This window comes from Ranitomeya imitator, chromosome 4 (assembly GCF_032444005.1).
Source record: "Ranitomeya imitator isolate aRanImi1 chromosome 4, aRanImi1.pri, whole genome shotgun sequence".
Classification (NCBI taxonomy): Eukaryota; Metazoa; Chordata; class Amphibia; order Anura; family Dendrobatidae; genus Ranitomeya; species Ranitomeya imitator.
Genome location: NC_091285.1, coordinates 20,194,636 through 20,266,427, shown reverse-complemented (window position 1 = coordinate 20,266,427; position 71,792 = coordinate 20,194,636). Strand labels below are relative to the sequence as shown.

The following is a 71,792-nucleotide window of genomic DNA, read 5'->3' as shown; positions in this document are numbered from 1 at the left end:
CGGCACCTGCCCCGTGTGGAGTCTGATTACATAGCCGGCACCTGCCCCGTGTGGAGTCCGATTACACAGCCGGCACCTGCCCCGTGTGGAGTTTAATTTCTGCTCTTACACATCATGAGTCTGGTAGGTTGACACTCATTCCAAGAACCTACTGGAGATTTCCCAAAGGAGTTGCCAGATATCCATGAGGAATATCACTATTCCTAGTCTGTATTCTGCATTTTTCACCAATTTTCTCCTCTGAAGGCTCCAGCTCTAATTTTCAGTTGTCTCTGAGCTGGTGGGTGAAAACTAATTAGTGTCATGTCTCCCATACACAGCACAAACACATGAGGGATTTCTGCCCTCCTGTCTCGATGTAACACATGTTCAGAGGCAACATTAAGGATATCTGTACTGAGCAGTGTAGCTATGAATCCAGCTATGGGCGTGAGATAAAACACTTGCTAGAAAATAGTAGCACCATGGGAGGAAGTGGAGAATGGTGGATATTTTTCTTCTAATGAGCAGTGTAGCTGTGAATCCAGCTGTTTAGTGAGATAAAGCACTTACTAGAAAGCAGCTGCTCTTTCACTCTGCTCCTCCCTCCTGCTCTTTCCCTAGAGACTTCAGTAGGCATCTGCTATCTGATTTTGTTGGATTTTAAACCAGTTTTCAGTGTGAGTGGTGAGTTATGAGCCACTTCTCTTCATACTCCCTAGCTCCAGAAAGAGCAGGAGGGAAGACAGGAAGAGCAGAGTGAAAGAGATGCTGCTTTTTAGTGTTTTACCTCACTAAAGTGCTGGATTCACATCTACACCGCTCATTATAAGAAAAATATCCACCATTCCCCACTTATGTGGAGAAAGCTGCATATTTCTCTTTTAAGACATATTACAATGTTTGTAATGTTTGATTTATGGAAAAATGAACAGATAACGCCTTTAAAACTACGTTATTTGATACATTTAAATAAAATACTACTAACACTTCTATTATTACTAGTATTAGTATTGATACCATTATGCCTTTACAATATTATACGCGGTATACTATTCATTTCTTAATCCGCTGTATTTTTCTCTCTGCGTTCATGGAGAAGGACGGTCGTGTAAACTGAGATTCCTGCCCTTAGGGTATAATCACACAGTCTGCTTGTGACTGAGAGAAAGAAAACCATTGTTCCCCTAATGGGCTGAGAGGCTCCCATCGGAAACGTGCTCGCTTTGTCAGTTACAAGCATCCTGTGTGTATGTTTACTCCATATATCCCAGGGTTCACAAGACCACTATTAAAGGGGAATCTACTCTTTAATATATTAGAAAATTGCTTAAGTAGCAATTCCCTCATATACATCTATAGTTAGAATTGTCTCCTATTAATATAACAAAAATGAGGAAATTTAGATTTCCTGCCAATGACAGACTATATCCTGACCTGTCTGCACAATCATCAGAGAAAAACTCGTCTATGGTCAAGCATCTGAAATTGGGATTGACAAGTCCCCTTTAAGCATGAGTTTATGTTTTAAAGGGGACCTGTCACTCCCCATTAATATGTAATATTGTTATCTACTCTAAATGCCGCTGTTCTCCTGAATCCGGCGATGTTTTTCTTTTCTTCCTACGCCGCTCCATTCCTGAGATATGGTCCTTTCTTCCCTGTATGTAAATCTAGTCTCTTTTATTAGGCAAATGGGAGTGGGAGTCAAGAAGACGCCCACTTGGATAACAAGGCTAGATTTATATGCAGAAAAGAGAAGGCCGTATCTCAGGAACGGAGAGGCGCAAGAACACGAGAAAAACAACGCCGGATTCAGGAGAACGGCAGCATTTACGCCAGGTAAACAAATTACATATTTATCGACACGCCCATATATCGCAGCTGGGGGTGTCATCTAAATATCCAAACAATAAAAATAACTAAAAAATAAAATCTGATCCCTATACATTTACTGCGAACTCAGCGACAGACCCTTTATTGTAAACCAAGGCTAGACACAGAAAAAGGCTCAGATCCCTGGAGACTAAACATAGACGCACTGATATGTATACAAAAGATAGGCTACTTGTGGGGGTCTCCTCCTAACAGCCCCCCACCACAGACACACACACCTTTTAGAAATAATGTAGAGGACACAATGAGATGCAAAAACAAAACAACATAAAGGCTACGACAACAATAAAAATAAGTAAAAAGTTGTTAAAAATAATTTTAGGACGTTTGTAAGTCAATTTTTGATTTAGAAAAACCTACATGACGTCAGCAGGCGGCACGATGACGTCTCTACATTCACACGCTGTCTGTGTGCTGGACGTTCAGAAAAAGAGGATCCCGTCAAACAGCTCCCTATATCTCAGCCTCCTGTAGACCCTTTTAATTATGACTGACAAGGTAGAGGGTTATTGGGAGTAAGGGGGTCACACCTGAATTTAACCAATAGTTAAATCTATTTAATAAGGGACCTAGGAAAGGGGACTGGTCTCCCCATCTGAGCATTTTGTTTTAATGAAGTGTCCCTTCTGGGCAAGCCCTATGTTAACCCAATAAAGGCATATGGATGTCCAGTTGTGTAGCGTGGGTTGCAGAGGGCAAGGCATGTATTGCGCCCCCTAAACCAGTAATAATGCCCTCTGAGTGTCCCCTTACAATAATTACGCTCACTTAGGCTACGTTCAGACTAGCGTTGTGCTAGTGTGCGTCGGGCGACGCAGCGGCAACGCACGCGTCATGCGCCCCTATGTTTAACATGGGGGACGCATGCGTTTTTGTTTGTTGCGTTTTGCGACAAATGCGTCTTTTTTGCCGCAAGCGTCGGACCAAGAAAACGCAACAAGTTGCATTTTTCTTGCGTCCGATTTTCGGCAAAAAACGACGCACGCGTCGCAAAACGCAGCGTTTTGCCGCGTTTTTGCGTGCGTTGTGTCGCCGACGCAGCGGCGCACAACGCTAGTCTGAACGTAGCCTAAGTCCCTCTTAAAACAAATAATTAATCTTGAGTGCCCCATAAATCAAATAATGCCCCCCCTCAGGGCCCCTTAAATCAAATATTACCCTCTCAATGCCCCTTAAATCAAATAATGCCCCCCGTAGGGCCCCTTAAAACAAATAACTCAAAAATAAAATATTGACCTCTCAGTGCCCCTAAAATCAAATAATGCCCTCTCAGGGCCCCATAAATCAAATATTGCCCCCTCAGGGCCCCATAAATCAAATAATGCCCCCAGGGCCTTTTAAATAAAATAATGCCCCCTCAGAGACCCTTTAAATCAAATAATTCCCCCTCAGGGCCCCATAAATGAAATAATGCTCCCCTCAGAGCCCCTTCAATCAAGTAATGCCCCCCCAGGGCGTTTTAAATAAAATAATGCCCCCTCAGGGTCCTTTAAATCAAATGATGCCCCCAGGGCCTTTTAAATAAAATAATGCCCCCTCAGGGCCCCAAAAATCAAATATTGCCCCCTCAGGGCCCCATGAATCAAATAATGCTCCCCTCAGAGCCCCTTAAATAAAATAATGCCCCCTCAGAGCCCCTTAAATCAAATAATGTCCCGTCAGGGCCCCATAAATCAAATAATGCCCCCCAGGGCTTTTTAAATAAAATAATGCCCCCCTCAGAGACTCTTAAATCAAATAATGCCCCCTCAGGGTCCCTTAAAACAAATAATAACCCTAAAATCAAATTATGCCCTCTCAGTATCCCTTAAAACAGATAATGCCCCCTTCAAAAGTAATGCCATCTCCTGCGAAAAAAAAAATAAAGTGTACATCGAAGCAAACGAGTCTTCCTCGTCTTTGCACACAAAGTGGGTCGTGGCACAGTGTAGTGAAGTCCTTGCGCCGCCTGCCCCAGAAAACTGATGTCTGTTGGCTGTAGACCTATAACAAGATGGACAGTGGCGGGGTGAGGAGCCAATGGCTAACGGGTCTACCATGGGATCCAACATGTCGAAATCAATGTGACTCTCACCCATGGATCCGTGGCATCTGGCCCAACGTTCAGGGCAAGTCCATTACCCCTGATATGTGGCAGCAGCGATGCTACTAACCAAGGGTCACTGGTGGTTTCATGGAATCTGAGGCCAATGGCGGACCCAGCATAGGATTGTGAACAACGATGCAGATGTGAAGCTAGACACTAAGTCGGTAGGAGGAGTTCTCTGCTTAGAACGATCCCTACTTGTTAGAAGAATCGTGTGAAGATAAGCCTTTCAACAAACTGTACTTCTGCTGCTACTTCCATCGATCAGCGGCGATCTGTGAGGAAACCTGGCATTAAGTGTTCAGTTTTTCTGCAGCACCCCCGCAGGGGAAATTAGGTATTACACATGTCCATTAAAATCAATAGACTGTGTGTAACGCAGGTCCTCCAGAGAGGGAAACCCTCGTTGTTGAGCCGTGGAGGTGGAACAAACGCTTATCCTCCTCGCTACCTACTGAACATGAACTATTCATTCCCGTTGGGTCAGAGCCAACGAAAATTATAAATATATTATTCCTACCTGGCCGATGCCAAAAGTACCAGGAAGGGTGCGTCTCGGGTTTCAGATATGTAGAATGTGTGTCAACACGGGGTGAAGTTATATAATCTGTTTACATGTCAGGATCGGCCTCATATCTGGAGGAATCGGCGCGGCCCGATGTGACTCAAGGTAAAAGATACTGGGAAAAGTCGGCTATATAACACCGATACCCGAGAGGGGAAAAAGGCATCAAAAAAGGGAAAAATAATAATAAAAAAATAAACGGAAAATCACGATAGATCTGGGTGACTTGGCTCGATCCATGAAGTCTGAAGAGCAGTCGTTCCTTATTGTTTTCCCGGTGGAGGGATCAGCCCTACTGGGTTACTCCTGGTGATTATACCGAGCCACCATTCTAAGTTTTGTGACATTACTCTACTAATTTCAGTCAGGACTCAGGTGATATGAAAAACGCTCAAAAATCACAGATTGTGGTCGACGTTACCAGAGATCAAGTGACTGAAGATGACAGAAGGGTGTGAAGACTGGAATAATGACGCAGAAAAAAATAATAATGAAAGGATACATACTATATCATAGATAGAGATATGTAAGGATGATGTATTGGTGTTTTATAGGTTCCATTTGGCCGAGGGCGGCCATCATTAAAGAAGGGGGAATGTAAAGAGACTTGAAAAACAAGTTTTCTTGTTAAAATGTGTTATGTGATGTAATGTGAACTGTAATAGGTCATGTCAATTGTTCTATGCATTAATGTCAGTAATATGTATAGTTTGACTATAGGGAAAGTTAGAGGTGATGTTTGGGACTAGCCCAGAGTTGGAGGGGCTGAGTTACAGGGAAAGTGACAGTTTCCCATTAGGGAGTAAGATAGGGTCTAGAGGGCATAGCGAGTGGGCCAAAAGGTCCAAGGTGAGCAGTGACGCATTCTGGAGTGACTAAGTGAGAGGAGAGCAAAGAAAAGGGAAAGCAAGATCCGGATCATAAGTGTCTGAGAGACAAAGGGACCTTCGAGAAACGGGTCGTAGGAGAGGACGCCTAACCACAAGACCCCGAATATATAATGCTGGAAGGTAATGGGCCTAGAGCAGGACCGAGTATGGGACGGGGGATGAGCAGAGTGTCCCGGACAGGAGTCCCAGGAGGCCAGCATTATCCGAAAGAGGACGCGGGACCACAGAGCAAGGAAATGACTCTTGTTAATCAGGACTGTAGTGTTAAAGCTGGGTTGTGGTCAAGTAGGGCGAAACAATGGCCCTAGAGGGCATTATGACTACGGCGGGGGGGAAACGGTATGGAACATGCTTTGCGTTTTAAAGGAAAAGTTCATAAGACTGTGTACCCCTGTATCTAACCCTTACCAAGTTGCCCTGATTACAATCTGCCGCCTCGTCCCCCGCCGGCACAACATGGAGCCATCCTGCCGGCACGGGAAGGGTTAAGCTCCGGAGGCCCAGCGTTCGATAAGCCGCCATGGCCGGTGACAGGACGGATCCGGAGAATATTATTACCGCAGCTGTCTAACAAGCGTGGCGGCCACGATCACCTGCCTGCCACACAGAGCGGGGGCGATCAGTGACGAGCTCGGGCACCGCTCCAAGCCGGGGGGATTGGGCACCGACACCGGCGGATACATTACCGCTCCGCTTTATCCTGTAGATAATTATTGCTGACTGTACAGACGACGGCGTCTCGTTTAGACATGGAAGTGACAATCGGGGGCCCCCCCAAGACTCGTCTACATTAAAGATGTCATCTCACCCAGGAGACCGCGCCGCGGCATTGTCTCATTAATCATAGATCTGACGGGCGCTGGAGGAGGCCCCCGGTGACACGCCGCTCCTGCCATCCTCGGAAATAAGTCGCTCTAGTGCTAGATGCCTGCACCAAACGCCGGCGACCACCTAATCTTTCATGTTCCGGGCTAATTACTGGTGTAAACGAGACGAGGAAATTCGGCTTCGACCCTCGTTATCTCTTCCTACAGGAAAGGTTTTTTTTACTTCTTGTCAAGGAGGAGTTGGCAGAATATTGGGGATTGGGGAGGAACTAAAGTGTCATAGGGGGGCTCCAAAAATACCTCTCTGGGTCATATGAGAAAACCAATACTAAGACGTACAATACTGCGGGGCCTGTGAGGATGGATGGATGGATAGATAGATAGATAATATACAGATAATAGACAGATAGATAATAGATAGATAATAGATAATAAATAAGACAGATAATAGATAGATGATAGATAACAGATGATTGATAGATAATAGACAAATAATAGATAATAAATAATAGACAGATAATTAAATAATAGATAGATAATAGATGATATATAATAGATAGATAATAGATATAGATAATAGACAAATAATAGATAGATAGATGATAGATAGATAATATCAATCAGTGATGGTTTGGGGAGCCATGTCATCTGCTGGTGTAGATCCACTGTGTTTTATCAAGACCAAAGTCAGCGCAGCCGTCTACCAGAACATGTAGAGCACTTCATGCTTCCCTCTGCCGACAAGCTTTTTGGAGATGGAAATGTCATTATCCAGCAGGACTTGGCCCCTGTCCACACGGCCAAAAGTACCAATACCTGGTGTAAAAACAACAGTATCACTGGGCATGATTGGCCAGAAAACTCGCCTGACCTTAGACCTATATAGAATCTATGGAGGAAGATGATAGACACCAGACCCCACAATGCAGACGAGCTGAAGGCTGCTATCAAAGCAACCTAGGCTTCCATCAAAGCAACCTGGGCTTCCATAACCCCTCAGCAGCACCACAGGCTGATCGCCTCCATGCCACACCACATTGATGCAGTAATTGATGCACAAGGAGCCCGACCAAGTATTGAGTGCATTTACTGAACATACATTTCAGGAGGACGACATTTCAGATTTTACAATCATTTTTTCAAGCTGATGTTATAAAGTATTCTAATTTACCAAGATAATAACTTTTGGGTTTTCATTGGCTGTAAGCCATAATCATCAACATTAACAGAAATAAACACTTGGAATACATCACTCTATTCCGTAGTAAATTCATTTTTCACAGTTGTTTTTTTTATTCCGGGCCCCGGGTGGTGACAGGAGTCTGTTTTCCTGGGCGTTGGTGCGGGCGGCAGTCGTTTTGCAGTCTGTTATGAGCGGCGGACCCTTTCCCCTTACATCACCCCCTATCTTTTCCCCTTGGGGACCCCCTTTTGTGTGATCACTTACAGGTGTGGCCGCAGCTGTCAGGGTTTTTCACAGGCCAGACACCTGCAAGGAGGCGGACCGGGAGGGCTGGAATGTGGCCCTATGGCCCCCGTCTGGGTCACATTGGGGCACAGGTGGGGGGTGGGTTGCCCAGGTGGCCCACTGCTGCTGGGGGAGGATTTTCACAGGGTCACATTACAGAGAACACAAGATGCAGGTGTCAGACATGGGCCGACGTGACCCCCGCGACCTCGCCAACTGGATCCTTCTTCAGTTTCCCCAACCCAAGCGGGGGTCCGATGATTCATTACGGCTTGTTAAAGGGATACCAAACACCCCAAATCTATCCCCTCGCTATTAACTGGACAGGTGAATGCGATCTATTGTTCTATGTTATCAGCCAAAATCCAGTAGTAGGTCAATGTTGAAAGTTTAGAAGAAAAAAAAAATCACTGCCCCCATGATAACTCCTACTGGACAATCCATGGCAGATGAGGAAAGATCAAAGATTAAAGGATAACAACTAGTTCGGGAAAGGGAGGTCATTTTTTGCTCGGGAAAGGGAGGTCATTTTTTGTTCGGGAAAGGGAGGTCATTTTTTGCTCGGGAAAGGGAGGTCATTTTTTGCTCGGGAAAAGGGAGGTCATTTTTTTTGTGTTCAGATGAATGTATTTTAGGCTAAAAAGTATTTTTGTAATTGGTTGTTATTACAAATTTTGCACCGTTTGGCTTTTACGAGCTCTTACAGGCTGCGGAATGAGTCAACTGAGGCACCTACAGCGAGCTCCTTCAAGAAGGGAGAGTGTAAGTTTTTTTTAATCTTTTACTGAGCTCCTCTCAGAGTTCAGCACCTCTTAGATCTGGTCTGTAAAAATAAATTGGCACTAGGGAGTGAAGAAAAATAAATATGTAAGATATTAAAAATAACTCCCCATCAGATGGGAATGAGCTCACTGATAGAATCTTAGTTAACTCGTTCTGCAGCCAGCAGTGTGCAAGGAAAATGAAAGGGCCCATAAAAGCCAAACGGTACTAAATTTTTAATAAAACCCAATTGCAAAAATGATCTTTAGCCTAATATACATGCATTTAAGTAAAAAAACAAACAAACACGTATGTCACTGAAGGCACCGCTTTTGTCTATAGGCCGGGTCTGGTACTGCAGCTCAGCTTTATTATAATTAATAGGGAAATATAATATTGGGGAAAATTCTACTTGGCCAATTTTTGGATTTCATCAGTGCCAAATAGTGAGAGTCTAGCGCCCCCTCTGGCGACTCAACCTATCAGGGCATTTCCATGTTTCCTGAAGCACTTCCACCAGCCCTAAGGATACAGTGACACACAAACACAGGGGACGGAAGCCATCCATCACCGGCCTGAAAGCCTCCTTGTTACCCTGTCTGGACCCAGGGGGGTCACAGGGATTTATTTTCGGAAGCCCCCAGTGCTGGTCAGGAGGGGGGGGGGGGAATCTGTCCTCCTTACACTTAGGATCTTGTTTTCTGTGTTTGGGCTGCAGCTCCCTCCTTACAAATCAGTCTGGACTCCTAATTACTGGCAGAGAAGGAACCGGTATTACCGGCTAGGTGGCTGCCGTGACCTCCACAGGACCCTGTGGTCCCATAGAACACAGCCTGTGACGGGCCCCCTCCGCAGGACCCTGTGGTCCCATAGCACACAGCCTGTGATGGGCCCCCTCCGCAGGACCCTGTAGTCCCATAGCACACAGCCAGTGACGGGCCCCCTCCACAGGACCCTGTGGTCCTATAGAACACAGCCTATGACAGACCCCCTCCGCAGGACCATGTGGTCCCATAGGACACAGCCTGCAACAGGCCCCCTCCGCAGGACCCTGTGGTCCCATAGCACACAGCCTGCGACAGGCCCCCTCCGCAGGACCCTGTGGTCCTATAGCACACAGCCTGTGACGGGCCCCCTCCGCAGGACCCTGTAGTCCCATAGCACACAGCCAGTGACGGGCCCCCTCCACAGGACCCTGTGGTCCCATAGAACACAGCCTCTGACAGACCCCTTCCGCAGGACCCTGTGGTCCCATAGCACAGTGTTCCCATAGCACACAGCCTGTGATGGGCCCCCTCCGCAGGACCCTGTGGTCCCATAGCAGACAGCCTGTGACGGGCCCCTTCTGCAGAACCCTGTGGTCCCATAGCAGACAGCCTGTGACGGGCCCCTTCTGCAGAACCCTGGGGTCCCACAGCACACATCTCGTGACGGGCCCCCTTCGCAGGACCCTTCGGTCCCATGGCACACAGCCTGTGAAGGCCCCCTCCATTATCATGAGTGTACACCGACACCGCTATATCATACGGTGTAGGGCACACACTACAGGCAAGGGGAATGATGGGGGTCTATACGCCAATTTATCCAAACTGTTCCAGGAGGAGCAACAGAGGAATAGCATCGACAGAATTTAAGAGACAACTCAGAATTGTTGCTTTCCCCTGTAACTCCTCCTGGAAAAGTAGTTCATTCACAGCTAGGTGTTAGTATTGCTCTTTTTAGTGTTTTAGTGGGTCGTAGACACTGATAGATCGCATCATTAACACTAAGTAAACACTTTTCATTCTCATTAATTTACCCATCTTGGTACATTGTCGGGTTAGTTATTACTTTGTTTTGTGCATTTCCTCTGTAGTTCCTCCTGGAAATGAATAAATACATCGGAAACCGGCATTTGCCGTCCTACACAGTTAGACGCCAATTGAACAAAAGAAGAATGTGTTGAAAAGGAAAATGGCCGCACCCAGTTATCAATATCTTTATACATTTCCAGGAGGGATAACTGAGGAACATCACAATGCAAAATTCTAAGCAAAAGATTCTGCAGAATATTAATAGAGGTTACTCAGTAAGAGCCTTACCTTACGTGTATTTATTTGCACGTATTGCACCGAACCCCACCTCACGATTCTTTTAGGGGTTAAATTCGGCATTAGCGGTGGTGCCCCCTGGAGGCCAATTTCATTTATGGCCATATTAAAGGCTCCGTCAGCTGCAATGTAATACTCCCCCTGGTGACCACATTGGTGCACTACATGCATAGTAGCTCGACCTATTATCTCCTGTAATGTAATACTCCCCCTGGTGGCCACATTGGTGCACTACATGCATAGTAGCTCGACCTATTATCTCCTGTAATGTAATACTCCCCCTGGTGGCCACATTGGTGCACTACATACATAGTAGCTCGACCTATCTCCTGTAATGTAATACTCCCCCTGGTGGCCACATTGGTGCACTACATGCATAGTAGCTCGACCTATTATCTCCTGTAATGTAATACTCCCCCTGGTGGCCACATTGGTGCACTACATACATAGTAGCTCGACCTATCTCCTGTAATGTAATACTCCCCCTGGTGGCCACATTGGTGCACTACATGCATAGTAGCTCGACCTATTATCTCCTGTAATGTTATACTCCCCCTGGTGGCCACACTGATGAATTACATGCACATTAAAGTCAGTCCTTTGTTCTCCTATGACAATGGTTTTGGGTCCGAATACGATAAACAAGAAATACAAAACCCCAGAAATAAAAATAATACACATTTATATAATCGTCCGTCACGATAAGAAACAACCAGTAGAGAAAATATATATCTATTGAACAGACTGGGAAAATGTCATGATTTTCATTTTCTTACTGTAAGCGAAGTAGCCGGATTAAGACAATAATAAAACATGGAGGCCGAACTTAGACAATTATTGGGGTCCTTATACGGACCGAACGCAGGACTCCCAACCTGGACACATATGAGGCTGTGATTTCTGGATATGGAGGCCCAGGAAATACACCTGCCTGGACCCGGCCTAATTATTTTAATTTATCATCTGAATATTCAGAGACCGATCATTACGAGGTCACAAATCAGTCTTTTAAAGCCATTAAAAAAAAAAAAAAAAAAAACAACCTTTAAATATTTCCACAGCTCCTATACAAATCTGTCTCCATGGTAACAGACTACAAACAAAACCCTGCGCAGTCAGATCCTGTGGCACCTTGGTCTGATATGATGTGGGTGTAACGCCTCAAATCTCGAGGGTGGCGACCCCATCCTGCGCTCACTACCTGGAATGGAGAGGTGGATGCGCATGCACGACTGGCTGCGCATGCGCGACTCAAAGTTGACTCCTATGGGAGCCAGAAAAATGGAAGTGAATGGAGGACGGCTGCTTTAACAAGATCGGCGGTGCAAGGCGGAACCCTAGGTTCTTAAGATATCCTGTGAACGCGCCTTAATCGGGCGAAAAGGCAAGAAGTCCTTAAAGGGGAGGTCACTGGAAAGCTAAAAAATAACCATCAGCGCACCCGAGTTGTGAGCATGCGCAGAGACTCCTGCGCAGAGATGGAGGAGGAGCCCTCTGCTAATGGGAGGACTGGTGATCCTGAAAAATGACAGGAAGCGTTAACCCATTGTGAATATTTTACAAACAGACCAATAAAACTGATTTTTTAAATATTTATTTTAATAATAAAAAAAGGATATTTTTCTAACAGATTCCCTTTAACGACACTACGACCATTACACACATTTATATATTTTAAGCAAACGATAGGAAAAAAAAAAAGCGTAAAAAAGATTGTACAAATGTGTCCGCCCTATAAATCCGGACACGACGGCCGTCCCTTTAATGAGGTATAAAGCACGGCGGAATTATACAAATATATATATATATATATATATATATATATATATATATATATATATATATATATATATATATATATATATATATATATATATATATATATATATATATATATATATATATGGACGGCAGAAGTTGCACATTAACCCTATCTGGACTAAAGGCTTTTTTTAATCTTCCCTAAAGCATAAAAAACAAAACAAAAGACCCCCACAAAATATCATCCCTTGTATAACAGTAAACAGTGACGGCCGCCGTCCCTCCAGCTGCAAAACTACGCACTGGCGGCCATAGACGTAGGCCAGAAAATTGGCCGCCAGCTTTGCTTTTCAGGTCTGCCCGGCTCCATGGTGCCCATACAGGTGTACAATGGTTCAGCCGCCAGCTATTTCTCCCAAACATGCACGCTCGATTGGGATGAGCGTGCACGCGGAGGTGGAAACAAGCAAATACTAAGACGCCTCTCATCTCTGAGAATAAAAGGATCGGTGGCGTTAAAGTTCTTCTTTCCGAGGATTTCCCTCCCAGAAGGTCGGACAGGCTCAGGCAAGTGTATGCGCACCAAAAATCTCCGATCTACAGAGACAACAAGCGCTCGCTTTACCCTCTTCTGTATGGTCCAAAAAAAAAAAAAAAGGAAAAAATTTTACCAAAATTTGCAAATTGTAAATGCTACGATTCGGGAGGAGATAGGGGGAGGGAGGCAGGACACCAGGACACCAAGTGTTCATGGAAAACAACAGCTCTTGACATTTTTCCCCATACAGTACAAACACAAAAAAAGAAAGAGGATCGGAAAAAAGAAAAAAAAAAGGAAAAAATTTTACCAAAATTTGCAAATTGTAGATTGTGAATGCTAGGAAAAAAAAGAAACAAAACATGGGGAAAATAGATGGAAAGGTAAAACTTGGCACAACGATGGTTGTTTTCCCTCATCACATGCAGACCGAGTACCGTAAGAAGAGTCTTTAGGTCACTTATAGGAGGTCCGACGGACCAATCCAATGTCAGAGTCACCTCCTCGTGCCGGAGGCGAAACCGTTAAAGCGTCAGTGAGACTTTGATCGATTTGCACCATAAAACTGTCAGTAAAAAAAAAAGGTGAAATCGCAATTTCCAATTTTTTTTTTTAACCTTGAAAGAACAAATAATAATAATGATAAAAAAAAAAAGCCTTATTTTTTTTTTTTTCTAACTTATGTGTTCCCCAGGCACAGAATATAGGCGTCCGAGTCTCGTGAAAGCAGAAGCAGCTTGGAAATTGTAGTGTACATGGCACATGTAGTGTGTACAGCGGTCAGAAAAAAAATAAGGACCGGATAATCAAATTTTTGATAAATAAATTATAATTGAGAAAGGAAAAAAAAAATAAAAATTATATATATATATTTTTTTTTTTTTTTTTTCTTTCCGCAACTCCTATCCAAAAATTCTATTTATTTTTTATTTGTCGATTTAAGATCTGTGGAATAAAAATTGAATCAAGTCAGCAAGAAATACGCCGGATAATTCAATTTCTTCTCCAAAAGATCTTAAGACAGAAAAAAAAAAGAGAAATTTAAAAAAAAAACAAAAAAAAAAAACCACCATTGAAAGGCAAAAATCTATTCCCACAAATTGCTTTCCAGCCTGCCGAAAATAATCCACACTTCACAGCCCCTCCTGTTCCTCCTTTCTGCGCGCTGTGACGTCACCGTGTCAGCGATGCCTCCGGGCGTCTCTTACGGGTTTTGACATCGGTCATCGGTAGTAATTGTCACCCCGCCAGCCGAGCCGTCCGCCTGTTCCTCGATGCTGGTCTGATCTCCCGGACGATCAGAGGAATGATGAAGAGGATGGTCAGGAAAGTCTGCGGAGAACGGAAGCTTGGGTCAGTCACAGACCAGAACTAGGCGACCATAGAGGAGCGGACACCTGCAGCCGGTGGGTAAAAAGACCCCTATATCTGTTCTCTACCCCACTGTCTCTGTCTTTGGAGGACCCGACATGTCCGTGCCCTGTAAGGCCAGCCCATGGGAGTCACTGGGCACCATGCAGTACCACCATTTCCCCTCTGGAGGTGCTGCAAGAAAACAGAATGGCAGCCAGGATCCTCCATAGATGAAAGTCAATGGCTGGGGAGAGCAGGGGGGATTTAAAGACACACCCTTTATGTTGGGTATTTTTGGGTTCACCCCCAAAAATAGAGAAATGCTGGAATTATATTAGGTGACTGATATTTAAGCAATTCCCCAATATTTATGTAAATGTAATAGGATTTATCTACCAAGTATTGATGGGATTGTCCCATTCTGGGTCTTTTATGGCAAATCCACCACTAGGTGGCCCCGATGTATGCCCTCGGGGTGGAGAGGTGTCTGGCATGTGCAGCTCTCGACATTGATTTCTACGGGATCTCAAAAAAAAAAAAATTTGCAGAGCGCCCACTGAAATGAATAAAGAGGGCAGTGACCCATCCTCTGTTAACAAATAAGCAGAGCGCACTGTCAGTGCACATTGTAAAGTGAGTAACAGAGCGCACTGTCCGTGCACGTTGTAAAGTGAACAGAGCACTGTCAGTGCACATTGTAAAGTGAGTAACAGAGCACTGTCAGTGCACGTTGTAAAGCAAATAACAGAGCACTGTCAGTGCACATTGTAAAGCGAGTAACAGAGCAGTCAGTGCACGTTGTAAAGCAAATAACAGAGCACTGTCAGTGCATTGTAAAGCGAGTAACAGAGCGCACTGTCAGTGCACTGTAAAATGAGTAATCGAGCACTGTCAGTGCACATTGTAAAGTGAACAGAGCACTGTCAGTGCACATTGTAAAGTGAGTAACAGAGCACTGTCAGTGCACGTTGTAAAGCAAATAACAGAGCACTGTCAGTGCACATTGTAAAGCGAGTAACAGAGCAGTCAGTGCACGTTGTAAAGCAAATAACAGAGCACTGTCAGTGCATTGTAAAGAGAGTAACAGAGCGCACTGTCAGTGCACTGTAAAATGAGTAATCGAGCACTGTCAGTGCACGTTGTAAAGCAAATAACAGAGCACTGTCAGTGCATTGTAAAGAGAGTAACAGAGCGCACTGTCAGTGCACTGTAAAATGAGTAATCGAGCACTGTCAGTGCACATTGTAAAGTGAACAGAGCACTGTCAGTGCACATTGTAAAGCGAATAACAGAGCACTGTCAGTGCACATTGTAAAGTGAGTAACAGAGCGCACTGTCAGTGCACACTGTAAAGTGAATAACAGAGCACTGTCAGTGCACATTGTAAAGTGAATGACAGTGCGCTCCGTCGCAGTTTCATTAATACTGATCTGAGCCAAAATGAAACTTCACCAGGTTGACGAAAATAGTAGGCTGCAGACAAAAATATATATAACCCCCCCAAAAAATATCATAGAAAGGAAATGGGATAATAAATTCTTCTCTTACCATAAGGATGAAGAAATAGAAAACCCACATCCAGCCCAGAGCTCCCTGTATCACCGACACCAGCACCTGCGGGAGAGAGAGAGTCAGACCCGGAGTAGTCATACATGGACAATACAGATCCATCTCGTGTCTGCGATATATCCTGTCACAACTGGGCTTTCACTGCAGAGGAAACTTATAGCCACACACGTATCGGGGGCTGTGATCTGCCCACACTTGTACGGTCACAGCTGAGTGCACTGCACCCCTGCATTCACCAGATATATCCCTTTGGCATGCAACCCATGCCATACAGTTACGGGGCTGAAGGGTTCTTTCCGGCTTCATAAATTGATAGTGTGTCGGATAGAGAAGGAAAGAAAAAGCAATTTTGCAATTTACCGCTTGTTAAAATTTGCATCCGTTCTTGAAATATTAACGTTTTTCTTTTGTTTACAGCTCGTTGCCTAGGAGACCGACCACTGCTGCTTTCTAGTTTATAAGCAAAAAGTGTTAATATCTCCAGAACGGCCGCAAATTTTAACAAGCAGTAAATTGCAAAATTACTTGTTTTTACAAACACTAGCCAAATTATATATATATATTTATTTAAAAAAGTGTGAATTCTCCTTTATATAGCCGACCTTACTTCCTACACGCTCCATAGAGCTGAACTGACTGGCCTCTGTAGATTATATTCATGCACCCCAGACAGGCATTATCCACGACTCATGAACCTACCTGGCCTAACGCGGCCCCGACGCTGCCTGTACCGTCCACGATGCCGGTGACCGTGGCCAGAGCCTCGCTGCTGCCTCTGACCATCTCCTGCCGCCCGAGGTCCGCAGAGATTGCAGAACTGATCATGTTGGAGGGACCCCCGATGAAAAATCCTACGAAAAAACACATTTTCCAGTAAGGGTTAGACAATGGTTTGCCAGTATTGCTGGTCTTCTCTCGTTCCCAACCCCCAGGGGCTGACATTTGTAAACGCGTATGGGCGGTGTCACTTTTGCTCAGATCGGTATTAACTAAACGGCAACAGAGCGCACTGTCAGTGCACGTTGTAAGACAAATACCTTGCTTGCAGAAACCAGTGTCGTCCCCGCAAGTGATATCACTTGCAGGGGCTTCTCTGGTCTCTGCACACTGGATATCCGTCTTACAAAGTGCAGTGCCAGTGCGCTCGGTTGCCGCCTCATTATCCCTGATCTGAATCAGCGAAAGAGCGCACTGTCACTGTGCACATCGCAAAGTAAGCGCAGCCCCCCAAAAAGAAGGTGGTCATGGATGACACTTTATTTCAAGAAAGGGGCATAATATAAATTAGGATTTGGGATTAAATTTATTTAAAGGGGCAGTCTGAGCATTAGGGAGCCGTACCTGTGATTGCCATGAGGAGGCCGTTGATCGGCTTACTGTTCGGTGAACCTAAGAATAGGAAAATCAGCAGTTAACTCCACCCGACGACGAGACACTATACCAAACCCTCAGCTTTCTTATGGCAGCTAATGAGATAAATCACATCAATCCCTGATCTCGAGGGAAACCGCAGAGGCGGCAGCAATAGACGTTATCTACTTCCCCTTTCTCTGCGAAACACCAAGACCACCCAGTATAGTCGGCCGATACCAGCAACCTATGTACTGGTTTGTACTGGGATCACCCCGACACACCACAGCGACTCACGGCTGTATCCAAACAAGGAGCCCACGGCGAGCAGCAGACTCATGGCCAGGACCGGGGACCTCTTCTGCATCAGGTCAGAGATCCATCCCTGGATGGTGCCACCTGAAGGAGGAGGCAGAGCGAAACACTTTATGACCAAGCGATTCCTATGGGAGTCTGAGAGGAAACAAATAATCCCTCACCTATGATTCCGCCTATGTCGTACCAGATGGACAGCTGGTCGGCCTCGGCCTCCTTCCAGTGGAAGTTAATGCTCAGGTAAAAGGGCAGCCAGAAGAAGAAGGAATAGTTGACCAACTTCAGACAGGCGTAAGCCAGAGAATACTACACAAGAGAACAGAGATTACACCTACGGAATCAGAGCAGCGTCTCCACAAACAGCGCCCCCTTTACCTACAGGACATGTCTGGTATTGCAGCTCATTCTTACTATGGTAAATGGGGCTGAACAGCAATAACGACTATCAAAAGGAATCCCATAAAGGTGGTCACCCCCAAATCAGACGGGCTGCAGATTTTCAGTTCTGGATTCAGGAAAGCTGGGTGATAACAATTGTAGGGGCCATAATCATATGGCAAAGGTATTATGTATTTCTCATAGCGAGGCAACAACCTCCACTGCCATAATACATTCCTATGGAGAAGCCAGACTGGTGCCACGTACTGGTCACTGAAAGCACATGCAGAGAAAAGTAATTCAGTGCGAGTGCAGCTCTGGAGTATAATACAGGATATAACTCAGGATCAGTAATGTATGTACACAGTGACTGCACCAGCAGAATAGTGAGTGCAGCTCTGGGGTATAATACAGGATGTAACTCAGGATCAGTAATGTAATGTATGTACACAGTGACTGCACCAGCAGAATAGTGAGTGCAGCTCTGGAGTATAATACAGGATATAACTCAGGATCAGTAATGTATGTACACAGTGACTGCACCAGCAGAATAGTGAGTGCAGCTCTGGGGTATAATACAGGATGTAATGCAGGATCAGTAATGTAATGTATGTACACAGTGACTGCACCAGCAGAATAGTGAGTGCAGCTCTGGGGTATAATACAGGAGGTAACTCAGGATCAGTAATGTAATGTATGTACACAGTGACTGCACCAGCAGAATAGTGAGTGCAGCTCTGGGGTATAATACAGGATGTAACTCAGGATCAGTAATGTATGTACACAGTGACTGCACCAGCAGAATAGTGAGTGCAGCTCTGGAGTATAATACAGGATGTAAATCAGGATCAGTAATGTAATGTATGTACACAGTGACTGCACCAGCAGAATAGTGAGTGCAGCTCTGGAATATAACACAGGATGTAACTCAGGGTCAGTAATGTAATGTATGTACACAGTGACTGCACCAGCAGAATAGTGAGTGCAGCTCTGGAGTATAATACAGGATGTAACTCAGGATCAGTAATGTAATGTAATGTATGTACACAGTGACTGCACCAGCAGAATAGTGAGTGCAGCTCTGGAGTATAATACAGGCTATAACTCAGGATCAGTAATGTAATGTATGTACACAGTGACTGCACCAGCAGAATAGTGAGTGCAGCTCTGGGGTATAATACAGGATGTAACTCAGGATCAGTAATGTAATGTATGTACACAGTGACTGCACCAGCAGAATAGTGAGTGCAGCTCTGGGGTATAATACAGGATGTAACTCAGGATCAGTAATGTATGTACACAGTGACTGCACCAGCAGAATAGTGAGTGCAGCTCTGGAGTATAATACAGGATGTAACTCAGGATCAGTAATGTAATGTATGTACAAAGTGACTGCACCAGCAGAATAGGGAGTGCAGCTCTGGGGTATAATACAGGAGGTAACTCAGGATCAGTAATGTATGTACACAGTGACTGCACCATCAGAATAGTGAGTGCAGCTCTGGGGTATAATACAGGATGTAACCCAGGAGGATCAGTAATGTAATGTATGTACACAGTGACTGCACCAGCAGAATAGTGAGTGCAGCTCTGGGGTATAATACAGGATGTAACCCAGGAGGATCAGTAATGTAATGTATGTACACAGTGACTGCACCAGCAGAATAGTGAGTGCAGTTCTGGGGTAGAATACAGGATGTAACTCAGGATCAGTAATATAATGTATGTACACAGTGACTGCACCAGCAGAATAGTGAGTGCAGCTCTGGAGTATAATACAGGATGTAACTCAGGATCAGTAATGTAATGTATGTACACAGTGACTGCACCAGCAGAATAGGGAGTGCAGCTCTGGGGTATAATACAGGAGGTAACTCAGGATCAGTAATGTATGTACACAGTGACTGCACCATCAGAATAGTGAGTGCAGCTCTGGAGATTAATACAGGATGTAACTCAGGATCAGTAATGTATGTACACAGTGACTGCACCAGCAGAATAGTGAGTGCAGCTCTGGGGTATAATACAGGATGTAACTCGGGATCAGTAATGTAATGTATGTACACAGTGACTGCACCAGCAGAATAGTGAGTGCAGCTCTGGAGATTAATACAGGAGGTAACTCAGGATCAGTAATGTATGTACACAGTGACTGCACCAGCAGAATAGTGAGTGCAGCTCGAGTATAATACAGGATGTAACTCGGGATCAGTAATGTAATGTATGTACACAGTGACTGCACCAGCAGAATAGTGAGTGCAGCTCTGGAGTATAATACAGGATGTAACTCGGGATCAGTAATGTAATGTATGTACACAGTGACTGCACCAGCAGAATAGTGAGTGCAGCTCTGGAGTATAATACAGGATGTAACTCAGGATCAGTAATGTAATGTATGTACACAGTGACTGCACCAGCAGAATAGTGAGTGCAGCTCTGGAGATTAATACAGGAGGTAACTCAGGATCAGTAATGTAATGTATGTACACAGTGACTGCACCAGCAGAATAGTGAGTGCAGCTCTGGAGATTAATACAGGAGGTAACTCAGGATCAGTAATGTATGTACACAGTGACTGCACCAGCAGAATAGTGAGTGCAGCTCTGGAGTATAATACAGGATGTAACTCGGGATCAGTAATGTAATGTATGTACACAGTGACTGCACCAGCAGAATAGTGAGTGCAGCTCTGGAGTATAATACAGGATGTAACTCGGGATCAGTAATGTAATGTATGTACACAGTGACTGCACCAGCAGAATAGTGAGTGCAGCTCTGGAGTATAATACAGGATGTAACTCAGGATCAGTAATGTAATGTATGTACACAGTGACTGCACCAGCAGAATAGTGAGTGCAGCTCTGGAGATTAATACAGGAGGTAACTCAGGATCAGTAATGTAATGTATGTACACAGTGACTGCACCAGCAGAATAGTGAGTGCAGCTCTGGAGATTAATACAGGAGGTAACTCAGGATCAGTAATGTATGTACACAGTGACTGCACCAGCAGAATAGTGAGTGCAGCTCTGGAGTATAATACAGGATGTAACTCGGGATCAGTAATGTAATGTATGTACACAGTGACTGCACCAGCAGAATAGTGAGTGCAGCTCTGGAGTATAATACAGGATGTAACTCGGGATCAGTAATGTAATGTATGTACACAGTGACTGCACCAGCAGAATAGTGAGTGCAGCTCTGGAGTATAATACAGGATGTAACTCGGGATCAGTAATGTAATGTATGTACACAGTGACTGCACCAGCAGAATAGTGAGTGCAGCTCTGGAGATTAATACAGGAGGTAACTCAGGATCAGTAATATAATGTATGTACACAGTGACTGCACCAGCAGAATAGTGAGTGCAGCTCTGGGGTATAATACAGGAGGTAACTCAGGATCAGTAATGTAATGTATGTACACAGTGACTGCACCAGCAGAATAGTGAGTGCAGCTCTGGGGTATAATACAGGAGGTAACTCAGGATCAGTAATATAATGTATGTACACAGTGACTGCACCAGCAGAATAGTGAGTGCAGCTCTGGGGTATAATACAGGATGTAACTCAGGATCAGTAATGTAATGTATGTACACAGTGACTGCACCAGCAGAATAGTGAGTGCAGCTCTGGGGTATAATACAGGAGGTAACTCAGGATCAGTAATATAATGTATGTACACAGTGACTGAAAACGAAGAAATTTGAAACGCATCTGAAGAAACTGAGGAACGGAAGCATGTTACCCAGAGAAGCAGGAGGATCGGGAGGCAGTCAGCATCCAAACTGCTCAGGAATCAGTACCAGGAAAACAATTAAGAAATACATCAAGAAAAGACTTTGTCCACAAAGAAAATATGACATAGTTGTCATGGGAGATTTCAACTATTCAGACATGTGTTGGGAATCTCTCTCAGGCAAAACTAAGAGGTGGAGCAAATTCTTATCCTCTCTTACTGACAATTTTATCTTCCAAATGGTAGGGGAGAAAACAAGAGGATCTGCTACCTTGGATCCATTCCTTATAAACAGGGAGCAAATGGTTGAGAAGGTAAAAGTGGCTGGGACCCTAGGAGGTAGTGAATTTTGCATAACTAGAGGAGGAAGACCTGTGAAGACTCAGACTTCAAGGTTAGATTTCAGAAAGGCAGATTTTAAGGGACTCAAAAGAATCTGAGGGATCCAATGGCTGGATATCCTTAAGGACATTTTTGTCCAGGAAGGATGGGAAATGTTGAAAAATTAGATTATCAAAGCACAATCGTTAACAATTCGGAGAAGAGGGAAAAACAGGAAGCATTTAAGGAAACCAGGATGGATGAAAACACAACTTAAACACATGCTAAAAAGGAAGAAATAATTATCAAATGGAAAGAGGGAGGCTTATCTAAAGAAGAATATAATGCTGTCTGCAGAACCTGCAGGGCACGATTCAGATTATCTAAAGCTGACAATGAATTAAGGCTTGCAAGAGACGTCAAAAGCAATAAAACAGGATTTCGGGGATATGTCAAAAGTAAAAGAAAAGTCAAAGATGCTATAAGATTTTTCCAGGATGGAAATGATGAAATGGTAAGAAAGGATGTTGAAAAGGCCAAACTTTTAAATTCCTATTTTGAATCTGTTTTCTCTCAGATAGGAAATGTAACATCAACTGATCTTCACTGTCCTATTAAAGGAATAGAAGAATCAAGGATATCTATAAACAGAAAGATAGCGAGGAAACACTTAGCTAACATAAATGAATTCAAGTCTCCAGGTCCAGATGAATTACACCGTAGAGTACTGAAGGAGATAGCAGAAGAAATTTTTGAACCACTCTCCATAATCTTTGAAAATTCTTGGAGAACAGAAGTCCCAGAAGACTGGAGAAGAGCAAATGTTGGTCCTATGTTCAAAAAGGGGAAGAAGGTGGACCCAGGGAACTGTAGGCCGGTGAGTCTGACATCCATACCAGGAAAGATCTTTGAACAAATTATTAAACAACATGTATGCAAGTACCTGGATAAGAATGAAGTGATTAACAGCATGGGTTTGTAACTAATAAGTCATGTCAGACTAACTTAATTTTCTTCTATGACAGAAACACTGACTGGGTGGATCAGGGAAATGCTGTAGATATAGTATATCTTAACTTCAGCAAAGTATTTGACAAAGTATTTCATACTATCCTTATTGAAAAAAAAAAAGACTAAGTATGGAATGGACAAGGCAAATGTTAGATGGATTCATAACTGGCTTAGTGATCGGACCAAAAGAGTGGTCATAAAAGGCTGCACATCCAGTTGGAAGAATGTCTCAAGTTGGGTACCACGGGACTCTGTCCTAGGCCCTGTATTGTTCAACATCTTTATGAATGATTTAGATGAAGGAATTGAGGGTAAACTGATTAAATTTGCTGATGACACAAAGCTAGGAGGGATAACTAATACTAGAGAAGGGAGAGAGAGGATTCAAAAGGATATAAATAAACTGGAGCAGAGGGCAGCAACCAACAGAATGGTTTTTAACCAGGAAAAATGCAAAGTACTACATCTGGGCAATAAAAATGAAAAAAGCATATACAGAATGGGAGGAATAGGGCTAAGCAACAGCACATGTGAAAAAAACTTGGATATACTAATAGATCACAGACTGAACATGAGTCAACAGTGTGATGCAGCAGCAAAAAGGGCAAATACAATTCTGAGATGTATTAACAGAAGCATACAGTCTAGATCATGCAAAGTCATTATTGCCCTCTACTCCTCTTTGGTGAGACCTCACCTGGAATACTGTGACCAGTTTTGGGCACATTTAAAAATAAAAAAACACATCAACAATCTGGAGCAAGTTCAGAGAAGAGCGACCAGAATGAGGACATGGTTTGCAGACCAGTCACATGAGGAACGGTTACAGGATTTGGGAATGTTTAGCTTGCAAAAAAGAAGCCTGGGAGGACACTTAACAGCGGTCTACAAATATCACAAGGGCTGTCACATTGTATTAGAATCATCAATATTTTTATTTGCACAAGGAAAGACTAGAAGCAATGGGATGAAACTGAACGGGAGGAGACACATTAGATATTAGAAAAAAAATTGTTTTTGACAGTGAGGGTGATCAAAGAGTGGAACAGGCGGCCACGAGCGGTGGTGAATTCTCCTTCAATGGAGGTCTTCAAACAGAGGCTGGACAGACATCTGTGTGGGATGATTTAGTGAATCTTGCTTTAAGCAGCGGGATGGACAAGATGACCCAGGAGGTCCCTTCCAACTAACATTCTATGATTCTATGACTGCACCAGCAGAATAGTGAGTGCAGCTCTGGATTATAATACAGGAGGTAACTCAGGATCAGTAATGTAATGCATGTACACAGTGAGTGCAGCTCTGGGGTATAATACAGGATGTAACTCAGGATCAGTAATGTATGTACACAGTGACTGCACCAGCAGAATAGTGAGTGCAGCTCTGGGGTATAATACAGGATGTAACTTAGGATCAGTAATGTAATGCATGTACACAGTGAGTGCAGCTCTGGGGTATAATACAGGATGTAACTCAGGATCAGTAATGTAAAGTATGTACACAGTGACTGCACCAGCAGAACAGTGAGTGCAGCTCTGGAGGATAACAGGATGTAACTCAGGATCAGTAATGTAATGTATGTACACAGTGACTGCACCAGCAGAATAGTGAGTGCAGCTCTGGAGGATAATACAGGAGGTAACTCAGGATCAGTAATGTAATGTATGTACACAGTGACTGCACCAGCAGAATAGTGAGTGCAGCTCTGGGGGATAATACAGGATGTAACTCAGGATCAGTAATGTATGTACACAGTGACTGCACCAGCAGAATAGTGAGTGCAGCTCTGGGGTATAATACAGGATGTAACTCAGGATCAGTAATGTAAAGTATGTACACAGTGACTGCACCAGCAGAATAGTGAGTGCAGCTCTGGAGTATAATACTGGATGTAACTCAGGATCAGTAATGTAATGTATGTACACAGTGACTGCACCAGCAGAATAGTGAGTGCAGCTCTGGAGTTGACCATGCCACTATATGGAACAAGACTGGCGCTCACCAGTAATACTCCGGGTAAGCAGCAGGCCTGTACAAAGCCGATCGCTTTGGTTTGACTGACAGCAGTGTTAGGAGCCTGTATGGAGTAGTTGGCCTCGTTGTCGCCCTCGTCCTCATCCATGAGGGGTTGGGTGGCCTCCTCCTCTTGTGCTTCGCTCTCGTTCTCCTGCTCCCCAGCATCGGGCAGACCTGTGAATATAATGATGGAGACGATGGGCCTCACTGCACCATGACACGGATTCCTATGGTCGGGTTACCATCGGCGACTTACCCAGCTCTTTCGGCGAGGTCACCAGCCCGAAGAATATAACCAACCCTCCGGCAAACTGCACCGAAGCCGTCACCAGGAAGGCGTACTGCGGAGAGACACGGGAGCGGTGAGGTCTCCAGGAGAGAGGAATGGCTACCGCTCATCGTAGAGGGGGCTCGCCGGCCTCGTGGGTCTATAGCCAGCCCCCGATTACCGTCTACAGCCGCGCACCTCGTATCCATACTGGAGGACCGATGATGCAAGGAAAGCCCCCAAAATATTTCCCACAGAAGCACAGGCGCTCCACAGTCCGAACACCACTCCGCGCCTGTACGGGGCAAAAAAAAAAAAAAAGAACACAACATGTTGTCACCTCCTCACTCTGCGGACAGCCGGATGCCCCAATATAGGGGAACAATCAGCAATTAAAGGGGTGTATCAGCTGTGAATCTGACAGGATCCCCTCACTATTTGATAAAATAAAGAGACAGTGCAGCACAGCGGCTCCTCTACGTAGTTTTCCATATTTTTTTTTTTTTAAACTTTAATAGTCCCCTTAGGGGACTTGAAGCTGTGATCAGCCGATCGCCTGTGCTGTACCTATAGGGCTTCAGGGCTCCCATGTGTAACAGAAATCGCGGTTATAATGACAGGCGTGGGGATCTTGTTTAGACCCCTGTCTCTCATGACAACACATCGGCACCCCCATGATTGCGTGACAGTGGCGCCGATTGATTGGGATTTTAACTGCTTAACGGCTGCGGGTGGAGCTCCAATCCACCCGAAGCTGTTAAAGGCACATAACAGGTGCGCACCAAAATAATTGGCGGGCAGCAGTGATACTGCTACTTAAAGGGGTTGTTCAATAAACTCCGTCATAGAATTCAGATGGGGCGGGGGTCCCCCTCTGTTCAGGATCCTCATCTCTTGGCTCTTGGAGGACCCGTCCTATCCTGGGTTCATTGATCTGAATGGACCAGAGTGTAATACCTCATTTCTCCAGTGGTGTCACTGCAGGGAAACTGACCACTTGCTGCCAGCTGATCGCTCACTGATCGGCCGATTCCCTGTTTACAATGATGGAAAATACATTAAAAAAGAAAAAAAAAAAAAAAGGTCAAAAGCGTACCCCGATTTCCCGAACCAGTTCCCCATGACGGCCACCACGCAGGGCCACCCTGTCGATTGCAGAAGCCCGTTAATCACCCACGTGACGCAGTAGAAGATCTTATTGTAGAAGTGCAGCCATTCGGTGACTGTGCCGAACACGAACATCTGAAATAGACAAAGGGGAGGGGACAGGGTCACATGACAGGAAGGAGGCGGCCATCGTACCATTCCCCAATGAAGCGGTTACATCGGTCTCCACCTTAAAGAAGCAGAATTAACCTGTCGGCAGTCGAAGAGACAGAGATTTAGTAACGGGTTGTGAAACCTCGCGGCCAAGAGGAACCTTCTCTCTACAGGAAACAGCCTCCGATTCCTGAAACCCTGACATCTATGGCCGCCCCACCCCATAACCCCACAGGGGTGGAGGCTTCCGAGCGTCTCATTAGGTTCCAGGGGTTGTGTAATGTTCGGAAATGTCAACTCCCTGCCAGAAACAGCGCCACCTGTGACTGGTGGCAGTACCTGGTATTGCAGCTTAGTGCCATTAAAAAAAGGAAGGGGGGGGGGGGGGGGCCTGAGGGTGGAGTTGTCTAATTATTGACCAAATGAAAAAAACATGTACTAAATCGCTAATGTACTTACACTCTGAATACTGTTTCTTCTGGCCAAGATGAAACATCACCGCTGCAGCAAAACAGAAGTCGCTGATTGGCTGCAGCAGTCACCTGATACCCTTTCACCAATAGGGAGGAAGGTATATATGATTTTTTGTATGTATTTATTAATTTTTTTTAATGTAAACTGAAAGCTGCAGTACCGGACATGGCCACTAGACAAAAGAGGCGCTGTTTCTAGGGAAAATTATATTCTGCTGTTATGGTGCCATCTAGTGGTAAGTTCCTGGAACAGGTGCAGCCGTTACTCACCGTTACTGCGGACGAGCACATGCCAAAAGTAAGGACGTAGCGTATGTTCAACCGATCCCCGATGACCCCGCTGATAAAGAGACCCTGCGACCAGAACAAAAAAAACCACAGGACATAAGGGATCCCTCACACAGGAGGAGGGACGAGCAGCTACATAGGACACACTGCGCAATGCTTCCTATCCCCTCTGGGGGCGCTGCAGGAATACTAGAGCCCCTGAACCCTTTAAGAGGACAATCCCTTTAATAGGAAGCCCCTCTTTAGATTGGATTCACATGCAACTTTTTGCAGCATTTTTCTCAGATAAATGGTAGGGAAAAAAAATAAAAAAAATAAATAAAAACGCACGAAATTTGATTATCCACCCCACCCATAAAAAAGGAGCCCTTAAAGGGGATGTCTGGGCGCAAAAAAAAAAAAAAAAAAAAAAAAATGCATGAAATTTGATTATCCACCCCACCCAAAAAAAAAAAAAAAAAAAAAAGGAGCCCTTAAAGGGGATGTCTGGGCGCATAAAATAAATAAATAAAAAGATTTATAAAAAAAAAAGGTCAAAATTAAAAAGGTAATATGTGACGGATTCTGCATTCATGATTCCCGAGTCCCCACTGATCTCTGTACTTCCAGCCTTGTGACCGCTGCAGCCAATCACAGTGCTGGACAATACACATGCTGATTCATGTCCTAAATCCTAAAGTTCACCCTTTAAGGTGTGGAATAATAAGCAAATACTCAGGTCGTCTGATTTGCTCTTGGAATGAACTACAACTCCCAGCATGGCCCGACAGCTGCAGGTTAGAACCGGGCGCCGGCTCGGCCTCCGAACCTCAAGGACGTGATCTGACCTGTAGGACCGAGGGTCTCGTGCCCATAATCAGCGACCACCGATGATATAAGAAATCGTCCGACGCGGATTTAAAGGCACGGTACGATCAGCCTTGGGAGATCAAAAGATCCTTTAAAGGGACGGCGACTCAGACTCACCGTTGCATACGCGAAGAGGAAGATGGTGTCCAGTAGCCCCAGGAAGATGGTGGCCGGCTTGTCGTTGGGAAATAGATGATTGTCATTCCAGGTCTGAAAGAGTTAAAACAGATTTTACACCCCACCCCCATCTCACGGCACGGCGGATTATCAGCATCTGTGGATCGGGGGGGGCTCACCACGTTGGGGTCCACGTTATAGACGGAGACGTTCAGGTCGGTCGGGGTCCACTGGTTGCTGATGCTGACCTTCACGTTACTGAACGCCTTCCTGGAGGCGTGGAGCAGAGAGTAGCTGCGGAGCAAGAGAGGGGGTCAGCCGCCAAACATGCCGGATTATCGGACGGAGGAGTCCAATCACTGACAGCAAACAGTCCGACGTATCGCAGCCAATCAGCACGCCCCGACAGCTTCACCTGGAATACCGGTCAGACCGGGCGAGTCTGGGACGGCGGCCAACAGGAATCATGAGACTACAGCACAGGGGAAAGGAGCCCGCGCCCTGCGGCCGTACAGACGTGTGCAAAAGGAACGAATCATGGGGACGTCTGGTAATCCAGAAAATGGCAGAACGCAGCATCTGCTGGGAAACACCGCTGCCAGAGGAAAGGGACGGATCACATCTCATACCTGTGCAGCGCGCAGGAGCCAGGGCCCCCCTCCAGGCTGAGAAAGGCACGGGCACCCCCCAAATAGAGAATGGCGCCTCCCCCCAAATAGAGAAAGGCGCCAGAGGCTCCCCCCAAATAGAGGAAGGCGCCAGAGGCTCCCCCCAAATTGAGGAAGGCGCCAGAGGCTCCCCCCAAATAGAGGAAGGCGCCAGAGGCTCCCCCCAAATAGAGGAAGGCGCCAGAGGCTCCCCCCAAATAGAGGAAGGCGCCAGAAGGTCCCCCCCCCCCAAATAGAGGAAGGCGCCAGAGGCTCCCCCCAAATAGAGAATGGCGCCAGAGGCTCCCCCCAAATAGAGGAAGGCGCCAGAAGGTCCCCCCCCCCCCCCCAAATAGAGGAAGGCGCCAGAAGGTCCCCCCCCCCCCAAATAGAGGAAGGCGCCAGAGGCTCCCCCCAAATAGAGAATGGCGCCAGAGGCTCCCCCCAAATAGAGGAAGGCGCCAGAAGGTCCCCCCCCCCCAAATAGATGAAGGCGACAGAAGGTCCCCCCCCCCCAAATAGAGGAAGGCGCCAGAGGCTCCCCCCAAATAGAGGAAGGCGCCAGAGGCTCCCCCCAAATTGAGGAAGGCGCCAGAGGCTCCCCCCAAATAGAGAAAGGCGCCAGAGGCTCCCCCCAAATAGAGGAAGGCGCCAGAGGCTCCCCCCAAATAGAGGAAGGCGCCAGAGGCTCCCCCCAAATAGAGGAAGGCGCCAGAGGCTCCCCCCAAATAGAGGAAGGCGCCAGAGGCTCCCCCCAAATAGAGGAAGGCGCCAGAAGGTCCCCCCCCCCAAATAGAGGAAGGCGCCAGAGGCTCCCCCCAAATAGAGAATGGCGCCAGAGGCTCCCCCCCAAATAGAGGAAGGCGCCAGAAGGTCCCCCCCCCCCCCAAATAGAGGAAGGCGCCAGAGGCTCCCCCCAAATAGAGGAAGGCGCCAGAGGCTCCCCCCAAATAGAGGAAGGCGCCAGAGGCTCCCCCCAAATAGAGAATGGCGCCAGAGGCTCCCCCCAAATAGAGAATGGCGCCAGAGGCTCCCCCCAAATAGAGGAAGGCGCCAGAAGGTTCCCCCCCCCCCAAATAGAGGAAGGCGCCAGAGGCTCCCTCCAAATAGAGGAAGGCGCCAGAGGCTCCCTCCAAATAGAGGAAGGCGCCAGAGGCTCCCTCCAAATAGAGGAAGGCGCCAGAAGGTCCCCCCCCCCCCAAATAGAGGAAGGCGCCAGAGGCTCCCTCCAAATAGAGGAAGGCGCCAGAGGCTCCCACCAAATAGAGGAAGGCGCCAGAGGCTCCCTCCAAATAGAGGAAGGCGCCAGAGGCTCCCTCCAAATAGAGGAAGGCGCCAGAGGCTCCCTCCAAATAGAGGAAGGCGCCAGAGGCTCCCTCCAAATAGAGGAAGGCGCCAGAGGCTCCCTCCAAATAGAGGAAGGCGCCAGAGGCTCCCTCCAAATAGAGGAAGGCGCCAGAGGCTCCCCCCAAATAGAGGAAGGCGCCAGAAGGTCCCCCCCCCCCCAAATAGAGGAAGGCGCCAGAGGCTCCCTCCAAATAGAGGAAGGCGCCAGAGGCTCCCTCCAAATAGAGGAAGGCGCCAGAGGCTCCCTCCAAATAGAGGAAGGCGCCAGAGGCTCCCTCCAAATAGAGGAAGGCGCCAGAGGCTCCCTCCAAATAGAGGAAGGCGCCAGAAGGTCCCCCCCCCCAAATAGAGGAAGGCGCCAGAGGCTCCCTCCAAATAGAGGAAGGCGCCAGAAGGTCCCCCCCCCCCAAATAGAGGAAGGCGCCAGAGGTTCCCTCCAAATAGAGGAAGGCGCCAGAGGCTCCCTCCAAATAGAGGAAGGCGCCAGAGGCTCCCCCCAAATAGAGGAAGGCGCCAGAAGGTCCCCCCCCCCAAATAGAGGAAGGCGCCAGAAGGTCCCCCCCCCCAAATAGAGAAAGGCGCCAGAGGCTCCCCCCAAATAGAGAAAGGCGCCAGAGGCTCCCCCCAAATAGAGGAAGGCGCCAGAGGCTCCCCCCAAATAGAGGAAGGCGCCAGAGGCTCCCCCCAAATAGAGGAAGGCGCCAGAGGCTCCCCCCAACTAGAGGAAGGCACGGGCACCAGGCTCCAGGCAGGAGGACGTGCAGGTGCTGGGACTCGTTCCTCCTGGACATGCAGTAGCCCCGGGCCGGCGGTGTCGGTGCTCCTCTGGGGGGCGCTGAGTGCCACCACTGCCCCATCACAGGAGACCGCTACCGCCAGCTGTCACATGACCCACAGCCTCAATCACCCACCTGAAAAACGTGAGAAGGAAAACGGCCAGGTGGTGATGTGTGTACTGTGCGCAGAGCCCCCTGCGGGCGGCCGCTCTGCGGGGCGACACCGGGAACTCCATGGCGGCGGCTCGTCGTGGATCAGCCCTCACACCGGCGCCTCATCGGGGGCAGTCTGCCGTCACTGGTAGGAAAGGAGAAAAAACATTGGTATTAAAGGGTCCTCCGACACAAACAGAACCCTTAAAGGGATCCTCCTAGGCTCCATCCACCTCCATGCTATTCATACAGTGGGTTAGTGTGGGTGTATCGCTTTAAAAATTCCCATGAATCCCCGCTGCCCCTTATAACACTATTCACACTGGTCTCCCCTGCGTGCACGGAGGCGCCTCGCACCTGCCGCAGCGTCCCCCGCTCCGCTCCGTCCTCCTCCCGGCGTCCGCTCATCTGGCAGCTGCACACCCGGCAGAGGAGGACGTCACAACAGCGAAACCCATCACGTGATTCTCCTCCCCAGAGCGGGGCACGCCGGGAGCTGTAGTCTCCAGCTTTGCAAATGGGAGGGGTTTGAAGTCCTCACTGTATGGTGAGCGGCGGTGACCAAACTAGTAATAAACGCAAAAAAAAGTCAGAAAACAGAAGTGACTAAAATTCAGGAATTCAGGGGGATGGAAACCTTGTAAAGGGAATAATATATATAATATATAATATAATATAATATATATAAGTCTCCTGCCACCACCAGGGGGAGCTGCACTGAACACATGTCAGGGGCAGAGCAGGACCTGAGCCTGCAAGGACATGCTCACAGGCAGCACCCACCTGCGCCCCAATACTTGCCCATATGATGGGTGCTGCTCCAGACCACCAGGGACACATATTAACTCCTTAATGCCTCAGACCACCAAGGAAACTTACTGTACATTAATCCCGTAAAACCCCAGACCACCAGGGACACATATTAACTCCTTAATGCCTCAGACCACCAGAGATACTGACATTAACCCCATAAAACCCCAGACCACCAGGGATACTGACATTAACCCCGTAAAACCCCAGACCACCAGAGATACTGACATTAATCCCGTAAAACCCCAGACCACCAGAGATACTGACATTAACCCCGTAAAACCCCAGACCACCAGGGATACTGACATTAACCCCGTAAAACCCCAGACCACCAGGGATACTGACATTAATCCCATAAAACCCCAGACCACCAGGGATACTGACATTAACCCCGTAAAACCCCAGACCACCAGGGATACTGACATTAACCCCTTAAAGCCCCAGACCACCAGGGATACTGACATTAACCCCATAAAGCCCCATACCACCAGGGATACTGACATTAACCCCGTAAAACCCCAGACCACCAGGGATACTGACATTAACCCCGTAAAACCCCAGACCACCAGGGATACTGACATTAACCCAGTAAAACCCCAGACCACCAGAGATACTGACATTAACCCCGTAAAACCCCAGACCACCAGAGATACTGACATTAATCCCGTAAAACCCCAGACCACCAGAGATACTGACATTAATCCCGTAAAACCCCAGACCACCAGGGATACTGACATAAACCCCGTAAAACCCCAGACCACCAGGGATACTGACATAAACCCCGTAAAACCCCAGACCACCAGGGATACTGACATAAACCCCGTAAAACCCCAGACCACCAGGGATACTGACATTAATCCCGTAAAACCCCAGACCACCAGGGATACTGACATTAATCCCGTAAAACCCCAGACCACCAGGGATACTGACATTAACCCCATAAAACCCCAGACCACCAGAGATACTGACATTAACCCCATAAAACCCCAGACCACCAGAGATACTGACATTAACCCCGTAAAACCCCAGACCACCAGGGATACTGACATTAACCCCATAAAACCCCAGACCACCAGAGATACTGACATTAATCCTGTAAAACCCCAGACCACCAGAGATACTGACATTAATCCCGTAAAACCCCAGACCACCAGGGATACTGACATTAATCCCGTAAAACCCCAGACCACCAGGGATACTGACATTAACCCCATAAAGCCCCAGACCACCAGGGATACTGACATTAACCCCATAAAGCCCCATACCACCAGGGATACTGACATTAACCCCATAAAACCCCAGACCACCAGGGATACTGACATTAACCCTGTAAAACCCCAGACCACCAGGGATACTGACATTAACCCTATAAAGCCCCAGACCACCAGGGATACTGACATTAACCCCGTAAAGCCCCAGACCACCAGGGATACTGACATTAACCCCATAAAACCCCAGACCACCAGGGATACTGACATTAACCCCATAAAACCCCAGACCACCAGGGATACTGACATTAACCCCATAAAACCCCAGACCACCAGGGATACTGACATTAATCCCAAAAAAACCCAGACCACCAGGGGTAATGACATTAATCCCCCACAAAAACAGACCACCAGGGATACTGACATTAATCCCATAAAGCCCCGGACCACCAGGGATACTGACATTAACCCCATAAAGCCCCATACCACCAGGGATACTGACATTAACCCCATAAAACCCCAGACCACCAGGGATACTGACATTAACCCCGTAAAACCCCAGACCACCAGGGATACTGACATTAACCCCGTAAAGCCCCAGACCACCAGGGATACTGACATTAACCCCGTAAAGCCCCAGACCACCAGGGATACTGACATTAACCCCATAAAACCCCAGACCACCAGGGATACTGACATTAACCCCATAAAACCCCAGACCACCAGGGATACTGACATTAATCCCAAAAAAAACCAGACCACCAGGGGTAATGACATTAATCCCCCACAAAAACAGACCACCAGGGATACTGACATTAATCCCATAAAGCCCCGGACCACCAGGGATACTGACATTAACCCCGTAAAACCCCAGACCACCAGGGGTAATGACATTAACCCCATAAAACCCCAGACCACCAGGGATACTGACATTAATCCCATAAAGCCCCAGACCACCAGGGATACTGACATTAACCCCGTAAAACCCCAGACCACCAGGGGTAATGACATTAACCCCATAAAACCCCAGACCACCAGGGGTACTGACATTAATCCCATAAAGCCCTAGACCACCAAGGATAGTAAAGTTAATGCCCCAGACCACCAAGAATTACTAACATTAACCCGTTAATGCCCCAGACCACCAAGTATGCTAACGTTAACTTCTTTCTACCCCAGACCACCAGGGATATTAACATAAACCTCCAGGGATAATAAAGTTAACCCCTTAATGCTCCAAGGCACCACAGATTGCTAAACATTAACCCCTTAGTGCACCAGACCAACAGGGATACTAAAATGAACCCCTTACCGGCCCAGACCACCAGGGATACTGACTTTAGTGGCCTTATAAGTCAGGACCACCACGAATAATGACATTAACCCCTTAATGTCCTAGATTACTACGGATGCTAACATATCTGCACCCGACCACCAGGAGTACTAACATAAAAATTTCAATGCCCCAAACGACGAGAGATACTAAAATTAACCCCTTTATGCCCCTAAATCGATAAGGATACAACAATTACCTCATAATTCCCCTGACCACCAGGGATAATCACCTTACCGCTGTAGATCATCTGGGCCACCAATTGATAACCAGGGACACTAACATGAAATATTTCACTGCCCTGAATCCCCTGAGATCTTTGCATTTTCCTTTACACTGCCCTAGACCACCAGGGATATTAGATAATAAAGTGATCATTCTTATAATAATCTCGGATCAATCACATTTATCTATTCAGTACCAGCGATTACCACATGGTGGTGCTGCAGCGCTCCTCTGCCATACTAAGCATTGATAGCAAACCTGGTGTGATCCTGAACTCTTCTCTGGGGGAGAGTGTCTCCATGAAGACCACGCCCCTTTGGCTAACAAGACTATATTTACATACTAGGAAGAAAGAGCCATATCTCAGGAACGGAGAGGCGCAGGAATCAAAGAAAAACATTGCCGGATTCAGGAGAACAGCGGCATTTACACCAGGTAAATCAATTAGATATTATAATACTGATATTAGAATGCGCTAAAGTTGGACTTCTAAAACGCTAAATTTAACATCAGGGAGACAAAAAAAAAATAATACAACCATTCTACTTTGGAATTTTTTTTTTCAGAGCAAAAACACCAGCATCATCAGGTATCAGATCTTTTTATAATAAAGTAGAACATGAAAGCTGGTGATTGATCCCCATTAAGGGGCACTTTATTAGAATAGACTGTCCTGTAATACCAACTATAACCACATGGTGGCGATATGGAACTAGATGGATGGAATGATCAGTGCTCCCTGTTCACTTGCAGCGCCACCTTTGCCCATGGGTTGTGGGCGGTATTGCAGCTCCATTGGATTGAATGTGGAAACAATACTTGACCAATTGGACGTAAGATCATTTTTTTTTTTTTTTTTCATTTTGAGGCTATGTGCACACGTTCAGGAAAGTGTGCAGAATTTTCCTGAGCAAATCCGGACTACTTTCACAGGAAATCCACACACGTATTTTTTTGCGTTTTTTTTTTTTTTTTTGCGGGTTTTTTTTTTTTTGCGGATTTTTAGCATTTTTTTCCGGAGCTTCCCAATGCAATAATATAGCGGGAAATCCGCAAAAAAATTCGTAAAATTAATGAACATGCTGCGTTTTTTTTTCCGTGAAGCGTTTTTATCGTGGAAAAAAACGCAACGTGCTCAAAAATTGCAGAATGCATTAAACATGATGGGATGCTTAAAGTAAGCGGTTTTTAAGCGGTTTTGCTGTGGAAAACCGCCGAAAAAACGCGAAAAATCCGCAACGCGTGCACATAGCCTAAGGGGAATTATTAAAATAAATAGGGGAAATATTAAAAATAAATTTTAAGGGAAAATATTAAAATACAATTTAAAATACATGGGGGAAATATAAAAAAAAATATGGAGAAATATTAAAATATATAGGCAAAATATTAAAATAAATTTTCTTGGGAAATATGAAAATAAATAGGGTAAATATTAAAATACATTTTAAGGGGATATATTAAAATAAATAAGGAAAATATTACTTGATTGTGAGCCTTCGCGGGCAGGGTCCTCATTCCTCCTGTACCAGCTATGACTTGTATTGTTTAAGATTATTATTCTTATGTACACCCCTCCTCACATGTAAAGCGCCATGGAATAAATGGCGCTATAATAATAATTAAAATAAATTTTAATGGTAAATAATGTGAATACTTTTCTGCCCAATGATGACAGAAGTATTCTGGGAGTGATACCTTTATTGGCTAACCAGGTACCACAATACAATTTGTTAATGGTAAATAATAAAATAAATAGGGGAAATATTACAATAAATTTTAAGGGTAAATATTAAAATAAATAGGGGAAATATTACAATAAATGTTAAGGGTAAATATTAAAATACATTTTAAGGGGATATATTAAAATAACATTTAAGGGGAAATATTACAATAAGTTTTAAGGGGAAATATTAAAATAAATAGGGGAAATAAAATACTTTTTAAGGGGAAATATTACAATAAATTATAAAGGGAAATATTAAAAATAAATAGGGTAAATATTAAAATACTTTTTAAGGGTAAATGTTAAAATACATTGTAAGGGAAAATATTAAAATAATAGGGGAAATAAAATACTTTTTAAGGGGAAATATTACAATAAATTATAAAGGGAAATATTAAAATAAATAGGGTAAATATTAAAATACTTTTTAAGGGTAAATATTAAAATACATTGTAAGGGAAAATATTAAAATAATAGGGGAAATAAAATACTTTTTAAGGGGGAAATATTAAAATAAATTGTAAGGGGAAATATTACAGTAAATAGGGGAAATATTACAATAAATTTTAAGGTGAAATATTGAAATAATTAGGGGAAATATTAAAATAAATTTTAAGGGTAAATATTAAAATATATAGGGGAAACATTAAAATAAATTTTAAGGTGAAATATTAAAATGATTAGGGTAAATATTAAAATACATTTTAAAGGGATATATTAAATAACATTTAAGGGGAAATATATTAAAATAAATAGGGGAAATAAAATACTTTTTAAGGGGAAATATTACAATAAATGTTAAAAGGAAATATTGAAATACATGATCCCTTATAAGAACATAGAAGTGAGCTGTGGAGCGAGTCGGCGTCTCCGGTATCCCATTCCATTAATGACAATGCCGCCATTGTGGCCCCAGCCGTGGATTGTGACCGTGTCGCTCAGTACGGGACGGACAGAACAAAGCCGGACGACCTGGATCCGGTATCACATTTTTCATTTCTCCAGTCTCCCCCATCCTTGACCTCTTGCACAAAACTGAAGGACACAACAAGGTTGTTTGTCTCCTTTGGCGCTTCCTTATTGCTGCTGCTTCCAGAACTACAACTCCCATGATGCACTGCAGCGGAGGCGGCAGGCTTACCTGTTGATCCAGGTGAGGGCAGACCCAGGAAGGTGTGCGACAGGTGAGCAGGTCCTGGCAGCCGAGGCGACAGGTGAGAGATTGTATCGTGTTCTAGAATAAGAAAGACAAAACCGGCGAAATTCTGCCGAGATTCCGAATGTTCCGAAGGGTAATATTCTGGGCCAAAGACCCTAGAAAGGAAGATCTGCCCTGTACAGATGTGCTGCCGACAATGTGCTGCCTATGGGGACAGAGAGGTTGATTTTCGGCTTTTGTTTTTCCTTCCAAGAGCCATAACTTATTTTTTTTTTTAATTTTTCCTTTTTTTTTTTGCGCTGATTTTTTTTATATTATTGATTTCTAATGTTCATTTTACGATATAATATGATGAGACAACGCAATTCCACCATTATTTTTTATATATATATATATATATATTTTACGGCATTCATTGTACTATAAAAATGATCTGCTAACGAGATTCTCCAGATCAGTACGATTTCGCCGATACCAAACTTATAACATTTATTTAGAAAGATTATATATATTTTATTTTTTTCATTTATTTTTTTTCTGGTGTTTTTCCACATTTTTCAAGAAAGACTATAGAAGAAGGAAAAAAAAAAAAAAGCTCTTAAGGCCACGTTCACGCGTTCAGTATTTTAGTCACATAGAGTGTTATAGAACGGACAACCCCTTTAAGATGCTCATCATGGGAACTTAATATCGCATCTCCAAGATCCTATCACAATATGTAGTAGGTGTGATTATATTACCAAATACCTCCAATTAGAAATGTTGTGTAGTTCTTCTCATTAACGATTTTACTTACCCCATTTGCAGGGCATTGCAGTAGCTTAGATATCCATGGTTATGGCTACTGATATGGTGACAGTTAGTTGTTAGTGGTCGTAACCATGGATACTTAAGTGACTGCAATGCCCTGAACATGGGGTAAGCAACATAGCTAATCAGAAGAACTATACTACATTTCTAAATGGAGGTATTTTCTAATATTATTATTATAATCTACTACGTTTTGGGATAGGATCTTGGAGAGGCAAATAGCCCTTTATCCTGAAGAAGTATTTTATGGAAAATGATCCTCTGATGACATGTTACTTGCTCGGTAGAACTAGAAGTCCCAGCATGGCCTGTTATTACCAGTAGTTCATGTTCTTCCACTTCGGAGGACCATATATTGAGTAAATATACAGCCGACATTTGTCTCGGTATGTGACCTTTACAGATAGACCTGAATGGCGAGAAGCGCATCAATGGAAATTCTGCTAATGGCGACTCGAGATCTGTGAAATTTCGGCCCTAGATTGAGAGGCTCTTGTGAGATGTCATAGATAAGATGTGAAGGGACAACATGGGTGACCTTTGTAGGCTCAGATCATCACTGCTTCTGAATGGTCTCAGTAAATGTATTGAACCCCTTGGGTACTGCTTGGAGATTTCTCCTCCTGGAAATTTTATATATTATGACATCTTTAGGTTGATTTTAATGGATCTGTACTTTAAAAATGATTAGATTTCCAAGATCAGCAACCTCCGAGTCGTACCAAAGGGGTTTATCTGTTCTACAGAGCTTTTCATAGATAAGCAATCTCCGAGCCGCACCAAAGGAGTTTATCTGTTCTACAGAGCTCCTCATAGATAAGCAATGTCCGGACCGTACTAAAGCGGTTTAAATGCTCTATGGAGCTTGTCATAGATCACCAATCTCCGAGTCGTACCAAAGGAGTTTAATAGTTCTACAGAACTCCTCATAGATCAGCAATCTCCGAGCCATACCAAAGCGGTTTAAATGCTCTATGGAGCTTGTCATAGATCACCAATCTCTGAGTCGTACCAAAGGGGTTTAATAGATCACCAATCTCCGAGTCGTACCAAAGGAGTTTAATAGTTCTACAGAACTCCTCATAGATCACCAATCTCCGAGTCGTACCAAAGGAGTTTAATAGTTCTACAGAACTCCTCATAGATCAGCAATCTCCGAGCCATACCAAAGCGGTTTAAATGCTCTATGGAGCTGGTCATAGATCACCAATATCTGAGTCGTACCAAAGGAGTTTAATAGTTCTACAGAACTCCTCATAGATCAGCAATCTCCGAGCCATACCAAACCGGTTTAAATGCTCTATGGAGCTTGTCATAGATCACCAATCTCTGAGTCGTACCAAAGGGGTTTAATAGATCACCAATCTCCGAGCTGTACCAGAGGAGTTTAATTGTTCTACAGAACTCCTCATAGATCAGCAATCTCAGAGCCGTACCAAAGGAGTTTATCTGTTCTACAGAACTCCTCATAGATTAGCAATCTCAGAGCCGTACCAAAGGAGTTTATCTGTTCTACAGAACTCCTCATAGATTAGCAATCTCAGAGCCGTACCAAAGGAGTTTATCTGTTCTACAAAACTCCTCATAGATCAGCAATCTCAGAGCCGTACCAAAGGAGTTTATCTGTTCTACAGAACTCCTCATAGATTAGCAATCTCAGAGCCGTACCAGAGGAGTTTAATTGCTCTACAGAGCTCGTCATATATCAGCAATCTGCGAGTCATACCAAAGGGGTTTAATAGTTCTACAGAGCTCCTCATAAATCAGCAATCTCCGAGCCGTACCATAGGAGTTTAATTGTTCTACAGAGCTCCTCATAGATCAGCAATCTCCGAGCTGTACCAAAGGGGTTTAATTGCTCTACAGAGCTCGTCATATATCAGCAATCTCCAAGCTGTACCAGTGGTGGGAGGTGATCACAGATTGATATCTTCTCACTAGTGTCAGTCCCGATTTTTCCGGGACTGTCCAGGAAACTCAGTTAGCAAAATGGTGGATCTTGCCAAACTCAAACCCCAAAATAAGCAAAGAAAGGTCCCAAATTCTGTGTTATTCATTGTTGGTATGTAGCGGCACCTCTCACCACTAAATAGTGGAAAAAGAGGCCTAGTCAACATTAGTAACGGAGCACATCCAATCAGAACCAAGGTTTCTTATTTCAAACTGCTGTGGAAAAATGAAACGTGGACTGTGATTGGTTGCTGTGGGCAAAACACAAGGCCTAATCATGTTTTTTCCAGCCTGTCTTGTCCTTACGCTGAGTGATGGCAGTAATTTTAAGTAATGGAGTCCTGAGATAATCACACACTATAGACTATATAGCTGAGACTGGGTGACAATCAATATAGCTGCCATGAAAGACAATCAGAAATTTGGCCCCAGATTCAGATCCAAAAATGCTGCCCACAGTCCTGAATTTCCTGCTCAGAAAGTCCAGTGGGAGAGTGGTTTAGAAAAAAAAAAAAAAAAACATTCCTGAATTATATATTTTGAGCCATTTCTGGGCCGCTCCTTGGGGGCTGGACTTGTCTCTAATTTTGTTTTATGTTGGAAATTATGAAACTAACACATCCTCCAATATAGATCTCAAAGATGTCGAAAATTCCATTAAGCCATTTGTGTTCTCTTTTCCTTTACCCCAGATTTACAGTATGTCTTGTGGCCCCTAATCTGCATATCCTCAGACTTCTCTTGAGCTATTGACCACGCCCACGAGGAGCATGCCTGGATCTGAATGCGCAGAGGAGGATCCTTTTGATTTTTTATTTAAAATTATTCTGATTGGTGACTCCAATGTGGGCAAGACCTGTGTGGTTCAGCGGTTCCAGTCCGGAGTCTTCAGTGACAAGCACCAGAACACTATCGGGGTGGACTTTACCGTCAAATCCCTGAATATCGAAGGCAAAAAAGTCAAGGTAATAATTTCTACAGCTTATTTTCCCCCCTAGATAGAATATTCATGCAGATCTTCCATGACATCTCCTTGGAACTTCAGACTTCGAACAAGTCCGTGCAGCATATAGAAGCAGTCTACTGTAGAGCAGTCAGAACTTACTATGACTTCTTTTGTACATGTAACTAGTATTATAATTATGTATGATTGATTGTCCATCTCTCGTAGGTACAAGTTTGGGACACGGCTGGCCAGGAGAGATTTCGGACTATCACGCAGAGTTATTACCGTAGTGCACATGGAGCCATTATTGCCTATGACATCACCCAACGCAAGACATTCGAGTCCGTTTCCCATTGGATCCATGAAGTGGAAAAATATGGAGCTGCCAACTTGATGATGATGCTAATCGGTAGGTCTACCAACGATTTTTATAAAGGGGTTTTTAGGTATTTTCAAAATTTTGCAGCCATGACCATTTCTAACAGCCCTCCATCAATCCAGTTCAACAGGGAACCCTTGCTTTCCATGGGGCTTCAGCCACACACTCCCAAACTTCCTGCTTACGACCAGGGGGCATGTGTAGCACATGAGGTCCACCCCTAGTCTTAGCTCACTAGACATCCTAAAGAGCGTTCCAAGACTCCTGAATGAGAAATTTGCTTAGTTATAGATGGTATTCGACTTATGGGAGCAGAACATCTCTCACCCTTTATCTTATCTGTGTTTGAAGGCAACAAATCCGACCTGGTAGAGAAAAGGCAGATCCTGTTTGAAGAAGCTTGCACTTTGGCCGAGAAGCATGGACTGCTGGCAGTCTTAGAAACCTCAGCCAAAGAGTCCCGTAACATTGAAGAAGTTTTCCTCCTGATGACCAAGGTGCTGATTGACCGCAACACCCCTCACTTTCACAAGGAGAGTCCACGGAACAGCTTTGTGCTGGACTCTCGGCCTATTCTGGACACAAAGGAGCCGGAGAAAAACTGTCTTTGTGGGTAGAACATGACGTAGACATTTGAAGCTTCCACTGGATGAGTTGCGTTGACTAAGCCTCTGGAGCATGAAGCAAGGTGGACGGTTAAGAGGAAGCTCCTAAGGATGTCGTTGGACCTTTCCCATTTGATGGTGTCCAACTCCTTCCCGACAGAAGGGGTCTACTTGCAACTCAAGTCTTCTTCTACAAGGGGTCATGGAGACTCAAACACGGACTAACCTACCCCTAGAAGAGAAGTAGATGTGGGGTTGTAAGAAGAAGGTCCTCCATGTGTAGAGTCAAAGGAACCCCTTCCTGAAAATGAAGACCTCTCCCTTTGTAGGAAAAGTCTGAAGACCAACATTTAGATGTCGTCTTGCTCTGGTCGCCCATAAGGCACCGATACTTGTCTACTGTAGACTTTGAGATGTTGTCTGAGATTCTTTTCGTAGAAACCTAGTCTACTGTTCTGTAATATTTTATATTTGTCTACTATAAATACAGATAGTTGAGACAGGATGAGGCATAGCCATGGTCACGTCTCAAAAACACTGATATTTCTTTATTCGGATATTTGATAATACACCTCCAGGGTATGGTAATTTTTATTTTTTGTACTTGGGATTTTTCCTCGCTGAAAATCCTGACAAAAAAAATAAAACATTTTGAGCACAAGGAGAATTTGTTTAAGCAGAAATGGCTCAAATTGATTTTTTTGTTTTCCCCATTTGGAAACCCCCCCAGCCCCTGACGTACTACAGCAATGTGTTTCCTTTGACATTAATAAAAAGTTGAAAATATTTGAAGCTGTTTTTCACATGGAATTTTGGAACGGAATCTGCTCCAAATCCACATCAGTTTTTTTAGGATGAAAAGTGTAGATCTCAAATTTTCAACTTTTTTTCCCCCTCAAGAATTGATGACGTGTTGCTTCATTTTCGGTAAAAATGGTATTCACATCTCCAAGATCCTATCCCAATACGTAGTAGGTGTAATAATTATAAGCAAATACCTCCAATGAAAAATGTAGTATAGTTCTTCTGATTTTCTATGACGCTTTCCCCATGTGCAGGGCATTGCAGTAGCTTAGGTATCCATGGTTATGACCACTGATAAAGTGAGTTAGTTGTTAGTGGTCGTAACCATGGATACCTAAGCTACTGCAATGCCCTGCACATAGGATAAGCAACATAGCTAATCAGAAGAACTATATTACATTTCTAATTGGAGGTATTTGCTAATATTACTACTCTTAGTATATATAGGGATAGGATTTTGGAGATATTACCCCTTCAAGAGATTTTTTTTTTTTTTGCCATGGCTTTAGAAACAGATCTGCTTCAAAAACGTTGAATGAGCAAATTATTACTGTAGTGTGCATAGTGTTTTTTTTGCATGCGGAAGAAAGAAAAAAACAAACAAACATGATATGGATTTGTTTAAACATCCACAGCAAAAACCTCTTCCTATTGATTTCGATGGGAAATCAACATTCCTGTTCATACAGAGAATTTATTTCCCCCCCCAAAAAAACTACTTTAAAACCAAAGAAATGAGCCGCAGCATAAACCGACATACAGGCACCGTGTAAGAGCCCGTTCACACTATGGCCATTTTAGAGACAAAATCCAAGATATAAAAAAAAATACAAATAAAAAGAATAAAAAAAAATAATATATACCCCGCGGTAAATAAATAGTACATTGGGTACTTAAAGCAAACTTGACACTGAAATCGATAATGTGCAAAAAAAAAAGCAACAAATATATAAAACGCAAAAATGCGTAAAAATAAATAAATAGGAAAAACACAGATTTTGATTTCTCTAAAAACCCGTCAGATTTTTCCATCTAAAAAAAAGTCTCTTGTGGGCTTAGTCCTAGACTGTATTCTCACGCCGCATGGAACTAGTATTGTGCTGCACGGCAAAGCGCGCTCGTTTGGACTGACCACAATCAAGGTGAAGGTCTCGTAAATCCGAGTCTATCCGATCACGCTAATTGCATGTATGACACACGGCACAGAAATTGTATATGAATTTATAGCCAGATGCCACGAGTGCGACGTACGGGATAAACCGGATTGACGACATTGAGGTCGTTCCATAGGTTCTACGGTCACCTACACGGTCACGTTTATAATCCTATATCCGGTGCTATAGAAAAATTACCCACCACCATAAAACAAGAGACCACATCTGACCCATGTAATACTGAGGCTGGGTGGAGGTAAGGTGCACAGTATAAACAGAAGATACAGCACACCATTTGTTTCCTTTATTGCCCCTGCCTGACACTGAGCTGAACAAAGGTCATGGTGCAGGGACAGGCGCGGCCGCCTTTGATGAACAGACATTACAGCCCTCTACTTATCACTAGGTCGTGAACACAAAGGAAGCAATTCAATATCGTAAAAGGTGTGTATACTTTTGAAACCATTTTTTTTTTTTTTTTTTTTAAACCTTCCATGGGTCAGAAATTCTAAAGAACCTCAGTTAAATATTTTGAAATGTGGTCTCCATGGTAACAGACTACAAACAGACCTTGTGTAGTCTGATCCAGCAGCCGCGACCTCCTTCCTACCATTTGGTATTTACAATGACATACATAAGGGAAGTCTAAGGGTACAATTAAAGGGAAGAGGTAATAGGAGAGGGTAGTGGGAACTGGGATGTGGGAAGGAGAAGATACATAACTGATCCTTACATATATATTAAACCAATACACATCCACCCCCACATACAAGCCATGACTCCACCATTGCTTCCGGAATCTTCTGTTGCAAATGTCCAATCATCTTCCGGCAATGTGAACACTGTCATTGGCTGCAGTAATCATCACCTTCCTGCAGATGGCGTCCTCGTACTTGGGAAGAAAGTTCTAGTGTAGGACAGGTTCAACTCCATTTGGGCTGGCTCCAAGATGTCCATTCAATGAACAATGGTTCGTCACCCGAACACCACAGGCATTGTGTAGCCATCTACATATCCATAGGCCGAAGACAGAATGTTTATCTCAGGAGCACTGGCTTATAATGGAAACCCACAGGAGTTGTGTACATATGTAGATAATGACAGGCCACAAACAGGATAGAGGCTATTGATTCAAGATTTCCACAGTGGACACCTATATCCTCCATTAGGGTGGAGGGCCAATATTCACTTAAGGTACCGTCACACTAAGCGACGCTGCAGCGATACCGACAACGATCCGGATCGCTGCAGCGTCGCTGTTTGGTCGCTGGAGAGCTGTCACACAGACTGCTCTCCAGCGACCAACGATGCCGGTAACCAGGGTAAACATCGGGTTACTAAGCGCAGGGCCGCGCTTAGCAACCCGATGTTTACCCTGGTTACCAGCGTTAAAGTAAAAAAACAAACAAACACTTCATACTTACCTTCCGCTGTCTGTCCCTCGGCGCTCTGCTTCTCTGCCCTGTGTAAGCCCAGCGGCCGGAAAGCAGAGCAGTGACGTCACTGCTCTGCTTTCCGGCCGCTGGGCTTACACAGGGCAGAGAAGCAGAGCGCCGAGGGACAGACAGCGGAAGGTAAGTATGAAATGTTTGTTTTTTTACTTTAACGCTGGTAACCAGGGTAAACATCGGGTTACTAAGCGCGGCCCTGCGCTTAGTAACCCGATGTTTACCCTGGTTACCAGTGAAGACATCGCTGAATCGGCGTCACACACACCGATTCAGCGATGTCTGCAGGGAGTCCAGTGACGAAATAAAGTTCTGGACTTTCTGCAGCGACCAACGACATCACAGCAGGATCCTGATCGCTGCTGCGTGTCAAACTGAATGATATCGCTAGCCAGGACGCTGCAACGTCACGGATCACTAGCGATATCGTTCAGTGTGACGGTACCTTAAGAGTACGTTCACATTTGCGTTGTGCGACGCATGCACCCTTTTTTGCCGAAATTTCAACGCAAAAAAATGCAACTTGTTGCGTTTTCTTTGCCCGACGCTTGCGGCAAAAAAAACGCATGCGTCGCACAACGCAGCACAACACATGTCCATGCGCCCCCCATGTTAAATATAGGGGCGCATGACACATGCGTCGCCGCTGCGTCGGGAAACGCTAATGTGAACGTAGCCTAAGCGACGCTGCAGTGATATCGACAACAATGTCGATCGCTGCAGCGTCGCTGGAGAGCTGTCACACAGACAGCTCTCCAGCGACCAACGATGCCGGTTCCCTGGTAACCAGGGTACACATCGGGTTACTAAGCGCAGTGCCGCACTTAGTAACCCGATGTTTACCCTGGTTACCAGCGTAAAAGTTAAAAAAAACAAACACTACATACTTACCTTCCGCTGTCTGTCCGGCGCTGTGCTTCTCTGCACTGTGTAAGCACAGCGGCCGGAAAAAAAGGTGGGCTCTGCTTTCCGGCTGGCCGGCGCTCACAGTGCAGGGAAGCACAGCGCCGGGGACAGACAGCGGAAGGTAAGTATGTAGTGTTTGTTATTTTTTACTTTTACGCTGGTAACCAGGGTAAACATCGGGTTACTAAGCGCAGCCCTGCGCTTAGTAACCCGATTGTCTTCACTGGTAACCAGGGTACACATCGCTGAATCGGCGTCACACACGCCGATTCAGCGATGTCTGCAGGGAGTCCAGCGACGAAATAAAGATCTGGACTTTCTGCGCCGACCAACGATGGCACAGCAGGATCCTGATCGCTGCTGCCTATCAAACAACGATATCGCTAGCCAGGACGCTGCAACGTCACGGATCGCTAGCGATATCGTTCAGTGTGACGGTACCTTTAATATGTAGATGCTCCTCTGCCTTCTCACTAAAACAAAGGACATCACACAAAAGAACACCGGCCTGACTGCCTGATAGGTTTACAGTCTTGTATCTGGTTTCTCTCATCAACAGAGTCCTGGTCATATTCAGCACTCATAAATTCAATATATCTCAGTGATTTCTATGATGCATACATTGTCCAAGTTGTCTCCAACAAAGGGTTTTGTTTTTTTTAACCGCCACAAATTATCACATTGGGTAATCATTGGGTGGACCAACCACTCCACCGCTTAAAAGGGCGATTTGGATTTCTAAACCAATGTGATACAGGAAAGATATTATATACTAGATGGTGGCCCGATTCTAACGCATCGGGTATTCTAGAATATGCATGTCCACGTAGTATATTGCCCAGCCATGTAGTATACAGACTTAAAATAAACATATACTCACCCTCCGTTGAAGTCCTGGCCCTGTGTGCGGTGCAAGCGGCAGCTTCCGGTCCCAGGTTTGGTATGGGCGCAGGACCTGTGATGACGTCGCGGTCACATGACCGTGATGTCATGGCAGGTCCTTGTCGCATACCATCCTTGCCACCAGAACCTGCCGCTTGCATGGACCGGTCACCGGAGCGTCACGAAGAGCGGGAAAGGCGCATTAGATCTTAGAAAACATTAGATCTTTTTATTATTGAGGCTGCATAGGCAGCTTCAATAGTAAAAAAAAAAAAAAAAAAAAAAAAAAAAAAAAAAAAAAGCTGGTCACACAGGGTTAGTAGCAGCATTAATGCAGTGCGTTACACCGTGGTCCATTAACGCTGGCATTAACCCTGTGTGAGCGCTGACTGGAGGGGGGGTACTGACTGCGGGGAGGAAGGAGCGGCCATGTTGCCGCCAGACTGCGCCCGTCACTGATAGGTCGTGGCAATGGTCGTGGGCGTTTTGCCACGACCAATCAGCGACTTGGATTCCATGACAGACAGAGGCCGCGACCAATGAATATCCATGACAGACGGAAGTGACCCTTAGACAATTATATAGTAGATTGAGAGTCCTCAGTGGTTGATACCTTTTTAATGGCTAACTGAAAAGATGGTAACAGATTGCAAGCTTTCGAGACAACCCAGACCTCTTCATCAGGCAGAGACTAAAGCAAATTCTGAAGAATCACATTTATACACAACACAGAACGGTCATTTTGGGAGAGTGATATTGTAGTCTCGAAAGCTTGCAATTTGTTACCATCTTTTCAGTTAGCCATTAAAAAGTATCAACCACTGAGGACTCTCAATCTACTATATAATTGTCTAAGGGTCACTTCCGTCTGTCTGTCCCGGATATTCATTGGTCGCGGCCTCTGTCTGTCATGGAATCCAAGTCGATGATTGGTCGTGGCAAAACGCCAACGACCAATCAGCGACGGGCACAGTCCGGCGGCAAAATGGCCGCTCCTTCCTCCCCTCAGTCAGTGCCCGCTCCATACTTCCCTCCAGTCAGCTCTCACACAGCGTTAATGGACCGCCTTATGCTGCGGTGTAACGCACTCCATTAACACAGCTATTAACCCTGTGTGACTAACTTTTTTACTCTTGATGCTGTATATGCAGCATCAATAGTAAAAAGATCTAATGTTACAAATAATAATAAAAAATAAAAAAAAAAAGTTATTCTCGCCCTCCGAGGTCACGCGCTGTCCTCGGCAGTGCAAGCGGCAGGTTCTGGTGCCAAGGATGGTATGCGAGGACCTGCCATGACGTCATGGTCATGTGACCACGACGTCATCACAGGTCCTGCGCTCATACCAACCCTGGGACCGGAAGCTGCCGCGTGCACCGCACACAGACGCCAGGACTACAAGGGGCCTTCGGAAGGTGAGTATATGTTTATTTTTTATTTTAAGTTTTTTTAACCACGCATATAGTGCCCACATTGCTACATACTGCGTGGGCTGCGTTACGTACTGCGTGGGCAGCATTAACGCATCGAGTATTCAAGAATATGTCGTGGCCTGTGCTATATACTATGTGGCTGCTATATACATACATATTTTAGAATACCCGATGGGTTAGAATCGGGCCACCATCTAGTTCTAAATATTTTTCTAAACCAATGTGAAAAACTTAAGCTATAGACACCCTTCATCAACGTCTACCAGCAATACGATCATTTTGCACCAGCACCCAACAAATCAGTCAAATTATGAGAAGTTGTGTAATGCTTCCTTTCTCCTGTGGGGGCACTGCAGGGAAATCAAACAGTTGCTGCCAGTTCCATTACAGCAGTAGTTTCCCAGCAGCTTGTGGCACAGCTCACACACAATTGACTTGAATGGTTAAAAATATGACCCCTCCTAATATTGAAGGCTTTCTTAAGGTACCTTCACACATAACGATATTGTTAACGATATCGTTGCTTTTTGTGACGTAGCAACGATATCGTTAATAAAATCGTTATGTGTGACAGCGACCAACGATCAGGCCCCTGCTGGGAGATCGTTGGTCGCTGAATAAAGTCCAGAACTTTATTTGGTCGCTGGACTCCTGCTGACATCGCTGGATCGGCGTGTGTGACACCGATCCAGCGATGTCTTCACTGGTAACCAGGGTAAACATCGGGTAACTAAGCGCAGGGCCGCGCTTAGTAACCCGATGTTTACCCTGGTTACCATCCTAAAAGTAAAAAAAACAAACACTACATACTTACCTACCGCTGTCTGTCCCCGGCGCTGTGCTCTGCTCTCCTCCTGTACTGGCTGTGAGCGTCGGTCAGCCGGAAAGCAGAGCGGTGACGTCACCGCTCTGCTTTCCGGCCGCTGTGCTCACACAGACAGTACAGGAGGAGTGCAGAGCACAGCGCTGGAGGACAGACAGCGTTAGGTAAGTATGTAGTGTTTGTTTTTTTTACTTTTAGGATGGTAACCAGGGTAAACATCGGGTTACTAAGCGCGGCCCTGCGCTTAGTTACCCGATGTTTACCCTGGTTACCGGCATCGTTGGTCGCTGGAGAGCGGTCTGTGTGACAGCTCTCCAGCGACCAAACAGCGACGCTGCAGCGATCCGGATCGTTGTCGGTATCGCTGCAGCGTCGCTGAATGTGAAGGGGCCTTTACATAAGACAGCTGGTGGCATATAATGCTGCAAACTTGTTTGACTGGAAGACAATCCAATGGGACATTTCCACTTCATGAGCCTGGCACTGGGCCACTTGCCTCCAGGCTGGTCATAAACCGGATATCATATAGGATTAATAAAATTCCAATAAACTTAGACGCTTGTCACCTGCTGTTATTAGGGAAGTAGTCTACAGCATGTAAATCTTAGTGAACTACAAAACCCAGCATGCTAAAGATCTACAAGTTGGAGATCCCAGACATTCACACCCACCTGCTTTCACGAAGGGGCATCACTGCTACCACCTTATTGATTAGTCACTGGCTCCCCACAGTTAGGAAGTGGGGAGCCAGCTGTTGCTTCCTCTCTTCCGCCAATGTCAATTACTCCCATTGGAGAAGAGAGTGAAGCAAATTGATGAGTAGCCACAGGGATTGCATGACATAAAAGTGTCACAGGAGCCCCAGTGCCAGCACCGGAGGGGGTTACAGATATTTTACTGGGTGGAAACACGGATTCAGAAGGGGTTGTCAAGAGTTATGAACAACCCTTTTAAGCCCATGGACAGTTTACAAGAGCTCAGCTTAAAGGAATACATACACACATACGATAGTGGCCCGATTCTAACGCATCGGGTATTCTAGAATATGTATGTATATAGCAGCCACATAGTATATAACACAGGCCATGTAGTATATAGCAAATACTACATGGCCTCTGCTATATACATACATATTCTAGAATACCCGATGCGTTAATACAGGCCACGAAATATATAACAGTGGCCACACAGTATATAACAGCCACGTACAATATAACAGCCCACGCAGTATATAGCAGCCATGCAGTATATAACAGGCGACGCAGTATACAACACTGGCAACGTAATATATAGCACAGCCCACAGAGTATATAACAGTGCCTATGTAGTATATAGCAGCCACGCGGTATCTAACACAGCCCACGTAGTATACAGCAGTGTGGGCACCATATCCCTGTTAAAAAAAAAAAAAAGTTATATACTCACCCCCTGGGATCCAGCGAAGCGCCGGCGATACACGCGCGGCTGCCGTTATCTTCCGTTCCCACGATGCATTGCGAAATTACCCAGATGACTTAGCAGTCTCGCGAGACCGCTAGGTCTTCTGGGTAATTTCGCAATGCATCGCAAGGAACGGAAGATGGCAGCAGGCGCGTGCAGCTCGGCGGACTACGGAGGGTGAGAATAGCAGGGTTTTTGTTTTTTTAATTATTTTTAACATTACATTTTTTTTTACTATTGATGCCGCATAGGCATCATGAATAGTAAAAAAGTTGGTCACACAGGGTTAATAGCAGCGGTTACGGAGTGCGTTACCCGCGGCATAACGCGGTCCGTTACCGCCGGCATTAACCCTGTGTGAGCGGTGACCGGAGGGGAGTATGCAGGCGCCGGGCACTGACTGCGGGGAGTAAGGAGCGGCCATTTTCTTCCGGACTGTGCCCGTCGCTGATTGGTCGCGGCAGACAGCCAAGACCAATCAGCGACTTGGATTTCCATGACAGACAGAGGCCGCGACCAATGAATATTCGTGACAGAAAGAAGGAAAGACTGACAGAAGTGACCCTTAGACAATTATATAGTAGATCTAGCGCAGAGCTTATACTCAGCACCCATGCCAGTGCCATTCTATAGGTTATAGGTTATGTCAAGCGCTGAATCAGCTGACTTCACTGTCCACATCTTCAAACAACAGCAAGAGGAAGTCCGGCCTACGTCTGCTTTCTCACTTCCTCTTGATGTTCGATTTATCCAAAGGCGCAGACAGTGACGCCAGCGCCGATTAGGCGTCAGGCTCAAGTGTCACAACCGTACTAGAGCCCAGGGACCGCGAGAGCAGACAGCACTGAACAGCCCCGGCACAGGAGGCAAGGATAAGTTCTGTTTTATCAGCATCAAACATTTAGATCATGAAGGATTTGTCCTAGTAGTGGACAACCCACATAAAACTTCTGCCCCTCTTATCTACTGTTCTGGGGTCCCAGCACCTAGACACTTATTAGTCAGAACTTCAAATATATATGTTTGTCTCTATGCCAAGTGAAATTAATAAAAAAAAAAAAAAAAAAAACTAAGCTGTACAAATCATTGCCTGTGTGCCTTTTTTCCCCCCCTGTGCACTCGACTGTTATTCTTTCCGTTTTCCACGCTTTGGGCAGAATATCAAGAGACTCAAATGCATCTTTAAAAATAAAAAAATAAAAATGATCAAGATTTGCCACAACTCTACTCTGGTCCACCCCATTGTTTTTTTTTTGTTTTTTTTTAGTATGTTCGGTTCAATTTTTGCAACTTGAGACGCCAAAAAAGGGACAATTTTTAACTTTGCACCAAATTCATAAATCGCGTGCAGTTTGAGGAGTTTGGCGCACTGGGGGAGGGTGGGGGGGGCTAAAGGAAATTTAGTAATTTCCACCAGAGCATGAAATGTACATTCAGTAAGTAAATCATATGGAACAGATTGATACCATTGTGGCACGGGATCTGACTACACAGGATGTATTTGTAGTCTATAACCATAGTAATACATGACATTTTTAAAGAGGCGACTAAGCAAGTTACGCTGATGTAGAGGGGAAATCAGGGAGGAGGCCGATAATCTTGTTGCCATCTTATGGTGACTTGGAAGAAGAGAAAAAAAATTATATATATATCACTTGCAACTCTAATGGATCGGCGCCCTCTACTGGTGCAGTGCTAGGGAGCCTACCTGGGAGGTACAAAATCCATATAAACCAGTCTGCGCATGGTTCTATATTTTATACTTTTGTGCATTATTTTTTTTTTTTTATTCATTTAATTTTTTTTTTCTTTTATACCTTGAAACAGAGAAACAAACACTCTGGGGGAGGAAAAAGGAGAAGGTGGGAAAAAAGACAGACATTAGGATAAAAATTATTACAACAGCACCTGGAATTGATAGGCCTGCCTAGGAGAAACACAGGCACTGCCACAACACCACAGGAAATAGCTACTGTCTGGAGCTGCCCAGACAGTCCAAACTCCTTTATTTTTGACTGGCGCTATAGGTCCAGGTCATAAAAATCGTCCAGATCCTCATGGAACAAGTCCCACTCGTCCTCCGAGTCTGTTAGGTCTTCGTCGGCGCCCGCTGCCAACAGCATTAGGAGCATTTCCCCCAGTTCAAAGGTCATTACTTCCTCGTCGTCGTCAAAAGGGTCGCTGCCGTCGCGCTCCTCGAAGTCCCAAAACCGGTTCCTACGCTGGGCCTAGAAATACGGAGATATTAAAATATAAAAAAGTTATGTGAATCTGGAGTATTATAATCATCTCAATAGCCTGTCCATATGCTGAAATACTCTGTGCAGCTGTGAGAACCTGGGCATGCAAGCCCCAACTTATTCCTGTACAACTCCATCGTCACAAGTGAGGAGGTCACTGCCTCCTTACAAGATCAGCACACTCTTCCTCCGCTGTCACATGGAAAAGAATCAATAACCCGTTTTCAATCTTTCTCAAAATTAACTCCATACTTGATCAACACGGTCACAAGGATTTACCGGACTGGTTATGACTACAAGATGAGTTGGGGGTCCGGCTATTAGGATGCCCAGGAATTACATAATATCTGTAGCCGCAGTGAGTTTATAGGATGCTGATGGAGTCAGAAATCAGAGTCACCTAAATTAAAAGGAGCTCTCTGGGTCAGAACCCCTACAGATCTAGTAGATATGACCCATTCCTTCCATAGGTGATAATTAACCTTAACCTCTTCATGACCAAGCCTTTTTCAGTTTTGAGTTTTCGTTTTTCGCTCCCCTCCTTTTCCAGAGCTATAACTTTTTAGTTTTCCGTCAATATGGTCATGCGAGGGCTTATTTTTTGCAGGACAAGTTCTACTTTTGAACGACATCATTGGTTTTACCATGTCATGTACTAGAAAACGGGAAACAAATTCCAAGTGCGGTGAAATTGCAAAAAAAAAAAAAAAAAAAAAAAAAAGTGCAATCCCACACTTTTTTGTTTGGCTTTTTTGCTAGGTTCACTAAATGCCAAAACTGACCTGCCATTATTTGTGCAATTTTCTAGCGTCTCCATTTTTCTTGATCTTGGATTGGCTGAGGGCTTATTTTTTGCGTGCCGAGCTGACGGTTTTTAATGATACCATTTTGGTGCAGATACGCTCGTTTGATCGCCCGTTATCGCATTTTAATGCAATGTCGCTGCGACCCCCAAAAAACGCAATTCTGGCGGTTCGTTTTTTTTCCTCGCTACACCCTTTAGCGATTTTTTTTTTTTTAAATTGACAGATCAGGCGATTCTGAACACAGCGATACAAAATGTGTAGTTTTGATTTTTTTATTGTTTTATTTTGAATGGGGCGATTTAAACTTTATTTTTTTTTAATTTTTCATTTATTTTATTTTTTACTTTTGCCATGCTTCAATAGCCTCCATGGGAGACTAGAAGCTGGCATAGCCTGATCGGCTCTGCTACATAGGAGCGATCGCCAAATCGCCTCTATGTAGCAGAATTACTGCATTACTATGAGCGCAGACCACAGGGTGGCACTCATAGCAATCCGGCATCAACAACCATAGAGGTCTCAAGGAGACCTCTGGTTGTTATGCCGACGCATTGCTGACCCCCGATCATGTGACGGGGGTCGGCGATGCGCTCATTTCTGTCCTAATGGCCAGAAGCGCTAGTTAAATGCCGCTAGTTAAATGCCGCTGTAAGCGTTGATAGCAGCATTTAACTAGTTAATAGCGGCAGGTGGATCACGATTCTACCCGCTGCCATTGCAGGTACGTCAGCTGTTCAAAACAGCTGACATGTCCCGGCTTTGATGCGGGCTCACCACCGGAGCCCACATCCAAGCGGGGGATCTGACCTCGGACGTACTATCCCGTCTGATGTCAGAAAGGGGTTAATCGTGTTTAGGTTATAGCATCCGGCACCACATCTCCGCTCCATTGAGATGGAATCTGAGCTGCACTACCAGACAACCTATAGACAGGTGTGGCACCATTTTATTTTTTTTTTGGAACATGTATATACTCCTAAAAGGGAAGAGCTGTGAACACTTACCCGGTATCTATTAGTCATCCCTCCTTTTTGTCGAGGCTGTGGTTCTTCTATACGGCCATCGGGGTACGCGTGTTTGTAGAAGCAGTTGCCACCGAATGGACAAGTGCCACGTCCCTCATCAAAATACCGACAAGATTTGTTGCTGGAGAAGAAACAGAATAATAACAGAGTCCCCATTAAAAGGGTATTTTTTGTCTAGTTCTAGGACATGTAGTTTAAAAAAAAAAAAAAAGTCTGACCTCAAGAACCCCTATAACAGGCCAACTGAACACCAGTTACAAGTAGTATATGGCTTCAGGGGTGCGGTTTACAGAGCAAGAGGAACAAACCTATTACGTTTTATGTATTTCACCTTTATTTTATTTTTTTTATATTTAATTTATAGCTTTACTCAGAAGGTCAGATTTCTAGATCAGCCCCTCAGGTTAATATCATAATTGCTTGTTTTTGATTGGACCGCAGCCGCCCCCCCCCCCCCCCCAATGAATATATTATTTGCTCTGAGATTCCCTGTGTAAAGGTACCTTCACACTAAACAATATCGCTAGCGATCCGTGACATTGCAGCGTCCTGGCTAGCGATATCGTTCAGTTTGACACGCAGCAGCGATCAGAATCCTGCTGTGATGTCGTTGGTCGGGGCTAGAAGGCCAGAACTTTGTTTCGTCGCTGGACGTCCCGCTGAATCGGCGTGTGTGACGCCGATTCAGCGATGTCTTCGCTGGTAACCAGGGTAAACATCGGGTTACTAAGCGCAGGGCCGCGCTTAGTAACCTGATGTTTACCCTGGTTACCATCCTAAAAGTAAAAAAAACAAACACTTCATACTTACCTTCCGCTGTCTGTCCTCCAGCGCTGTGCTTTCCTGCACTCACTGTGAGCACAGCGGCCGGAAAGCAGAGCGGTGACGTCACCGCTCTGCTTTCCGGCCGCTGTGCTCACAGCCAGTACAGAGAAGCAGGGCGCCGGGGACAGACAGCGGAAGGTAAGTATGAAGTGTTTGTTTTTTTTACTTTTAGGATGGTAACCAGGGTAAACATCGGGTTACTAAGCGCGGCCCTGCGCTTAGTAACCTGATGTTTACCCTGGTTACCGGCATCGTTGGTAGCTGGAGAGCGGTCTGTGTGACAGCTCTCCAGCGACCAAACAGCGACGCTGCAGCGATCCGGATCGTTGTCGGTATCGCTGCAGCGTCGCTTAGTGTGAAGGTACCTTTAAAGTCACAGATAGATAGTATCAGGCTGTAATTGACATCTCTCTTCCAAAGAGCTAGGTGTCGTCAAATGTTTCCCAGCATGAGTAGAGACAGTCTGCCTTCTCAAGATATGCATGCTGTGAACTTTGTGAGGCCTGCAGTTTCAGGACAGATGTTCAACTACTGCTAGTTGCACATCTAACCCTAGACATATGTCACTACACACATATAGATATATACATATTTCACCACAACTTCCCCTTGATGAGCTCATGTGGGGGCTGATTGTGGGATGTGCTTAATCTGTTAGAATTTTAAGATATTCCTAACTTTCAGGATCTCTTAGCCCTAAAGGTCCCAGGCAGTAGATATTGTCATCATGCTTTTTATCGCTATTTTACCTTTATATAGAATAAACATGACCTAGATTAGCGTCATCTATCAGACCAATATTAAGTTGAATGAGTTCTGCCAGCCTTAAAGGGAACCTGTCACCCCTTTTTTTCAAGAAGAGCTAAATAGCGTTAAATAGGGGCAGAGCTGGGCTTTACATTAGTGTATTTTGGAGCCTTTATTCCCCACCTATGCTGCCAAAATACCTTTGTAAAGTCGCCGTTTTGGGCTGTCACTCACGCTGGTCAGGTCATATGGGCGTGGTGACAGCGCTGTTTCTCCCCCAGATCTCCGTTGGTGGCGTAGTGGTGTGCGCATGTCCAAGTGGCGAATCCACTGCGCAGCTTCAAGGAAAATAGTGCGATCTGCGCTATTCAGCCATTTATCGGTGGGCGCGGCCATCTTTGTGAGGCCGCGCGTGCGCAGATGGCTCTTCTCAGCTTCCCGGGGCTTCAGGAAAATGGCCGCGGGATGCCACGCGTGCGCAGATGGAGATCGTGGCGGCCATTTTCCTGCAGCCGAGATGCAAACTCGGCTTCAGGAAAATGGCCGTCGAGATCGCCATCTGCGCACGCGCGGCATCCCGCGGCTATTTTCCTGAAGCACCATCTGCGCACGCGCGGCCTCACAAAGATGGCCGCGCCCACCGATAAACGGCTGAATAGCGCAGATCGTGCTATTTTCCTTGAAGCTGCGCAGTGGATTCGCCACTTGGACATGCGCACACCACTATGCCACCAACGGAGATCTGGGGGAGAAACAGCGCTGTCACCACGCCCATATGACCTGACCAGCGTGAGTGACAGCCCAAAACGGCGACTTTACAAAGGTATTTCGGCAGCATAGGTGGGGAATAAAGGCTCCAAAATACACTAATGTAAAGCACAGCTCTGCCCCTATTTAACGCTATTTTTAGCTCTTCTTGAAAAAAACTGGGTGACAGGTTCCCTTTAAGGTGATGTCAGTGAATACATTAGGTTTGTTGCTTTTCTGCAATGATGCAAATGTATCTCCCATAATCAGATGAGTGCAAACCCAAATATTCAATCAGTGACCACTGGCACCTATATGGCTACAAAGATCCTTTCAACAGAGGTAGATCTATCCTTTGGAAGTGTATTTTCCCGCCTCCGAGTAAACAAATGTTACTTTGTTTTCTTCCCAGCAAGTCTTCCTGCTCTAATTATCTGGTCACTGCAGGGGGCCCCTGCTTCAATGGAAGTGTCAGATCTCTTTTAATTAGTTTTTTCTTCAGTTGTAATTAGTTTCTCTCACTTCCCCATGTGTTCAATGTGAGGGTGATATGTCCCCTTCTCTTGATTTAAATGTTTCTCTACAACTGAATATATGGGACTGGCAGCATTTCTTTGCACAGATGAATAGCTGGGAGCGCCTCGGCAGCACTAAATGGCTACTCTGGCTCCTTTTATTCTCAGGGTTGGCGAGGTTCACAGAGGTTAGACCCAATATGATTTATGAAGTCAAGGCATAACATAGCAATATACCATTATGTAGCAATCTGCAGACACTACCTCATGGCCTCTTTGTACTTCAGGATCATCTTCTGCTTGTCCTCTTTCTCCTCCACCCAGTATTCGCTTGGAATGATGAAATTTGACGTGATGCGGCATTCAGGACACGATCTGTGAAAATGCAAAACAGGATAATATCAGTCAGTAATTACTCATATTACTGTAAATCTAAAGCCATTAGTCTGCACAAATGGGACCCTGACCGGTCAGATTGGGTCATAGGTTTACAGGCTGCAAGATTTAAAAAGGGACTATTCCAGCCCCGTTCACCCGAGGTGGCAGGATCTCCCCATGTGCGGCTGGATTAATAGGACAGGTCAGGTTAATGCGATTGCTTGTTCTTCTTAATGGCGGACCCAAATTATTTTGTCAAGTTTCCCTCCTAATCAGCTTTTCTTGACAAGTCACATTAGGTTGTAAGTTGATCTGAGCAGATTCTTCTGTGGATCTTACGAATGTCTAAAAGCAGTGTTAGTAATGGTGAAGCTGAGGTTATGTGTTCCTGCAGATCAGTGACTAAATTTATAATGTGGAAGGCAAAAAAAAAAAAAAAAAAAAAAGGGGGATTTCTATAGAAAGTAAATGGGTCCACCAGGATTAGTCTTACAACTGATCGGATATGTAGCAGTGGCCCAACAAGAGTTCACAGCACTGAGTAGACGCAGGTTAGAAACTGACCAGCCCCGTATACTTGTAACGAGTGAATATAGATGTGTAGCCATTGCAGGACTGCCTCAAAGAGAGTTGTTTGGCCTTGGGTTACAAGTCTGCACAGCATGCAAACTGATGATTCTCTGGTGTCGGGAGAAGGCATGCATGCAATCGCAAACATGCAATTTGTATACATGTGGTCATGTGCCGACTAGACGTGTAAAGCCTTGCTCAAGTCTAGTCAGAATGTGTCCGGAAGTATGCAATTCGCATACTTGCGATCACATGACCGTTCACTCCCAGCACTGAAGAATCCTCGTAGTACCAGACAACCAAATATAGTGTCAGATTATACATGTCCATGATTAATAAGACAAACCAACAGGACAAAGGCTACTTTACACAGCTTCTAGTTTAGTGGGTCCTTCATCCCCCAGCCATATAAACAATGCACCCTCACTTAATGATTTTGCTCTCGAACTGCTTGGCGCTCCTCCACCGACGGATGCACTTGAGGCAGTAGGAGTGACTGCAGTTGGACAAGATACCGAAACGTCTCTCGCTTGGGTTTGTTTTCTCGTAAACGACCTCCATGCAAATCCCGCACACGATGTCTTTACTGCGCTGGATGGCAAATGACAGTTCCATGTCCTTCTCGTGAGCTTCAATGCAAGACTAAAAAGGGAGAGAACAAAAAATAAATAAATATGAAACTGATATCAAGTTTTATCCATTGTTTTTGCTGGAGACTTCCATACGCCTGGACTAAACACGATCAGCTTCTTTACCTTAATATGTTGAGACCTTTGTGACGTGTCCGTTGGATGAAGCACTTGTAGCCCACACATATCACAAGGGTCTCCATGCAGATACACGCAGTTTTCCCCATAGCGGCACTCCCCCACTGTGGCGTATGGACAAAGCTGCTTCTTCAGCTCTGGGTCGGCTGGTTGCTCTTTGTTCTCCTCTTGCGGTGCAGTTTCCTGAGAGTCAGTGTCCGGGCCGGACGGTGCTGCAGGTAAAAACATACAATCAGCAAGATCTCACTAGAGAGCCCTCAAACTTAACCTGTTCTTAAAAGTCAGCAAAATTTGTTGATTTCAACCATCCATCGGTCAGCAATTCTACATGATCAGTTGTGACCGACAATTAAGTTAGCGATACATAGGCAGAAACAGGACGGTCCATCTAATGATTTGGCGTATAGTAGCCTAAAAAGGTCCCTAAACATCATGTCATGTAACACGAGGAACAAAACAGGATGAATAATCTGAATGGCCAGGCCCACATTCCTCACATTTTTTTTTCTATTTCAGCTCACTTTACTCTGGGGAGGGTCAATTCTGAAAGATGAGGACAAGAAAAGTAAAGAGAAAAAAATAAAACAAACAAGTCACCAGAATGTGTTATATCCTACTTATGAGCGTTTAGTGCCCTTAAGAGACCCCACGATGAAGCCTGTACCTTAATAAGCTCTTCAATGATGGGGGAGGGGTAACTATGGCACCAAGACACCAGGGAAAGGAATGCCGAGTCCATGGTCTCCTCCCTGGGGGCTTCACATACCCAGGGATAGACATGGTCCCACCTCCTCACTGTTCCCTGGAGGACTCGCTCAGACTACATGTAAATACTTTCGATGAGTAGAGTTACAGCTTCTACCTCTGGTTATCTAAAAACTTCTATAGCCAGATTTAAAAAAAAAAAAAGGGACTAGAAATGGGGCTCTGGAGGATCACAGTAAGTTTGTGTGCAATACATGGATAGTTTTGTTTTGCTTTTTTCATACACCCCATAAGAAGAAGCAAACAAAAAAAAAAACAAAAAAAAAAAAAAAAAACCATTGATGTGTATTGACACTGTGTAATACTTAATTTCCCCAAAGTTGGCGCAGCAGAAGGTATTTGGGTTTTCTAGCCAAGTTTCCACAGATTACAATAGATCACTTTTTAGGGATACAATCCTTTTTTAAAAGTAATGCGTATGACTACGAAATGCCACCACTCTCTGTTGAAGGTGTGACTAGAATGAAGTGAATTTTTCAAAATTTGGTTCAGATTATGATCGGTGGCAAATATTGTTTTTGCAATATTCGCCGAACGTGATTGCAGTCAATGGGAGGAGAAATGAACAAATATGTTCGGAATCAAACTTAAATTCGGCATGAATAGGATACCAATATGGTAGATTCAGATTCGGTGACCAATTCCGAACATATTCACTCAACTCTAGGTGTGACCTCTAGCCAGGAAACACCGAAAGATGCAGGACTGCCACCATTCAGTTTTCAGGATTGATGGGATTCCCAGAGAAACCCTTAATGATCATACAGTTAAAGAGGTTTCCTTTTTGACAACGGTGGTCCCCAACTACTTTTATTAATGTAAAACCACGACAGACAGCACTAGAAGGCCTCAGTCCAGCGAATCTCCAGTCTGCGTCCAGAGCACATCGCCTCTGCAGCCGATCAATGATCTGTGCCAATGTAGAGTGATGTGCACTGGAGTTGTGTCGTCACTTGTGAAAACCCCGTTTACGGCAATTCCTAATGATACACCATCACGTTATAACATTTGAGGATTTGCTGGAAACTCAAGGAGCAATCCATTGCTGTATCCCAGTAAGCTATTAACAAGACATGATTCCTTATGGTCCACCCTCCCTTCCTTTCCTGCGCTCATCTGATTGGGTGCCAAGCTTCTTCATGGATCCATAATACTCTTAAGGGACCCAGGTGATAAATATGAAAAGGTTTATCACATGTAGATGTGCTATTTCTTACATTTCCTCTTGGCCTGAGCTATCCCAATAAATTAACAACTAATTGGGTTAAATTAAAAAAAAAAAAAAAAAAGTTCCCTCCCCAGCAATTACCCCGTCCACAGTAGAGTTGCCCCGGCACAAACTCCACGGCATTGACCCAGTCTTCAGCTTGGGAGACCCCAGCTGCCACCTCGCTAGCTGCCTTCTTACTGTTAATGTTGCTGCTGGTTTCCGGGAGGGACTCGTGTTGACTACTCCTCGCCCCAGAGGCGTCACCGATTATTTCTTGCTTTAGTGGTTTTGAGTGTTCATACCTAAAACAAGTATGAGAAGAGAATATAGAACAGGCGTGAGAAAGATTTAATCTCCGTTGAGCTTTTATGGCTGACGAGGACAGAAGCGCGCTGTCAGCAGTGTCCCCCCCACCTGCAGTGGTCTCCGTAAGCGCAGCACCCGCGTTGATAGTATCTGCAGATCATAGTTGAGTGGCTGGTGGACAGATCGTGGGAATAGCGGCAGTTGTTTCCTTCTTTGCAGACTCCGTGTATGAAATATCTGTAAGGACAAGTCCAATAACAGACAATAAGATAACAAACGTATCACATAGGCCTTTAAAAAGTACCTGTCACTTGCCATAATATTTTTTTTTTTTTAACCCGGTGTAAATTTCTTTTTTGGTCCTGTGCCTCTCCATCACCCAGATGTAGCCTGCTCTTCCCTGTATATAAGTTTTTTTTTTTGGAGTGGTCCTCAATTCTTCTCTGCAGAGGTCTTCGTGAGGATTATACCCATTTGACTAAATTGATCTACAGGGAAGAAAATGAGCCATATCCTAGGAATGAAGAGGTGCAGGAAGAAAAGAAAGACATAGCTGGATTCAGAACGGCAGCATTTACTTTACACCAGCTAAATGTTTTTTTTTCTTCATGTTGGGAGACAGGTCGTCTTTACGACTGTCATATTGAGAAGTATATAATTTTAGAGCAACATCAATTCCAGGGTGCTGCACACGAGAGAGGATTACATTACATACAAGATAGATAGGAATACAGGGAACAAACTAACAATGATAGACAGGTACTGAACGGAGAGGGCCCTGCCATTATGGGATTACATGCTACAGGATAGTGGGGAAGATAGATTAAAGGCCCCTTCACATTAAGCGACGCTGCAGCGATACCGACAACAATCCGGATCGCTGCAGCGTCGCTGTTTGGTCGCTGGAGAGCTGTCACACAGACCGCTCTCCAGCGACCAACGATGTCGGTAACCAGGGTAAACATCGGGTAACTAAGCGCAGGGCCGCGCTTAGTAACCCGATGTTTACCCTGGTTACCATGCTAAAAGTAAAAAAAAAAAACAAACACTACATACTTACCTACAGCCGTCTGTCCTCCAGCGCTGCGCTCTGCTTCTCTGCTCTCCTCCTGTACTGTCTGGGAGCCGGAAAGCAGAGCGGTGACGTCACCGCTCTGCTTTCCGGCTCACAGACAGTACAGGAGGAGAGCAGAGCACAGACAGCGGTAGGCAAGTATGTACTGTTTGTTTTTTTTTACTTTTAGCATGGTAACCAGGGTAAACATCGGGTTACTAAGCGCGGCCCTGCGCTTAGTTACCCGATGTTTACCCTGGTTACCAGTGAAGACATCGCTGGATCGGTGTCACACACGCCGATCCAGCGATGTCCACGGGAGATCCAGCGACGAAATAAAGTTCTGGACTTTCTTCAGCGACCAACGATCTCCCAGCAGGGGCCTGATCGTTGGTCGCTGTCACACATAACGATTTTATTAACGATATCGTTGCTACGTCACAAATAGCAACGAGATCGTTAACGATATCGTTATGTGTGAAGGTACCTTAAGGGGGTTGCGGCAGCTTTGGTGGTGGTGGTGGTGGTGAGGTAGCAGCGGCGTCACTGCAGGCTGTAAGCTTTCGAGTTCCATATTAAAGTTTAAAAACTGGCAGAATCGGACGTGTTGGAGCACAGAATTCCAGAGTAGAGTATGGGGGATGATTGGGGGAAGTCTTGGATGCAATTTGGTGAGGAACATATACGGTAAGTAGGGAGGAGAGAAGTAGGTCGAGAGGACAGGAGATTATGTGTTGGATGGTAAAGGGAGATTAGTTCAGAGAAAAATGGAGGGGACAGATTATAGATGGCTTTGCAGGTTAACATTGGGGAATTGGAATACCGTGGAAGGGATTTGCAGAAGGGACAAGAGGAGGAATAGTGAGGAGAGAGGTGGATTAGTAAGACAGCAGAGTTAAGAACGGACTGGTACGATGCAATAGTGTTAGCAAGAAGGACACAAAGGATACTGCAATAGTCGGGGTGGGAGAAGATGAGGGCATGAACTAACATTTTAGTAGATTCATGGTTGCGTAAAGAACGGCTTCTGGAAATATATTTGAGTTGGGGGCAGGAAGAGGTGGAAAGAGCTTGGATATGGGGTTTGAAGGACAAAGCAAAGTCATACTTGCGGTACAAGAGAAAGCATGACATCATTTATTGTGATGATTGATCAAGTAGGGCAGTTATGCGAGATGGAGGAAAGATGATGAGCTCGGTTTTGTCCACATTGAGCTTTATGAAGCATGATGAGAAGGAGGAAGATATGGCTGATAGACCTTCTGGGATTCTGGACAGCAGAGAGGTGATGTGTTGGCCAGAGCGGTAGATCTGAGCATCAGTAGCATTTCGATGGTCTTGAAGCCATGGGATTTTATGATTGACCCCAGGCGAAAAAAGGTACAGATTGAAAAGTGTAGGAGGTCCCAGAAAAGAGCCTTGAGGGACACCAACAGAGGGCAGAATGAGGAGCTAGTGTGGGAGTGGAAGACGCTATGTGCAGTTGGAGAGGTATGACAAGATCCAGGAAAGGGTAAGGTCTGTGACACCAAAGTAAGAGGATTTCTAGTAGCAGTGGTCAACCGTGTCAAAGTAAATAGTTAAGGTACCTTCACATTAAAGGTACCGTCACACTAGACGATATCGCTAGCGATCCGTGAAGTTGCAGCGTCCTCGCTAGCGATATCGTCCAGTGTGACAGGCAGCAGCGATCAGGCCCCTGCTGTGCTGTCGCTGGTCGGGGAAGAAAGTCCAGAACTTTATTTGGTCGCTGGACTCCCCGCAGACATCGCTGAATCGGCGTGTGTGACACCGATTCAGCGATGTCTTCACTGGTAACCAGGGTAAACATCGGGTAACTAAGCGCAGGGCCGCGCTTAGTAACCTGATGTTTACCCTGGTTACCATCTTAAAAGTAAAAAAAACAAACGCTTCATACTTACCTACAGCCGTCTGTCCTCCAGCGTTGTGCTCTGCACTCCTCCTGTACTGGCTGTGAGCGTCGGTCAGCCGGAAAGCAGAGCGGTGACGTCACCGCTCTGCTTTCCGGCCGCTGTGCTCACACAGACAGTACAGGAGGAGTGCAGAGCACAGCGCTGGAGGACAGACGGCTGTAGGCAAGTATGTAGTTTGTTTTTTTTACTTTTAGGATGGTAACCAGGGTAAACATCGGGTTACTAAGCGCGGCCTTGCGCTTAGTTACCCGATGTTTACCCTGGTTACCGGCATCGTTGGTCGCTGGAGAGCGGTCTGTGTGACAGCTCTCCAGCGACCAAACAGCGACGCTGCAGCGATCCGGATCGTTGTCGGTATCGCTGCAGCGTCGCTATGTGTGACGGGGCCTTAAGCGACGCTGCAGCGATACCGACAACGATCCGGATCGCTGCAGCGTCGCTGTTTGGTCGCTGGAGAGCTGTCACACAGACAGCTCTCCAGCGACCAACGATGCCGGTAACCAGGGTAAACATCGGGTTACTAAGCGCAGGGCCGCGCTTAGTAACCCGATGTTTACCCTGGTTACCATCCTAAAAGTAAAAAAAACCAAACAGTACATACTTACCTACCGCTGTCTGTCCTCCAGCGCTGTGCTCTGCACTCCTCCTGTACTGTCTGTGTGAGCACAGCGGCCGGAAAGCAGAGCGGTGACGTCACCGCTCTGCTTTCCGGCTGACCGACGCTCACAGCCAGTACAGGAGGAGTGCAGAGCACAGCGCCGGGGACAGACAGCGGTAGGTAAGTATGTACTGTTTGTTTTTTTTTACTTTTAGGATGGTAACCAGGGTAAACATCGGGTTACTAAGCGCGGCCCTGCGCTTAGTTACCCGATGTTTACCCTGGTTACCAGTGAAGACATCGCTGGATCGGTGTCACACACGCCGATCCAGCGATGTCAGCAGGAGTCCAGCGACCAAATAAAGTTCTGGACTTTATTCAGCGACCAACGATCTCCCAGCAGGGGCCTGATCGTTGGTCGCTGTCACACATAACGATTTCATTAACGATATCGTTGCTACGTCACAAAAAGCAACGATATCGTTAACAATATCGTTATGTGTGAAGGTACCTTTAGTATTTTGGTCAGGGCAGTTTTGGTGGCATGGTGGGGATGGAAGTCGGATTGTAGCACGTCAAAGAGTTAGGGTACCGTCACACAGTGGCATTTTGATCGCTATGACGGCACGATTCGTGACGTTCCAGCGATATAGTTACGATCTCGCAGTGTGACACGCTCCTGCAATCAGGGACCCCGCTGAGAATCGTACGTCGTAGCAGATCGTTTGAAACTTTCTCCCGCTGTGGCGGCATGATCGCATGGTGTAACAAAGGTGTGCACGATATTGTATACGATGTGCGCATAGTAACCAACAGCTTCTACATCGCACATACATCATGAAATTATCGCTCCAGCGTCGTACATTGCAAAGTGTGACAGCAGTCTACGACGCTGGAGCGTCACGGATCGTGCCGTCGTAGCGATCAAAATGCCACTGTGTGACGGTACCCTTAGGGTACGTTCAGACTAGCGTTGTGCTAGTGTGCGTCGGCGCCGCGTCGGGCGACGCACGCGTCATGCGCCCCTATGTTTAACATGGGGGACGCATGCGTTTTTGCTTGTTGCGTTTTGTGACAAATCCGTCTTTTTTGCCGCAAGCGTCGGACCAAGAAAACGCAACAAGTTGCATTTTTCTTGCGTCCGATTTTCGGCAAAAAACGACGCACGCGTCGCAAAACGCAGCGTTTTTGCGTGCGTTTTGCCGCGTTTTTCGGTGTGTTGCGTCGCCGACGCAGCGGCGCACAACGCTAGTCTGAACGTACCCCAAGATAAGAGATGGGAGGAAAGTTCAGCACGAACATGCTATTCAAGGAGTTTGGAGGTGAACGGGTGCAAGTGATATGGGGCGATAACTGGGCATAGAGTCGTGGGATGGTTTCTTCAGGGTAGATGTGACTGTGGCATGTTTGAAAGCCGAAGGGAAGGTACCAAAAGTTAGTGATAGGTTGAAAAATTGGGTTAGGACAGGGCTGAGCGTGGTGGGAAGGTGGTGGAATGGGGTAAAGTGGTGAGGTGTGATTTGAAGCGGAGATCAGTGATCTCTCCTTCAGTGATTGTGGGGAGGAAGGTTATGGAGGAGGGGCAATGGTCTTACATACATACATGTGAATTTCACAAAATTAAATTATCTTTTTTGGTCAAAATGGCCATGCAAGGGCTTGTTTTTTGTGAGACAGGTTGTACTTTTGAATGAAACCATTGGTTTTAACATATCGTGTACTAGAAAATAGAAAAAAAAATCCAAGTGTGGTGAAACTGCAAAAAAAGTGCAATCCCGCAGTTTTTTTTTTTTTTTAACCAAGTCCACTACATGCTAAAATTGACCTGCCGTTATGATTCTCCAGGTCAATATGAGTTCATAGACACCAGACATGTATAGGTTCTTTTTTATGCAAGTGGCGACAAAAAAAATAAATTCCAAAGTCTGTAAAAAAGAAATAGATTTAAAAGCGCCATTTTCCGATACTTATAGAGTCTCAGTTTTTGTGGTCTCGGGTTGGGCGATTACTTATTTTTTTGCGTGCCGAGCTGACGTTTTTAAATGACACCCTTTTAGTGCAGATACAATTTTTTAGCGTTATTACATTTTAGTGCAATGTCATGGCAACAAAAAAAAAAATTCTGACGTTTTGGCTTTTTTTCTATGCCGTTTAGCGATAGGGTTAATAATTTGTGTTGATAGATCGGGCGATTCTGAATGCGGCAATAACATATGTGTATGTTTGATTTTTTTTATTGCTTTATTTTGAATGGTGCAAAAGGGGGGTAATTTGAACTTTTACATTTGTAATTTATTTATTCATACATACACTTGGCATGATTCAATAATCTCAGATGCAGGAAATTGGACCCTGCTGACTGGCGGGTGTCAGTGGGGACATTAAAGTCACCCATGATGATGGTGGGGCTCAGGGGAACATTATGCGTGGCTCGAGATAGATAGATATCTTGGGACCACAGCTTCAAACTAATGGCGGCCGAACTTACCGAAATTCGTTTTCTCGTGTGACAGTCTATTGTATACAGAAGCCCCTGACAGACCATATCACAGAAGATAAAGATTGGGCATGTCCGATTTCAGACTGCAGATCTATTTTATAAGCCACAGCTAGAGTATGAGCACTAGTCAGAGAGCGCACTCCTGTGTACGTGGGCAGGGTGGAAGGACAATCATCTATTGCTTATAGGGCCACATATGGAACATACTAAAAGAAATAAAGAGGAATAAATAAAAAGAATGAACACAATTTATTGATCCAAAATTATGGAGAGGTATAATAAGCTTCTTGGGCATCTTAGACCAGGAATGAACATGGAATATATGTAGACTATAGGGAAATCAGCACATTCCATATAAAACAGGTGTACCATATTCTGCGGATCATAAAACGCACCCCGAGAGAAAAATAGGGGAAAAAACCTTTAATAAAATCTTGGTGCTTGATATAATCCATGCGTCTTATTGCTTGCCGGGGGTGGTGGCTGCGGTGAAGTGGGGGTCCTAGGGTTGCTGTTGGAGGAGGCAAGAGTGGAGCGTTGCTGCATGCTGGGATGAGGGGGTGTTCGAATGTGCGGCATGCCGCTATGGGTGCTCGGTGGTGTGCAGGTTTTGCCGACATTTTGTGAAATCCCAGAGCCCCCGCACTTACATGGTTTCTTATGCGGTGGACTCTGGGAAAATGGGCGCCGGGGGCGGTGCATGTGCAGATAGAGATCTCAGCACCAAGATCTCAGGAAATGAGTTACAGAAAGTACAGGGAATATAATATATATGTTTTTATAGAATGTTGTCCATTCTCCCATTATCTACATATACTCTATGTCTTAAGGTACCTTCACACTGAGCAACTTTAGAACGATAACGATAGCGATCCGTGACGTTGCTTTACGGCCGGCGCTTACACAGTGCAGGGAAGCTGACGCCGGGGGACGCAACAGACATCGGAATGTAAGTATGTAGTGTTTTTTTTTTTACATTTACAATGGTAACCAGGGTAAACATCGGGTTACTAAGCGCAGCCCTGCGCTTAGTAACCCAATGTTTACCCTGGTTACCCGGGGACTTCGGCATCGTTGGTCACTGGAGAGCTGTCTGTTTGACAGCTCTCCAGCGACCACACAACGACTAAACAGCGACGTTGCAGCAATCGGCATTGTTGTCTATATCGCTGCAGCGTCGCTTAATGTGACTGTACCTTAAGGCCGGGTGCATACGATTGGGGAGTAGCAGCACTTTGGACGCAGCACACGTTCACTACGTCCAAAGCATTGCCATCTATTGAACGCATGTGAAACTGCATGTGTTCACTGAACCATGTGGATTCACTGCATTCAATACATTCTATGGGTGAAATTTCCCTTGCGGAGAACAATAGACATACTGCGGTCTGGGGAGACATGCTGCATGCCCATCTCCACAGGTGAGCCGCTGGCATCTGTGGACTAACAGTGGGCATGAGATTTCTGAGGGTATGTGCACACGTAGAAAGCTCCTCTTCGGTTTTTTCCGCAGCGGATTTGATAAATCCACACTGCAAAACTGCTGCGGTTTTTACTGCGGATTTATCGTGGTTTCTTTTGCGGATTCACATCTGCAGTTTTCTATTGGAGCAGATGTAAAAACGCTGCGGATTCCCCACAAAGAATTGTCATGCTGCGTTTCCACGCGTTTTTTTTTTTTCCGCAGCATGTGCACTGCGGATTTAGTTTCCCATAGGTTTACATCGTACTGTAAACTCATGGGAAACTGCTGCGGATCCGCAGCAAAATCCGCATCGTGTGCACATAGCCTTAAAATGCCATTCACTATGATGTAACATCTGGCTTCTGCGGGTTGGACGCTGCACAAGTAATAGCGTCCAACCTGCAGCATTTACTGATTGCACATAACCTAAGATGCACAAGAAATCGAATATACCTCAATTTTTAGACCAATAAATTGTCAATTTATTTTCTTCATTCATTTTAGTACACCCTTCCCCTTATACGCAAAAATCGAACACTGATATGTAGAAAACACATTTCCATTACAGACGCATCATATAAACAAAGCCTGAGCATTTACATCCAGATAATACAAAAAGGGATAAAATATCAGACATTTGGACCCCACAAAGATTGTTCAGCCAATATCACATTGCCTCAAGTTGCAGTTTTAACTTCCAACAATTTACCGGATTATCAGATGCCAGATCAGTGGAATTTCACTAATATAGGAGCATTACTGCCATTTCCCCCCACCACCACCTAATTTCCCTTACTCATAGTCCCATATACATGTTGATTTGCCCCCAAAATAGACATAAGACCCCAAATCATCATCCATAATGGACCTCCTGACTTTAAAGTGACCAATACACCTATGTCTTCCATAAGACCCCCCAGCCCTGACCATGAGGTGTGCCCCCCCTTAATATAAGCAAATATCCCCACTAGACTTCAAGATGGAGGTGTCCTCACATAACCTACTCCCCCCACCTCCACTGAGCAGCCATCTTGCCCTCCCCCGGCGTCACTGACCTGCAAGTCACCTGTCGTGTCCAACCACCCACGGGGGGATTGTCCGGGAACGCGGGGAGCGAGCTCTTCCCTGCTGCTGCGGCTGATGTGAGAGGAGCAGGCGCCGCCACAGCTGCCTCCGCCATTCCTGTTTATCCCCCCTTTCCTTCACGACGCCGGAACTTCCGGGAACACCGCTTCCGGCCGAGGGCGGAGCTTTACGAATCTAAAACTTCCGGTTAGGAGAAAAAAAAATCAACAAAAACAAACGAGGAGCCAATTAGAAACGGGCAGAGCTGTGCTGAAACACGCCTACTAATCTCTCACGTATTAGCCAATGGGAAGAGGGGATATAGCTAGCCACGCCCACGGCATGCTCCAGTGTCGTTATGACTACAGAATTGCCAACGGTTAACGGACGGCAGATAAGGCCACAATACACACACCTCAGTTTTTCGTTTTATCGCATCCAGTGCGGTTTTTTTTACTCCCTTTTTTTCTCTTGTAGGACATTGTATTTTCTGCCTTTACCTCAGTGACAATTTTGGCGCTTTTTTCCTTTCTATGAATAACAATGAGTTATTTTTTTTATTTTCATGAGGTAAAAAAAATGAACCTTGAACACGAAAAGTGTTTTTTTATATATTTTAGTGAAGAGGAAGCGGATGTGGAGCAAAATAATTGTCTTTTGGGGCAGAAAATAATCAAAATTATCGTGTAACTTACTCCCTTTTTGACATGGTTAGTTTTCGTTTTTTCGCCTCCGTTTCTTCCGAGAGCCATGATTTTTTCATTTTCTCCTCAAAATAGACTCATAAATAGCTTCAAAATTACCATGTGAACTTATTCCCTACTTGATGCGACCAATTTTTGATTTTTTTCCTCCGTTTCTTCCGAGAGCCATAATTTTTATTTTTCCCTCGCCATAGCTTTGAAAATCGCCTCAAAACTACTGTGTGGACTTACTCTCTTTCTGAAGGAGTCCATTTTCATTTTTTTCGCTTCCGTTTCATCTTCCCATTTTTCCAAGAGCCGTTATTTTTTTTATTTTTCCCTCGACATAGCCTCGAAAATCCGTGTCAAGACAATCGTTAACTTGTGCTCGTCTTGTCTGTGTCCAGTTTTGTTTAAGGCTAGGTGCACATTGCGTTAGTGGGTGTCCGCTAACGGAATCT

The 71,792-nt window shown here is 45.2% G+C and overlaps 3 protein-coding genes across 4 annotated transcripts; 1 reads left to right on the top strand and 2 right to left on the bottom strand.

Annotated features, from left to right (window-relative positions):
- Positions 1–13,536: 13,536 nt before the first annotated feature.
- On the bottom strand, positions 13,537–31,578 carry SLC37A3 (solute carrier family 37 member 3). Its single transcript, XM_069763275.1, has 15 exons — positions 31,448–31,578; positions 31,073–31,235; positions 28,347–28,461; positions 28,168–28,260; positions 27,184–27,267; positions 26,277–26,422; positions 25,379–25,475; positions 25,169–25,253; positions 24,899–25,086; positions 17,614–17,755; positions 17,432–17,533; positions 17,126–17,173; positions 16,484–16,635; positions 15,764–15,829; positions 13,537–14,194 (listed from the first exon to the last, which is right to left on the bottom strand). The coding sequence occupies exons 2-15, from the start codon at positions 31,171–31,173 to the stop codon at positions 14,102–14,104; spliced, it is 1,512 nt and encodes a 503-aa protein (XP_069619376.1). The 5' UTR covers positions 31,174–31,235; positions 31,448–31,578; the 3' UTR covers positions 13,537–14,101.
- Positions 31,579–37,528: 5,950 nt separating this feature from the next.
- Positions 37,529–42,746, top strand: RAB19 (RAB19, member RAS oncogene family). Its single transcript, XM_069763276.1, has 4 exons — positions 37,529–37,606; positions 41,004–41,276; positions 41,483–41,666; positions 41,988–42,746. Exons 2-4 carry the CDS (start codon positions 41,082–41,084, stop codon positions 42,251–42,253), a joined length of 645 nt encoding a protein of 214 aa, XP_069619377.1. The 5' UTR covers positions 37,529–37,606; positions 41,004–41,081; the 3' UTR covers positions 42,254–42,746.
- Positions 42,747–52,874: 10,128 nt separating this feature from the next.
- Positions 52,875–70,934, bottom strand: MKRN1 (makorin ring finger protein 1). Of its 2 annotated transcripts, none has more exons than XM_069763274.1 (8): positions 70,639–70,934; positions 62,141–62,269; positions 61,925–62,028; positions 59,740–59,963; positions 59,412–59,626; positions 58,301–58,411; positions 55,182–55,323; positions 52,875–53,359 (listed from the first exon to the last, which is right to left on the bottom strand). In XM_069763274.1, exons 1-8 carry the CDS (start codon positions 70,761–70,763, stop codon positions 53,153–53,155), a joined length of 1,257 nt encoding a protein of 418 aa, XP_069619375.1. In that variant the 5' UTR covers positions 70,764–70,934; the 3' UTR covers positions 52,875–53,152. The 2 variants fall into 2 exon arrangements, with proteins under 2 accessions (XP_069619375.1, XP_069619374.1); XM_069763273.1 differs by having other exon boundaries at positions 61,826–62,028; positions 70,639–70,821.
- Positions 70,935–71,792: the final 858 nt, after the last annotated feature.

What these genes read in the sequence shown, in the direction of transcription:
- SLC37A3 (XM_069763275.1), bottom strand. Translation starts at nt 31,173, where the DNA reads ATGGAGTTCCCGGTGTCGCCCCGCAGAGCGGCCGCCCGCAGGGGGCTC. An exon ending in TGTGCTCGTCCGCAGTAACG is followed by an intron (nt 26,423 to 27,183) that starts GTGAGTAACGGC and finishes TGTCTATTTCAG; the next exon opens with ATGTTCGTGTTCGGCACAGT. An exon ending in CGACATAGGCGGAATCATAG is followed by an intron (nt 17,534 to 17,613) that starts GTGAGGGATTAT and finishes CTCCTCCTTCAG; the next exon opens with GTGGCACCATCCAGGGATGG.
- RAB19 (XM_069763276.1), top strand. Translation starts at nt 41,082, where the DNA reads ATGCCTGGATCTGAATGCGCAGAGGAGGATCCTTTTGATTTTTTATTT. An exon ending in TCGAAGGCAAAAAAGTCAAG is followed by an intron (nt 41,277 to 41,482) that starts GTAATAATTTCT and finishes CATCTCTCGTAG; the next exon opens with GTACAAGTTTGGGACACGGC. An exon ending in CTTGATGATGATGCTAATCG is followed by an intron (nt 41,667 to 41,987) that starts GTAGGTCTACCA and finishes CTGTGTTTGAAG; the next exon opens with GCAACAAATCCGACCTGGTA.
- MKRN1 (XM_069763273.1), bottom strand. Translation starts at nt 70,763, where the DNA reads ATGGCGGAGGCAGCTGTGGCGGCGCCTGCTCCTCTCACATCAGCCGCA. An exon ending in AAAGGTCTCAACATATTAAG is followed by an intron (nt 59,627 to 59,739) that starts GTAAAGAAGCTG and finishes CTCCCTTTTTAG; the next exon opens with TCTTGCATTGAAGCTCACGA. An exon ending in GGATGACTAATAGATACCGG is followed by an intron (nt 53,360 to 55,181) that starts GTAAGTGTTCAC and finishes CCGTATTTCTAG; the next exon opens with GCCCAGCGTAGGAACCGGTT.